The 57,989-nt window shown below is 40.6% G+C and overlaps 4 protein-coding genes across 4 annotated transcripts; 2 read left to right on the forward strand and 2 right to left on the reverse strand.

The window, feature by feature from the left end:
- Positions 1-7,565: 7,565 nt before the first annotated feature.
- Positions 7,566-24,321, forward strand: LOC117504108 (probable polypeptide N-acetylgalactosaminyltransferase 8). The gene is made up of 11 exons (XM_034163487.1): positions 7,566-7,776; positions 10,735-10,981; positions 13,452-13,618; positions 13,962-14,145; positions 14,257-14,454; positions 15,383-15,497; positions 17,039-17,224; positions 18,939-19,076; positions 23,698-23,793; positions 23,863-24,030; positions 24,154-24,321. The coding sequence occupies exons 1-11, from the start codon at positions 7,566-7,568 to the stop codon at positions 24,286-24,288; spliced, it is 1,845 nt and encodes a 614-aa protein (XP_034019378.1). The 3' UTR covers positions 24,289-24,321.
- Positions 24,322-25,042: 721 nt separating this feature from the next.
- ada2b (adenosine deaminase 2b) lies at positions 25,043-35,744 on the reverse strand. The gene is made up of 10 exons (XM_034163484.1): positions 35,574-35,744; positions 33,901-34,266; positions 33,179-33,398; positions 32,885-33,095; positions 31,274-31,401; positions 30,859-30,949; positions 30,654-30,753; positions 30,401-30,558; positions 26,843-27,045; positions 25,043-25,185 (listed from the first exon to the last, which is right to left on the reverse strand). The coding sequence occupies exons 2-10, from the start codon at positions 34,199-34,201 to the stop codon at positions 25,074-25,076; spliced, it is 1,524 nt and encodes a 507-aa protein (XP_034019375.1). The 5' UTR covers positions 34,202-34,266; positions 35,574-35,744; the 3' UTR covers positions 25,043-25,073.
- Positions 35,745-35,825: 81 nt separating this feature from the next.
- atp6v1e1b (ATPase H+ transporting V1 subunit E1b) lies at positions 35,826-41,829 on the reverse strand. Its single transcript, XM_034163486.1, has 10 exons — positions 41,699-41,829; positions 41,548-41,603; positions 39,592-39,657; positions 38,001-38,110; positions 37,743-37,809; positions 37,544-37,633; positions 37,395-37,463; positions 37,219-37,313; positions 37,025-37,112; positions 35,826-36,484 (listed from the first exon to the last, which is right to left on the reverse strand). The coding sequence occupies exons 2-10, from the start codon at positions 41,578-41,580 to the stop codon at positions 36,422-36,424; spliced, it is 681 nt and encodes a 226-aa protein (XP_034019377.1). The 5' UTR covers positions 41,581-41,603; positions 41,699-41,829; the 3' UTR covers positions 35,826-36,421.
- Positions 41,830-43,468: 1,639 nt separating this feature from the next.
- si:ch211-214j24.14 lies at positions 43,469-57,405 on the forward strand. Its single transcript, XM_034163425.1, has 3 exons — positions 43,469-43,641; positions 45,310-45,311; positions 56,600-57,405. Exon 3 carries the CDS (start codon positions 56,756-56,758, stop codon positions 57,398-57,400), a length of 645 nt encoding a protein of 214 aa, XP_034019316.1. The 5' UTR covers positions 43,469-43,641; positions 45,310-45,311; positions 56,600-56,755; the 3' UTR covers positions 57,401-57,405.
- Positions 57,406-57,989: the final 584 nt, after the last annotated feature.

The following is a 57,989-nucleotide window of genomic DNA, read 5'->3' on the forward strand; positions in this document are numbered from 1 at the left end:
TTTCACGAACATATTGGTATTTGTGTTATCTTTAGATATAAAACCTTTTATTTTACCAAATAAACCATGCAGAAAAAGAACTTGCTGATAGCAGTCGTGTAATTTTGTACTTTGTCCAGCAAAGGGTGCTCCAACGGCATAGGTTACCATGTAGTCAAGCATTAGTGCAGCAGATAAAATATTTACAGAGTAAATATTGAGACAAGCACCAAATTTGACAGAAATACTCCCTAGACATTACCATTTTGAAAAAGCTTGGCTACTTGAATTGTCACTAGGTGGCCAGGTAGGGGTTCAATTGAAGAATTACACAGGGGTCAGAACTTAAAAATGCTTAAGCATATTTAAAAGTATATCACAGTATTTGTCTGATCATGAAGATTCCAGAAAGGTATAGTTTGGACTATATGACTGAATGTTAAGGGGTAAAAATGACAAAAATGGTGACAAAAGGTCACTCAGTTTGTATAGGGGTCAAAAATTAAAGCTGCTCCAGTTTTGGTAGAAAGTCATGCAAATTATTTTGAGTTTTTAGCGTTTTTAAAAGGAATAGTTTCCACCATGTGTCATGGTTAGTTATGTTACGGGGTAACATGTCATGCACTCAAAAAACATGCATTGGATGAACTCAATTTAATTATGAGCAGGATTCCAATAAATGTCAAAGCACATCCATGCAAGATAAGTCAATGTATTTTAGTTGGGAACACATGTATTTATTAGATGGAAATTCAATCCAATGAGTCAGTTTTTTGTGTGTGCCATCGAATCCAATGGATGTCGACATTGTTTGACCTTTACTTTGGCCATCAAACATTCAACATGGGTCAAAACTCTTCCATTTGTTAATTTGTCACCTTTTTTTGCTCTCTTCACCCCATAACGTCATAGAATTCAGTCATAGATTGTGCAACTATACCTTTTTCAAATCTTTTTTCTTTTTCAGACAAATAATGTGATATAGTTTTCAATATGACCGGCCGTCTATTGAAAATTCAAGTGGCTTGTCTGCTTTTTCAAAAGAGTAAAGTTTAAGGAATATTTGTGTCGAGATTGGTGCTTGTATCACCATTTGAAAGATTGATTCATTTATCTGCTGTGCTGCATGGCTGGGACCCCCATCACCCCTTGATCACATTAGCTACATGAGGCAGTCATTTTCAATCAGATTGGGTGTTTTACAGAGATAAGTATTAGCCAGCGAGGCAGGACCAAAATAGACAAGACGTCTTGTGCAAATGCAGAGCAATGTGACATGGCGACCGGTTACGTTATGCTGTACAATCCTTGCTTCCACAAGGTTAGTAGATGCCTGGAGGCATCATAGAAGCATACTCTGCCTATATGGCAACCAACCGTCCTTCAACCGCTGCCTTCTGAGCTCTAAAGCAAATAAAGTGCTCACTATCACAGATTTAGACTGGTTTGTGAACAATATTTGAGGGAAATGGTGATATTGTGTATGTGGAAAAAGTTTTAGATCTTTGAGTTCATCTCATACAAAATGGGAACATAACCAAAAGTGTTGCGTTTATATTTTTGTTGAGTGTAGTAGTTGGTGGTGTAGGGCACCTGTGAGTTTGTAGCTAAGGCAGCAAAGGTTTAATTTACTGGGGAAGGGTCCACTAGTCATAGGGTCCACTGGTCCTAACCTCTTAATATTATTTGGTGTATATTACAACTCCAAAGTGACTTTTTAAAGTTCACCTTAACCCTAACCTGGACTAGTGGACTATCAGACTCATGGGAAGTTTTCAATTTACTGACTTTGGGAGGTGAAAGTTGTGAAGGCATCTTTTGACTAGCAAACGGTAGTCAACATACAACCTTATCTCTCCAGTTTTTAAAAAACTACAATTGGAGAAGAATATGGGCTGCAGCTTTGACACACAACGCCTTCATCCAGTAGCTCCTGAATATGAGCTTTGACCTGTTGCCGCAATGAGGTATCATCCACCAAAGGAATTTCATGCTCCACCAGTGTAGTACACCCCAGGTCTGCTTCTTCCTGACTAAATACAGTGCTATGTTTCTGCAACATCTCTACTGCTTGTTGAGTCTGCCCAGAAGAGAGATTAGACCATAACAAACTGGAAAAATCAATAGAACGGGCACTCACTGCGGTCACTTCTTGAATCACAGCTACAATAGTAGAGAAGCTTGAATCTTTGACTGGACTGGGTTGCTCGAAGATTCAAGCTTCTCTACTATGGAAACCATCTGGACAACTGAGAGCCTACACAGAAACACAGCTACAATGATAAGAGTAGCTATTAGTTTCTAGTGCTAGTGGGTATCCCCACTAGCACTAGGAAGAAAATTAACTTCAGATTTTGCACCTCCATCCAAATGATCAATAATAAACAACTACTCAGCTCTTGACATATGCCCAACCTCTAAGCATCTGCAGTCCTCTTCAACCCATTGCTCATCAGATCAATAGACATTTTACTAGTAAACCTCGGACATTTACGTTCTCTAGGTACATAAATGTAACGGGGTTTATAGCATCACTTCCCAAGCTGCTAAGTGGTGCCACGAGGAGGCCAGTAAAAATATTTCGCAATCCCTCAGAATTGTATTACATAGTGCCCAATGAAAAACAACTAAATAAAAGAAAATAAAAACCGTAAATATAATAAACAAACCCACTATTTACAAACATGGGAAAGAACAGTGACAAGTCCAAATGTCAAGGTGATTCCTTTCAATCCTTCTCCCTGCACCCTGACCAACAATGTGCTTGCAATGGTTGTGCTGGACAATCCTTACTTCCACAAGGTTAGCGGATGCCTGGAGGCGTCATAGCAACGTACTCTGCCTATATGGCAACCAACTGTCCTTCAACCGCTGCCTTCTAAGCTCTAAGCAAATAAATGCATTGACGTGCACAAATGTTTGGCAACCCTCATGTCTGCACCTGATACACACCTGAGCTAGGACGTCCCACCCAGAGCACCAATTCCATGGCACCTTTAAACTCTTAAAGCCTTCCCCCAGGACCCAAAACCGTCCTCATTACATTATAAAAAAGTTCATATAATACAACCCCTGGCAAAAATTATGGAATCACCGGCCTCGGAGGATGTTCATTCAGTTGTTTAATTTTATAGAAAAAAAGCAGATCACAGACATGACACAAAACTAAAGTCATTTCAAATGGCAACTTTCTGGCTTTAAGAAACACTATAAGAAATCAGGAAAAAAAAATTGTGGCAGTCAGTAACGGTTACTTTTTTAGACCAAGCAGAGGGAAAAAAATAATGGAATCACTCAATTCAGCTTTGTGAACATGGAGGTGTAGAGTTCATTTCCTGATTTGTGTTTCAGAATAATTGTAGTTTCAGCAGTTCCAGTTAATGTGAAAAGGAAGCTGTTATATGGTGTTAAATTACAGAACTAAAGCTCCACACTGAGTATCAAAGACTTTTGAATTGAAATGTTTAAAAATTTGAACTTCTAGAAAGCAGCTTTGTGAATTTTGAAGTTATTGCAGCAATGAAATTTACAAATGTGACTGTGATTACTGTTGGATTATGGGTCACTTTAATAGGATGTTTGCAGAAGGAACAGCAGTCAGACGTCACATTTGTTTTTCGGAATTTGTAAGAAAATATATACACCCCCTGTCAAAAATTATGGAATCACTGGCCTCGGAGGATGTTCATTCAGTTGTTTAATTTTGTAGAAAAAAAAAAACAGATCACAGACATGACACAAAACTAAAGTCATTTCAAATGGCAACTTTCTGGCTTTAAGAAACACTATAAGAAATCAAGAAAAAAAAATTGTGGCAGTCAGTAACGGTTACTTTTTTAGACCAAGCAGAGGGAAAAAAATATGGAATCACTCAATTCTGAGGAAAAAATTATGGAATCATGAAAAACAAAAGAACGCTCCAACACATCACTAGTATTTTGTTGCACCACCTCTGGCTTTTATAACAGCTTGCAGTCTCTGAGGCATGGACTTAATGAGTGGCAAACAGTACTCTTCATCAATCTGGCTCCAACTTTCTCTGATTGCTGTTGCCAGATCAGCTTTGCAGGTTGGAGCCTTGTCATGGACCATTTTCTTCAACTTCCACCAAAGATTTTCAGTTGGATTAAGGGGTGATTCTTTAACTACGGGCACTATTGGCCTTGTAAATGTAATTTCCACCACACCATTGCCTTACAATATAAAGCGCCTTGGGGCAACTGTTTGTTGTGATTTGGCACTATATACATGTGCTCTGATGTCACTGTTTATCTCCATAGAAATTACCCAAACAATCTTTCATACAAACTGTTTAGGGACATTACAGTGTTGTGGTGGAAATTACGGCAATAGTGTGGGACAACTACATTTTGTTTAAAAAAAAAATCACAACAGTTGTATGACATTGAATACCCCAATTATGTTTTGATTATTTTACTGATATTTTATTCAGAGATATTTTAAAACATTAGAAAAAACGTTTCTTTACCATTCATTTTTATCATTGAAGATCAAAAGTCTAGGTGTGGGACAAGCACAAAACGGCAATATTTGCATATAATGATGCTGAAAAAAGGTGAAAAAGTCATCATAGACTACTAGAACAAATTTCTTAACATACTTTCATTGTAAAGATAACTATAAAAGTGTGAAATTTCCCCTTTTTTCTGTGTTTCATACAATATGATCAAAGGACATAATAAGTGCCCGTAGTCTAAGAATCACCCTAAGATCTGGACTATTTGTAGGCCATGACATTGACCCTATGTGTCTTTTTGCATGGAATGTTTTCACAGTTTCTGCTCTATGGCAAGATGCATTATCATCTTGAAAAATGATTTTATCATCCCCAAACATCCTTTCAATTGATGGGATAAGAAAAGTGTCCAAAATATCAATGTAAACTTGTGCATTTATTGATGATGTAATGACAGCCATCTCCCCAGTGCCTTTACCTGACATGCAGCCCCATATCATCAATGACTGTGGGAATTTACATGTTCTCTTCAGGCAGTCATCTTTATAAATCTCATTGGAACGGCACCAAACAAAAGTTCCGGCATCATCACCTTGCCCAATGCAGATTCGAGATTCATCACTGAATATGACTTTCATCCAGTCATCCACAGTCCACAATTGCTTTTCCTTAGCCCATTGTAACCTTGTTTTTTTCTGTTTAGGTGTTAATGATGGCTTTTGTTTAGCTTTTCTGTATGTAAATCCCATTTCCTTTAGGTGGTTTCTTACAGTTCGGTCACAGACGTTGACTCCAGTTTCCTCCCATTCGTTCCTCATTTGTTTTGTTGTGCATTTTCGATTTTTGAGACGTATTGCTTTAAGTTTTCTGTCTTGACTCTTTGGTGTCTTCCTTGGTCTACCAGTATGTTTGCCTTTAACAACCTTCCCATGTTTGTATTTGGTCCAGAGTTTAGACACAGCTGACTGTGAACAACCATCTTTTGCAACACTGCGTGATGATTTACCCTCTTTTAAGAGTTTGATAATCCTCTCCTTTGTTTCAATTGACATCTCTCGTGTTGGAGCCATGATTCATGTCAGTCCACTTGGTGCAACAGCTCTCCAAGGTGTGATCACTCCTTTTTAGATGCAGACTGAGCAGATCTGATTTGATGCAGGTGTTAGTTTTGGGGATGAAAATTTACAGGGTGATTCCATAATTTATTCCTCAGAATTGAGTGAGGCCATATTTTTTTCCCTCTGCTTGGTCTAAAAAAGTAACTGTTACTGACTGCCACAATTATTTTTCCTGATTTCTTATAGTGTTTCTTAAAGCCAGAAAGTTGCCATTTGAAATGACTTTAGTTTTGTGTCATGTCTGTGATCTGCTTTTTTTCTACAAAATTAAACAACTGACTGAACATCCTTCAAGGCCAGTGATTCCATAATTATTGCCAGGGGTTGTGTGTGTGTGTGTGTGTGTATATATATATATATATATATATATATATATATATATATATATTTTATTACAAATTCCGAAAAACAAATGTGACGTCTGACTGCTGTTCCTTCTGCAAACATCCTATTAAAGTGACCCATAATCCAACAGTGATCACAGTCACATTTGTAAATTTCATTGCTGCAATAACTTCAAAATTCACAAAGCTGCTTTCTAGAAGTTCAAATTTTTAAACATTTCAATTCGAAAGTGTTTGATACTCAGTGTGGAGCTTTAGTTCTGTAATTTAACACCATATAACAGCTTCCTTTTCACATTAACTGGAACTGCTGAAACTACAATTATTCTGAAACACAAATCAGGAAATGAACTCTACACCTCCACGTTCTCAAAGCTGCTCCACCATCTAATTGTTGCTGCTCATACAGGCTTATTTACACATCTATTATGTGAGCTAAAATGTGACCAGGAAATATTGCAGTTTGTAGCCAACAGTACCACAAGCTGTTGTAGCCATCATCATGTTAGCGATTGTACATTCACGGGCAGAACTGTACGAGACGTTCAGCATGAGACAGCAACGATATTTAACTATAAAAACATAATAAAATATTTTGAGTCTTTTAGAACCCGATAAAATAGCATTGCTGGTATTATTAGTACTAAGTAAGAGTACCTGTAGGCATGAAGACGGTAGCGGCTCCGGCAATCTGACATTTGACCCGATGTCCTTAGCCTTCACCCAAATGGTTGACCTCACCAGGTTAGGTCTGGAATATACCTCAGTATGCCACAGTTGATCCAAATCAGTTTGAAGATCAAATTCCTTGATCTTGGCCTTTACCAAAAGAAATTCTTTAAGGGTAGTTTTGGGGTCAACCTTCACTTACGTACCATGTTTAGTAGAAATCAGCAAGATGACCTGGGAGGAGTCGGTCAGCAAACAGGCAGGCATGACCTTGACCCCAATGATTGACCTTTTGTCAGCTTTGAGTTCACTCGGGCAATTCCATAAATCACCCACACTGATAGACATCAAAATACAAATACATGTTTGCTATTTGACCCTAATGACCTTTGCAAACCCTCAGAGTGCAGTTCTGAGGCTGACTGTCACCCACATATCGTTTGGCAGTAATCAGCCAAACGACATGGGAGGAGCATTGGAAGAAACAGACAAATAAACCAAAATTTTGTCTTGTGACCATCATGAGCTTGACATCTACCAAAGAGTCAACTGACATGCACGGATTCTGACACACGCAGAGTGAAGCTGTCTTCTGAATTACATGATCTTCTGAATTTTTACCCATTAAAAAAAAAAAAAAAAAAAGAAACACCTGGAGTGTGCAGAAAGACTCAGCAGTAGTGTTGTAACCACAAAACTCATGTAACCATGAATTCTGTTCCTCTGGGTTGGGCTCTGAGGAGTGTTACTGCTTTTCTCTGTTGCCAGGTCGACACCTGCACTTAATTGTGTTCACCTTGTGTGCCAGGTGTAAATCAGCCAACAGAAAACAAAGTGAGGAAAGTACAACACTGCTGTAAAATTCAGAGAACAGAGAGAGGAGGGACAAATGGTGCGAGAGGAGGGAGGGAAGGAGAAAACCTTCATATAAGACCAGGCTATTTCTTCTACACGGTGAGACTAACCCAAACAGGTGACATGCCCAGAGGCACCAGGATGAGATTTGGCTGGATCAAGGGATTACTTGTTGCTTTTTCCACGGCTGCAGCCGTGATGTACCTCGGCTCCATTAAGCAAGCGGCCCATATGCACTCGGACTCTGCCCAGGAGGTCCATCATAACGACTCTTTCAGAGGTCAAAACATGCTCCAGAGGATGGAGAAGATGGAGTCAGATCTCAGTAAGCTGCGTGAGTTAAATCCTCAATACTTGGTGGTTTTTGCAGTTTGAACAGTAAAAAGGTTTTTGCATGTTGTCAAATTCAGTTGTAGTAGTTGAATGTCAGCTAAATGTATTTCAGCACCACATGGAGTTTGTTCATTTGTTTGTAAATTACTCCTTGGGATCATTTTTTTTTTCATTGCACCTGCAAATCCTGAACTTCTATTACAGCTGGACAGAAGGTGAGCTCAAAAATGTCCTTTGTGCAGTATAATAACTGGAATGTCATAAAACCTAAATGTAGGGGGGAAAAGTTGAATTTCTTTGATATTTTGCAAAAATCGACTAAAATAAAAAAGAGATGGACTTTACTGTATACAGCGTTTATCTGTCCACAAATATTAACATACAACCCCAATTCCAATGAAGTTGGGACATTGTTTAAAATGTTGACTTAACTGTTGGTTACAGTCAAGATTTTATAACTTTTTTTTTTTTTTCTTGTGACGCAGATTTTGGACAAGTTCAAAGATGGCTAACGTTGATGTATTCTATGCTCATGGCCGACAGTATGAATCATGCAAATCTGCTTTTTGGCAGGGTGGAGGGTTGGGATTCTGGGAAGGACGCAGTGACAGCCAATCAGAGTCCAGAGGCACTGTGATGTCACTGGCTGGGCTCTCTGGCTGCTAATTCAACATGGCGGAATCTGCACCCAAACTGCTGCGTTTCAGTGTAAATCTAACACGTTTCTCATATATTATGTAAAAGCTAGCGAGAAATAAACACTACTAAAACTGAAAATGCTATTTCTGTAACCTGATAACACCGCTGGAGTGATTTACAAGATATCTCGCAGATGTCAGCGTTAGGGTTGCCAACCGTCCCTTGAAAAACAGAATCGTCCCTTATTTGGAAATAAAAGTGTGCGTTCCGTATTGACCTGAAACGGGACGCAGTTTGTCCCGTATTTCTGTGAGAATCAAAAAGTCTGTAAAATGTCAATGGACTTGACTGGCGCTTTATATGGAAACTTACGGTAAATTTGATCCCAGCCTCTCTCCTGCTTTTCACCAATGAGCTGACAGACACGAGTTGACAATACAGAATCACTCTTATCTCATTGGTCGAGGGACATCTGCTCGCAAGAAGATACCGACGTCATGAGCCGACGACGGTCGCTGGACGACAATAACAAAGCAGCATGGCTGATATCGATGCAGACACCGACACTGGCACTGCAGATATGCCTACGGACAGCAATGTCTGTAACGTCGTTACTCCTCCTCCTAAAAAAACAAACAAAAGAATGCAAAAATACAGGGGCGAATGAGAAAAGGAAAAATGGCTGGGTGGAAAAGGTGCGCGACAACAGCTATAAGTATTGTTTACTTTTCAGACTTTATTTTTTGCACTTTTTATCACACTAAATGTGTAAATGTGCACTGTTACATTGTTTGCACTGTTACATTGTTTTGGATGATGCAAATTTTCAATTTTTTTTGTTAATTTATACAATTTTAAGTTAAGCACTACAGAGAGATTTATTTTTAAAGAATTTTTTTTTTATTTTATGCTTTGAAGCAGGACAGAATGCTCATATTGAAATTGAGTGAAAATTTATTTTGCACTAAAAATAAATTGCTAAATAATTTGTTTTCCACGTGTTCATATCAGAACAAATGCATGTATGCATCTACTTAAATTCAGGGTCAAGTCAACAGTCAAATGGTTAAAAATTGTTTCACACAGACGCTGGGAAGGGTGAAGGCAATGGTCGGTCGGCCCTGGCGGTGAGGTGTCCCTTATTTATTTTTCAGAGAGTTGGCAACCCTAGTCAGCGTGCATGTGCATCACACGCGGTCAAAGGTACTTTCCGGTCTTATCAGAAGCTCGTGTATACAAACACACGCGTCCTGCAGACGCAATTAAAAGATACATGCCCATACGGCCGAGAGTAATTTAACATTGCCTTTTATCTAAGCTTATTCATGCACGTGGTGATGTAGATCAAGAACTTTTGGAAACCCGGCTATAGTGTCCTGATCTGATTAATGACATTTTTCAAACTCTCCAGCAGGTTGTGGAGCAGATTAATTAGACTGCTTTTGTATATCAACAGCAACACCTGTATCAACGCGTGATTCACGATATTTACGAGGTCTGTGAGAAAAGTATCCGACCTTATTATTTTTTTAAAAAACCATATGGATTTGAATCACGTGTGATTACATCAGCCAAGCTTGAACCCTCGTGGGCATGCGAGAGTTTTTTCACGCCTGTCGGTGACGTCATTCGCCTGTGAGCACGCCTTGTGGAAGGAGTGGTCCAGCCCCCTCGTCAGAATTCCTTTGTCTGAGAAGTTGCTGAGAGACTGGCGCTGTGGTTGATCAAATTTTTTTCCAAAACTGTGAGGCACATCCGACTGGACATCATTCGAGAAATTCAGCTGGTTTTCTGTGAAAATTTTAATGGCTGATGAGAGATTTTGGATTGTTTCTATCGCTGTAAGGACTTCCCACTGAGCGGGACGTCGCGCAGCGCTCCGAGGCGACGTCGTCATCCTGTTTCAAGCTGAAAACCTCCAAATTTAAGCCTCTGTTGACCCAGGACGTCGTGAGAGAACAGAGAACTTTCAGAAGAGGTCGGAATCAGCACTTTATCCGGACATTCCACTGTTAAAGGAGATTTTTGTAATGAACGACGTGCGGACGGATTGGCGAGTCGGCTCGCAGCCGGCGCACCCGCCACAGGAAAAACACCTCCGTTGGAAGCCTTAAGGACAAGTTGGAACATGCCCTGCTGTTAAACAATTTATCAGATACTCACTCAACTGAATGCCACCAAAAGCCGCCTGGATTTTACAAATGGTTATCAACACGGAGGTGTTTTTCCTGTTTTTCTGTCCTGTTTTTCCTGTTCCTTCATGAACCTTTATCAATGTGCTCTCTGTTCTGAGCTGGTCAGCTGTTCTCTTTGCTTTTAGTAACACTGATGGAAAAGCTCCAAAACCAAGACACACCAGCAGCACACAAGGATCCAGAGGTCAAGAAGGAGCCAAAGGTCATGAGGAAGCTCTACCCAAACTCGCCGCTGTTTAGTAAGTGGGGCAGCGAGCTGTCAGAGGAGGAGCAGAAAGAAGCTGAAAGTGCCTTTCAAAGATATGGCTACAACGCTTTCCTGAGTGAGAGGCTGCCCCTGAACAGAGAGATCCCCGACACCAGGAGCCCCAGGTGAAAATCACAACCTCCTCCTGTGTTCTAACCATCAGGAAAGATCTGAGTCACTAAAATATTCAGGCCTTCTTTAAAGTGTACACGAACATCACACCTCCACTCACAATATTAACATAAAAACATTTAATATACTCTAAGTGACACAAATGAAACTTGGAGAACTGTTGATGTAAGACGATCGTCTTTAAATCTCCAGCATGATGTGTAAAACTGACCTGTTTACAAATGGACTGGTTGACGCATTTTTGTGCACAACGCGAAATAATTTTTTTTTTATGCGCCAAGTGTCATCACTTTCTGCCATATTTGGCCCAAATCAGCTTGAAAATCTAATTCCTTCACCTTTGCCAAAATGAACTTTTTTAAAGGTAATTTTAGAGGCAACCTTCATGGACAGACCAGGTTTGGTCAAAGTCAGCAAAGGGACCTGGGAGGAGGAGACCAACTAACAGACAGATGCGACCTTTGCCTTAGTGAGTGACCTTTGGCAAATTTGAGCTTCAATGAGCAATTCCAGAGCCTATATATATATATATATATATATATATATATATATATATATAGTGTGTGTGTTAAGTTTGGTGCAAATTGGAGTGTACCCCGCTGACCTTTGCCAAAATAAACCCTTTGAGGACAGTGAGTGTGGGAGGAGTTTGGCGCAACCATTGGCGAAGGACTTTCGGTCGGCACCAAGGTGCTTCTGGCGGACCGTGAGGCACCTCAGGAGGGGAAAACGGAGAACCATCCAAGCTGTCTACAGTAAGGATGGGACTCTGTTGACCTCAACTGAGGATGTAATCTGGCGCTGGAAGGAACACTTTGAGGAACTCCTACATCAGACTGGAGCACCCTCTATAGTGGGGGCAGAGCTGAAAGCTGATGGAGGATTTTCATCAATTTCCCTGGTGGAAGTCACTGAAGTAGTCAAACAACTCTGCAGTGGCAAGACCCCGGGGGTTGATGAGATCCATCCAGAAATGCTGAAGGCTCTGGGTGTGGAGGGATTGTCTTGAGTGAGATGTCTCTTTAACATTGCGTTGAGGTCTGGGACAGTGCCTAAGGAGTGGCAAACTGGGGTGGTGGTTCCCATATTTAAAAAGGGGGACCAGAGAGTGTGTGCCAACTACAAGGGCATCACACTACTCAGCCTCCCTGGTAAAGTCTACTCCAGGGTGCTGGAAAGGAGGATTCGGCCGATAGTTGAACCACTGATTGAAGAGGAACAATGCAGGTTCCATCCTGGTCATGGAACAACCGACAGGCTCTTTACTCTCACAAGGATCCTGGAGGGTGAGTGGGAATATGCCCACCCAGTCTACATGTGTTTTGTGGACTTGGAGAAGGCGTATGATCGGGTACCCCCGGAGATACTATGGGAGGTGCTGCGGGAGTATGGAGTGAGGGGGGTCCCTTCTCAGGGCCATCCAATCTCTGTACTTCCAAAGTGAGAGCTGTGTTCGGGTGCTCGGCAGTAAGTTGGACTTGTTTCCAGTGGAGGTTGGCCTCCGCCAGGGCTGCGCCTTGTCACCAATCCTGTTTGTGATACTCATGGACAGGATATCGAGGTGTAGTCGGGGGGATGAGGGTTTCCGGTTTGGTGGGCTCAGGGTCTCATCACTGCTTTTTGCAGATGATGTGGTCCTGTTGGCTTCATCGGCCAGTGACCTCCAACATTCACTGGATCAATTCGCAGCCGAGTGTGAAGCGGCTGGGATGAGGATCAGCACCTCTAAATCTGAGGCCATGGTTCTCAGCAGGAAACTGATGGATTGCCTACTCCGGGTAGGGAATGCGGCCTTGCCCCAAGTGAAGGAGTTCAAGTACCTCGGGGTCTTGTTCACGAGTGAGGGGATGATGGAGTGTGAGATTGGCGGGAGAATTGACGCAGCAGGGATGGTATTGCATTCGCGCTACTATACTGTTGTGACAAAAAGGGAGCTGATCCAAAAGGCGAAGCTCTCGAGTTACTGGTCAATCTTCGTTCCTACTCTCACCTATGGTCATGAGTGTTGGGTCATGACCGAAAGAACTAGATCGCGGGTACAAGCGGCTGAAATGGGCTTCCTCAGGAGGGTGGCTGGTGTCGCCTTTAGAGACAGGGTGAGAAGTTCGGTCATCCGTGGGGAGCTCAGAGTAGAGTCGCTGCTCCTTCGTGTTGAAACGAGCCAGCTGAGGTGGTTCGGGCATCTGGTAAGGATGCCTCCTGGGCGCCTTCCAACGGAGGTGTTCCAGGCACGTCCATTTGGGAGGAGACCCTGGCGAAGACCCAGGACTAGGTGGAGGGATTATATCGCCACACTTGCCTGGGAACGCCTCGGGATCCCCAAGTCAGAGGTGGTCATTGTGGCATGGGAAAGGGAAGTCTGGGGTTTCCTGCTGGAGCTGTTGCCCTGCGACCCTAACCCGGAAAAGCAGTTGGTGATGAGTAACAAAAATTTAAAATTATTTTTTGTTACCTTTCTTACAGGTGTGTTGAGAAAAAGTACCCAGATGACCTTCCTTCAATCAGTGTTGTGTTAATTTACCTGGATGAAGCACTTTCCATCATCAAAAGGGCCATCCGCAGCATCATAGACAAGACACCCGCTAAGCTGCTGACAGAAATCATACTGGTGGACGATCACAGCACAAACGGTATTCTGACAGAAAATCCTGCACTTTGGCTTAACTCAGAGTAACACGGGAGTGAAGTGCAGGAAGTTGATGTTTGGACAGTAAGATGGGCAGTATCACTGTATTGTGCTGTATGTGTTTTTATGGTCAAAGCCAAAATATCATCTATCAGAGCTTTTGGCCAAATTCTGTTGTACCTGTATTAATGGTAAATGCCCACCAGGTGGAGACATTGCTCCACTTCCAGAATCCTGGGACATGATTACGATCAACCTGTTGCTTATAGTTGTAGATTTATCTCAGATTAAATCTAAGCACTCAAATTCCCAAAAGTCTGTTCATTTCCAGTATCCTTCTGCTGCAGAAGATTTAAAGGAGAAACTGGATGAATACATCCTCTCCATCCATGAGGAGCGTCCAAACCTGGTGAAGAAAGTCCAGCATTCTGAGCAGCTCGGCCTCACCCAGGCCAGACTGTCGGGCTGGAAGGCTGCCATGGGCGATGTCGTTGCAATCTTAGACGCTCACATTGAAGTCCACATCCAATGGTTGGTCAAGTGCAGAATAATACATGTTGATAAAACTTGAAGCCTGATTCTCTGTACATGCTACAGAACTTTTTTTTTTTTTTTTTTAAAGACAAGTCATTGTGTGTCCAGGGCAGAGCCGCTGTTGGCTCGCATCAAAGAGGACCGCACATTGATTTTAACGCCAGTGTTTGACAGAGTTAATTTCGACGACTTGACGGTGACACCATATGTGCCTGCAGCAGATGCATTTGACTGGGCTCTCTGGTGCATGTACGAGTCATTCAGGCCCGAGTGGTACGCTCTGAAAGATGAGTCGATGCCTGCCAAGTAAGTGCACATTAACAGTTGGCCACGTGATGCGTTTTTCTACACACAGGGGTCATCAGTCTTGAAGACCCCAGCGACTGGAGAAGGCCAAAATTAATTTCTGATTTGAAGTCACCCACAGAGTGACCTCTATTGGCTCAATGAAAACTAGACTCACCTAGAATGGAAGAAACTCAGTGATGCCAATTTTGCATGCGTCACCAGCTGTTCATAAATGCGGTTTGCCATTTTTACCTGAACCACCGAAGGCGATACAGATCTTGGAAATGCTTTCTGTGTGCCCGTCTCTGTGTGTCATTGATTATCCAATATCTTGACAAAAAGTTCAAGTATCAAGGTGAAATTTTGTTTAGATAATAATCACGGCCACCGTGGGGCCAAGTCTCTACAGATAAAACGGGTAATAAAAAATAAGGGAACATAAGGCACCTATTGTATTATTTATTTATTTTTTTACATATAATATAAGGCAACTGAACATTTACAGAACAAATTTGTTGATAAAAGCTCGTTTTGAAGCATTGGATTCAATCAATCATCTGTCCTTATACCATCCATCGTTGCTGCAGTTCTAACTGCACATTGATCAGCACCACCCATTTCACTCTAAGGCTCAGGCACATACTGGCATGACAAATGAATATGATAAGATTCAGCAGGGTTTCATGACGTAATAACTGGATCACACCGGAGGATCACAATGTCTACAACACGTTCGAGTAGGCGGATGATGCATTGTTTGTCCCGAAACGATCCCAGTGTGCACTATGCCAAATCCAATGTGGCAGGATCCGTGTAACGGTCTATTGGGAAACACTGGTCCATATATTGATTCATCCCAATAGACAACAGTTCAGCACTTAAACCAGGTTTCACATTTCATGTACACTCGAAGTGTGGTTGATCTTTTTTTGTATTTTGGTGCTAGGAGCCCCTCCATCATGGGGATACTTGTAGCTGATCGCAAATTCTTTGGAGAGATTGGAAGCCTTGATGGTGGAATGAAGATTTATGGTGGGGAAAATGTGGAGCTCGGAATTCGGGTAAGGTTTTTAACTGTTCCAAATTGGCCAATGTATAATTTGAAGCATAAATAACCTCAAGATAAAGTGAGGGTAACATTGACACTCTCTCTAAATTTGACTTGTCTTTTGGTGATATGTTGGATGTTTATGTTTAGGGGAGGTGATGGTCTAGTGGTTAAGGTGTTGGGCTTGAGTCCAGAAGATCATGGGTTCAAATCCCCACCTGACTGGAAAATCACTAAGGGCCCCTTGGGCAAGGCCTTTAATCCCCTATTGTTCCCGGTGTGTAGTGAGCGCCTTGTATGGCAGCACCCTGACATCGGGGTGAATGTGAGGCATAATTGTAAAGTGCTTTGAGCGTCTGATGCAGATGGAAAAGCACTATATAAATGCAGTCCATTTACCATTTGTTTATTTCAATTCATTTCATTTAATTCATTTCACAAGTCACAACAAAGCTGCCTCAAAGTGCTTTACACAAGTAAGGTCTAACCTTACCAACCCCTAGTGCAAGTACACAAGCAAAGGTGGTAAGGAAAAACTCCTTCAGATGATACTGAGGAAGAAACCTCAAGCAGACCAGACTCAGAGGGGTCAGGATGACCCACTGCTTAGGCGATTCTAACAATTACAAGGTTTTTACAAAGTTTTACAGAGCTGAAGAAATGGAAAACATGAAATCAAACATCATCTGCTGTATCAGCTTCAGGCATGGCATTGATTGCAGCAGATGATTTCACTGATGAACTCATCCCATCTGCTCAAAATCATGTTAATCTATGAAATCACCTGATGGAGTCGGTGGCGGCAAAGAAAACCTGCACCCTCTTGGCCCTTTCTGGAATACTTTGGACACCACTGATATAACTCATCAGCAGTAAATCGACAGGAAAGCAGAGAAAATGAAACATGATCACCGGCCACTAGCCCTAAGCTTCACTAACAGACCCAAAATGGCCCTGTGATCCACAGATTTTTTTTTTATTCACCCTAGGAACACAAAGTAGTCCTGCGCCTTGAGAACGCAGAGCCCGGGCCGGCACGTAGGGTTTAATTAGGTCAGCTAAGTAGGGAGGTGCTAGTCCTTGAAAAATTTTATAGGTTAATAGCAGAACCTTAAAATCCAACCTCACAGAGAGAGGAAGCCAGTGAAGAGATGCCAAAATGGGTGTAATGTGGTCAAACTTTCTGCTTCCTGTCAAGCGTCTGGCAGCAGCGTTTTGAACCAATTGGAGACCCCTAATGCTGGACTGTGGTAAACCAGAAAATAGAACAATGAAACATTAGAACACTTCTTATTTGCCATTTTAAATAATGCAGAGACTCTGTTAGGACTCTAATTAAGTACAGAAGCTCAGCTTTGTGTGTTTCAGTGCAACATGCACGTGACACTGAAATTCCTGCTAATAAGACTATTCTCTGGATGTGCTCTACCCTGTGCAAGTTCAGTTTTAGTGAAACTAAGTAAAAAGCATAAAGTGAATGAAACAACCAGAGTCAAACCCTTTTGAAACATCTGTGATTCACCTTTAGTGTGGGTATGCTCTTTGTTCCAACAGGTATGGCTGTGTGGAGGCAGCATAGAGGTCATTCCGTGCTCCAAAATTGCCCATATTGAGCGGCACACCAAACCTTACCTGCCAGACCTGAGTGCAATGATGAAACGTAATGCACTGCGGGTGGCAGAGGTGTGGATGGATGAATATAAGCGCAATGTCTACATTGCATGGGGCCTACCTTTCAAGGTACAAGCCTGAAGACTCATCATTCATACATGAACATACATGAACCTCTGTTTACACTAATGCCTGAATTAGACGGCCTTTAACTCACACACTCAACAGAACTGCTCCTGCTGGAGATGTCCATGTTCAAGGCCTCCATTGTTGAAGCAGCTGCTCCGAGTTGTTTCCAGGCGGTTCTTGGTGCTTGTCATGGTGGCAACCCAAGAACCCGCTGGTGGATATCTGCAGCGAGGGAAGCAGTCAAGCTGAAGGGGGAGGCGTTTAATGTCGGGTTGGCACGTAGGCCTCCAGAATCAGCAGACAGGCCAAAAGCACTGCAGGCTTAGTGGTTATTCAGGCAAAACCCAGGTGAGGGGAGGAGTTTGAGGCAAACCAAAAGTCATTTTCTGTGGTATCTCCAAACTTGTTGTGCTGAATGGTGATATGCCTCAGGAAAAGGAGGTACTTCTTAGCCAAAGGTGTTTTCAGCAAGGTTAGATATCTGCTTACTTGGACTTAGGATATTGTTGAGTGGTAGAAGAAACACTTGGAGGGTCTCCTCAACCCTACTGACATTCCCTCATCAGAGGAAGCAGGGATGGGAGGCTTGAACAGATCTGGTGCCACCTATTTGCCAGAGGTCACTGATGTAGTCAAAGAAATTCTCAGTGGCAAGTCATTAGCCATGTATAAGATTTGCCCAAAGATGCTGAAGTCTCTGCTCTGAAGAGCTGGCATGCTGATGCAGTATTGAATGGGGGTCAAGGACAGTGCCTCTGGATTTGCAAACTCGGATGGTGGTTCCCATCTTTAAAAAGGGGAGTGGTGGAGAGTGGGTTCTAATTATTGAGGAATCCCACTTCTTAGCCTCTAGATGAAAGCCTATACCCAGGTACTAGAGAGAAGACTAATACAAACTGTCAAACTTTGGATTCAGGAGGAACAATGCTGGTTTTCTCTTGGTTGTGGAACATTGAGCCAGCTTTTTACCCTCTCAGGGATATTTGAAAGCACTTGGGAGTATGACAACCAGGCTACATGTGTTTTGTAGAATTAGAGGCCAACAACCGGGCACCCAGTCTCTTTACAACCAAAGTAGGAGCTGTGTCCACATTCTCTGCATTTCATCAGAACTGTTTCCTTTGGGTGCCGGACTCCATCAGAGCTGCCCCTTGTCACCGGGCCTATTCATGATGTTCATAGACAGGATTTCAAGGCACAGTTGGTGGTTGGACAGTATCCAGTTTGTTGACTTCAAAAATGTGTCTTTGCTTGTAGTAAGTGATGTGGTTCTGTTTGTTTCATCAGATTGATTTCTGATGGGCACCGGGCAAGTTTGAGGCAGAGTGTGACTTGACTGGGATGAGAATCAGCAACTGCAAATGTGAGCCCATGTCCTCTGTGCGAAATGGGTGGTTTCCTTCTGGTTAAGGGGAGAGTTGCCCCAAGTGGAGGAGTTCATGTATCTCTGGCCTTGTTCACTATTGGGGATAGGATGGAGCATGAGATTGCTCGATGGATCAGTGCTACATTTGAGGTCCTGTGGATGCTGCACCAGCCCAAAACAAGAAGCAGGAATGATAGAGGCCCTTACTGAGGATAGGGATGTGTGAGATAACTTTCTTAGTTTGCTGCCACAGTCACCTGGACTCTGACAAGTGTCAGAAAATCAGTGCCTGAAAATATAATTCCTGTTAACCATTTCATCTTGTTTGTGGTGTGATTGACCCTTTAGAATCACGGTATAGACATCGGGGATGTTTCTGAAAGGAAGAAGCTCAGAGAAAAGCTCAAATGTAAGCCCTTCCAGTGGTATCTGGATAACGTTTACCCCTTGTTGGAGCCGCTGAAAGACCTGCAAGGTTATGGCGCGGTGAGTAACATCATCAACAATACTCGTGGAAAACTGAACATAAGACCAACAGCAGCTACATTTCAAAGTAGCATAGGCATCTGTTTTAGGTTTAAACAATTCCCACAAAATTCTAGACTAATTGTAAATGTCCACCTTGTGCACAGGCTGCTGCAAGATGCAATGGTGAACTGTTTCTGAAAGAAGCAGATATTGCAATAGCAGTAAGAGGAGCTTTTTGAAGATTCAAACCAAAGTTTCTTCATAATAATAGCTGTAGATTTGAAATGATAAACAGCCACCTACTTCACAAAATAGTTGCTTCCAAGTAATTTTGAAATATGTGTAAGGATGCCCTGCTAAACATCACTGTTCTGCTACAAATGCTGATTCAAGTGGTTGTGTTCTGTGAAAATGATGTGGACATTTTCCAAAAAGTACTTCTGACCCTCCATTGACATTGGTGGTATGCAGCAGCCAGTGTCGCCGACCAAATGGTCCCCCGAAAAATCGGTCCGCCCTGCCTTCACTGCGTATGCATCATTAGCCGCAGTTCACGGATCGCCTCGTTTCTGCTTAAAACTGCCTTGTTTCTGCTTAAAACTGATTTTAGAATGATTTAAAAGGTTTTACTTTTATCATCTGATGGTTAATAATCCCATTTATCCATTTGATCGCTTTGGGTGAAGAAACCTTCTCAGATGAGCTGCTGTGGTCCGAAATGACACATGCACAGTGGAGGAAGGGCGGGCCAATTTTTAGGGGGAGACCGTTCTGTCTGCAACACCCGCTTCATGCTTCCCAACACTGATCTTGCCCATACTCAACCTCCTTGCCCATTGGACAGCAGATACTGGCAAGATGGTGACAACTGCAGCAGCCGTATTTACAAAACCTTTGGGTGACCACACAGAGGGTTTGTTCAGAATATACACATGGTATAGTTTTTTCCTTATCATACTTGCTCAAGGGGGTTTTGTGTGGTTAGACCTTACTTGTGTGAAGCGCCTTGAGGCAGCTTTGTAGTGATTTGGTGCTATATAAATAAAATACATTGAATTAATAATTATAATTCATTTTATTGTGTAAAAAGTATACAAAAAGTATATATAAACACACATTGTACATTTTGATATAACACTACAAGAGAAACTCATGAGATAATACTAAAATCCTACAAATTTAACTGGACGGCCTTCATCGTAATATTTTTTGAATATATTAATAGATGGAGACTGTACTACGCATTCTGGAAGACTGTTCCACTAAAAAAACTGTTCTGTTACTAAAAAAATAATTTCCTTAAGTCTAGTTCTGTTTACTTCAACAATATACAGTAGTGTTCAGAATAATAGTAATGCTATGTGATTAAAAAGATTAATCCAGGTTTTGAGTATATTTCTTATTGTTACATGGGAAACAAGGTACCAGTAGATTCTCACAAATCCAACAAGACCAAGCATTCATGATATGCACACTCTTAAGGCTATGAAATTGGGCCGTAGACAGTTTGTGAGACGACCCCCAAACTCTGAATTCAAGCCACAGTTCACAGTGAAGACAGTGAAGCATGGTGGTGCAAGCATCATGATATGGGCATGTTTCTCCTACTATGGTGTTGGGCCTATATATCGCATACCAGGTATCATGGATCAGTTTTTTTATGTCAAAATACTTGAAGAGGTCATGTTGCCTTATGCTGAAGAGGACATGCCCTTGAAATGGGTGTTTCAACAAGACAATGACCCCAAGCACACTAGTAAACGAGCAAAATCTTGTTTCCAAACCAACAAAATTAATGCCCCGCAGATGTGAAGAAATCATGAAAAACTGTTGTTATACAACTAAATACTAGTTTAGTGATTCACAGGATTGCTAAAAAAGCAGTTTGAACATAATAGTTTTGATTCTGTGTAGGCTCTCAGTTGTCCAGGTGGTTTCCATAGTAGAGAAGCTTGAATCTTCGACTGGACTGGGTTGCTTGATGCGAGGACGTTTTGCTTCAAATCGCAGAGGTTTCCTCAGCTGAAATTCTTGCTCTGGTGGTCTGACTTCTGTCTTGACTCTTGTAGAGAAGAATAACCAAGAAGTCACAAAAGCTGGAGTTTTAAACCTAACCAGACCCCTTCTACCGAGAGGCAGACTGCTATAGGCCAGTGACTAAACAATAGCTCTAATTAGCACCTATTGTGCTCTAGTTAGCACCCTCCTAATGACAGGGCAGCTGTCCCTCTCCTGATGGCTCCCTTGACGACTCTGCTGATGACGTGAATGACTCATTACCATGAACAAAAGACTGAAACTGCTTTGACCTGAGTACCCCATTGTAAACACGGGATAAAGCGTGTTTCAGACCCCTCCCCGGTTAAGGCTGGGTTTCAAACGTTTCACAACGAATGCCTCCTTGACCCCTCTCTCAAACCATTTCTTCTCTCTGCCTAATATTTTAACTTCCTTGTCCTCAAACGTGTGGTTAGTGTCTTTAAGGTGGAGATGAACTGCAGACTGAGGCCCACTGGCGCCCTCTCTGCAGTGCTGGTATAGCCTTTTGTGTAAAGGTTGCTTCGTCTCACCTATGTAGTGTTCGTTACAGTTTTCCTGACATCTGATAGAATACACTACATTGCTCTGTTTGTAACTAGGGATCATGTCCTTAGGGTGAACTAATTTCTGTCTCAAGGTGTTAACCGGTTTAAAGTAAACTGGGATTTTGTGCTGTCTGAAGATCCTCTGTAGTTTTTCCCCTACTCCTGCTAAATAAGGGAGAGACACTCCTCTTCTTCTTGTCTCCGTCTCCTGTCTATCTGGTCTCTTTGTTCTCTCCAGGGACCATTGTGGGTACCCGCATACTGTGAGGGCTTTCCGGACAAGTTGTTGTTCTTTAGCCCTTCCCTCTGCAGTTGTGGGCACCTGTAGGGTTCTGTGTTGAAGCGTCCTGATCACACCGAGCTTGTGTTCAAGGGGGTGGTTTGAGCCAAAGAGCAGATATTGGTCAGTGTGAGTTGGTTTTCTGTAAACCCCTGTCTGGAGCTGCCTGTTCTCTCCAATCGTAACATCACAGTCCAAGAAGGCTAAATGGTTGTTTCTAGCATCCTCACATGTGAACTTGATATTGGAGTCCACCAAGTTGATGTGCTCTGTAAAGTCCTCAACCTCCTGTTGCTTGATTTTAACCCATGTGTCATCAACATATCTGAACCAGTGACTGGGAGAGATGCCGGTGAAAGACGTCAAGGCTGCCTTCTTTGTGAAACGTTTGAAACCCAGCCTTAACTGGGGAGGGGGGTCTGAGACACGCTTTATCCCCTGTTTACAATGGGGTACTCAGGTCAAAGCAGTTTCAGTCTTTTGTTCATGGTAATAAGTCATTCACATCATCAGCAGAGTTGTCAAGGGAGCCATCAGGAGAGGGACAGCTGCCCTGTCATTAGGAGGGTGCTAACTAGAGCACAATAGGTGCTAATTAGAGCTATTGTTTAGTCACTGGCCTATAGCAGTCTGCCTCTCGGTAGGAGGGGTCTGGTTAGGTTTAAAACTCCAGCTTTTGTGACTTCTTGATTATTCTTCTCTACAAGAGTCAAGACAGAAGTCAGACCACCAGAGCAAGAATTTTAGCTGAGGAAGCCTCTGCGATTTGAAGCGAAACGTCCTCGCGTCAAGCAACCCAGTCCAGTCGAAGATTCAAGCTTCTCTACTATAATAGTTTTGAGTTTATAGCATCAACAGCAGATGCTACTATTACTGTGAACACCCCCTTTTCTACTTTTTTTTTTCTTTCTAATAGCCCAATTTCATAGCCTTAATAGTGTGCATATCATAAATGCTTGGTCTTGTTGGATTTGTGAGAATCTACTGAATCTACTGGTACCTTGTTTCCCATGTAACAATAAGAAATATACTCAAGACCTGGATTAATCTTTTTAGTCACATAGCACTACTATTATTCTGAACACTACTGTAAGGGTGGCTCCTCAAACCTGCATAATGTCTTAAGGTAAAGAAAATTCTAAACCATTCTAACTATTCAAAACCATGCATAATTTTCTAATAGATCTCCTCTAATTCTTCTGTTTTCCAAGATAGTAATACCTAATTCTCTGTCTGTCCTCATATGATATAATTCAGGAACTAATTTGGTTGCCCGTCTCTGTACCTTTTTACAGGACCTGAATTACATTGTGGTCCGTCTCTGTACCTTTTACAGGACCTGAATTACATTGTGGTCCATTCCCACATCTTGAAAGAATCCATCTATCTGCTGCAATTAGGTGAAACGGTGAACCAGATTACAACTGCAGTGTTCTCCGTCAACCCAAAATGTTAATGAATATTTTAGAAAGCAAATGTGCAGTTGTGGTTTTCTTAGAATTGTCTATGTGTGCACAATTATTAGTGTGCAGAATTATTTGCAACTAAATAAGTCCCTTTGGCTGCTCCCTTGTTTTCACTCAGGGTCGTGATCTATATGTTGATTTGGCACAAGTTTTATGCCAGATGCCCTTCTTGACGCAACTCCACATTACATGGAGAAATGTGGCAAATAGTGAAGTGTACTCATTTACAGAGGAGCCCTCCAGGCAATGTAATTTTTCCATTTTGATTTTCTCTGTGACTATGTATCAGTTTTTGCTTCCATTTTCAGATGATAAACGACTTGAAACCTGAACTTTGTATTGATCAAGGCCCAGTGCCGGGCAACACACCCATTCTGTATGGCTGCCACTTCTACGGCCCACAGGTATGTTTGTTTGTTGCCAGTTCAAAATCAAAGCCTAAATTTGTGGATAATTATTATTGTTTGGTGCAGCAATGTTATTACCGCACTGATGGACAAATGTACATTGGTGGAATCAAATCTCACAAGTACAACAGCAACCGCTGTCTGACCGACCCCGGTAGAGGCAACACACCGGGACTGTACGAGTGCAAAGCGGCCAAACAGAAGAAGTACCACATACTTTGGGATTTTAAACAAGTAAAGTTTTCATTATTAAACTAGAAAAAAAATGGTCATCAAAGTGACCTTTTTTTTTTTCATGCTGATAAATCAAGTGTTTACGTAAAGGTTGAAACTGTGCTTTATTTATTTTGAACACAGGGAGGCGCTGTTCAGAACAAAGACACAAAGAGATGTCTGGAAATCGCCATGGCTGCTAACGGCTATTACGAACTTGTTATTCAGCAATGCACCAATCAAAGCTGGAAGATACAACATGTCATAAAAGCCTTCTGAAAGCACAAAACTGGAGACGATAACTGAGCCGTAACTTTGGTTAGTCACATCAACAAGGAAGACGTGTTGTCAGGGTGAAAGATGTATGAATTCTAAATTTGTGAACAGGTGTTTTGTTTTACATTAATATATATAATCTGCACAGCTGGAGACTGATGTGAATGAGGGTTTATTTATCTTTTTTATCCACATCAAGGGAATTATAGGTCCAGAAAACAGCTTTCAGACAAAATATAATGTCAAGGTGTCTTACACGACACCACGATGACGTAGACAACAATGCAGTGGCGTGTACACGTGCACACAGGCTCGTTTCCTGGTTTTACCCTCAATAACAGGCTCCACATCACAACTCAGGAAGGAACCATAAAACCTGTATAAACTAAATATTTTCAATCAATGTTTTAAGTAGAAATACTGCAGTTCTGACAACAAGTTGAAACCAGAGATTTGTTTAAATGCAGCATATGAAGACACATGAATGAAGGAAATAAAAGTGGACCAATGTTTTCAATGAGATGACTGGACTTTTTTCACAAAACCTTTTCATTTTAATTTCCTGCACTTTCAATTAAAATCATTATAGAAAATTTGCATAATTTATTACCACCCTTGAAAAAATGTCAGCTACTTATTTTATAAACACTATAGAGCTGATCTCGAGCCCGTGGATCCCCGGACCAACCCGCGAGTGTATATACAGGTTGAGAGTGACAGACTTTCACACACTCAACATTACAAATGTCCTTTCTTTCTTCACTTAAACAGGATTGCAAATCTTCAAGTCAAACGGGTCCACTGATTGTCAGCAATGAGTTTTCCAAAACAAAAGTGTCCCACCTCTTCTGCCACATGACCAGGGCCGCATCCTTCACACGAGGTGGCAGAGAGCTGTACCTGCACATGGAAGGAGTGTTTAATGTGACGGTGATCTCTATTATAAAAGGATTGAACTTTGATTTTCTCATCAAAATTATGGATTACGGATTTGATTGATTTATGTTGATTTATTCTAGGAAATCCCGCCAGCTGGTGGACATTTGCAAAACTGCGCAAGTTACATTTTCTGTTTACTCCTTGAACTGATGATTTCTCTTTGGTGAAAGATGTCTTGAAACTCTATTATTGGTGATGGTATTATCTTTTGGGGTATTATTTCTCATTTGCACTACTGAATCTCGTAGTTGTCTAGCTCTCTATGTAACGTAAGATTAGCAGCTAACTTATGCTAGCTCTCGTGGTCTGTGAGCTTCAGTAGCTTGTGGTTAGCATCTGTGCTAGTTCTGTACCACATATATGAAATTTATGTATTTTATTTCTATGTTTTCTTGCAGTTTTACAGAGAGACATTGAATCTATGAATGTGTGTCTGTTGGAAAGACGGTAAACACAAGAAAAGCAGGTGGATCCTAAAACCCGTAAACTTTTGCAGACATCTCGGAAAAGGAAACTACTTATGATGCAGATTAATACATTTTGTGCTATGTCTGTCTATAATTCAATGTAATATTTTAGAAGATCTTGTAAATGAGGGAATTTTGTGCAGATTTAATAACGACTTATGGAGAAATCACTGTTTCTGACCGCAAAACAAAAATAACTAAATCGTTCTTAGAAACAGCACTATATCTTTATTAAATTACCCCCATTTTACACATATTCAACAATATTATTAAGACATAAAATGCATTAATCTGCATAATAAGTATTGTTTCCAACATGTCTCAGAGACATCTCTGGGTTTTAGGATCCACCACAAAAGCACTCCTTGTGATTTATTGGGATTCCAACCAGTCATTCAAGTGCTGATGGGGAACACAGTACGAGGGCAGCATAGTGATGATTTGGACGATTTGCAGCATCTGCCCTAGAAATATTTAAACTTTTCATCCTTGTAATTCCAATCCAATGAGTCAACAGCCACAACTGTTTTGTTGGACATGTGACTTTTTTTCTCATAAGTATTAAAGAAAATTTAATCTCTACATCAAAAGTAATTTTAAAATAAATAAATGCTTTTATTCACTTTTGTATCCATAACGATGTGACACTGGTTGTTTTTGCAGCCAGAAATGCGTGATGTCAGAGCATCGCTGAATACATCTTTAACTGCAAGACAAAAAGAATAAATTTGACACTTCAAGGTTTCAGATAAAATGAACCGAGCTGTTAAATGCTTAAAAATTATGGGGTCAATTTCAAGTCCATTTAAGATTTTTCTTTTTTGGTAATAATGTTAAAACTTTTTTTTTTTTTTTAATAGTAGTCAGTTTATTTTTAATTGAATTATTTATAAGGACATTTTTTTCAATTGCAGTTTAGTTTGTGTAACACTGTCTTCAAATTGAAACTGCTGTATAAATGATAATCATTACTTGTAAGCTTTGCAAAATGAGGTGTAGTTTCCAATCCACTTCATTATTAAATGATTAACAATTTGTTTTGGTATTTAAGATGATCAGGCGAAAACAATCCAGGGAGATTTTTTTTGTGGGGGGGATCACTGCTATGGTCTACGGAAACACGAGCGAGCTCAAATGTAAAATATTCTTACCTGATAGAGTTCATAGCCAGTTCTTTCAGAGTTCCCAGATTTGCTTTTAGCCCCCCAATGCCGACAAATGCTTGGTAGAAGTCATAAGAGAGGCCTGTGGTGCCAAAGAGAGATGGATCATCAGAGCTGATCACCATCGGGTGGCCCTCTGACAGAAGCACAGCCGCGGGATGGTTACGAAGATCTGAAACCAGCTTCAGCACCTGCAGGACTCACAACAAACAAACCACATCTACCACTACAACCCCTGGCAAAAATTATGGAATCACCGGCCTCGGAGGATGTTCATTCAGTTGTTTAATTTTGTAGAAAAAAAGCAGATCACCGACATGACACAAAACTAAAGTCATTTCAAATGGCAACTTTCTGGCTTTAAGAAACACTATAAGAAATCAGGAAAAATTGTGGCAGTCAGTAACGGTTACTTTTTTAGACCAAGCAGAGGGAAAAAAAATATGGACTCACTCAATTCTGAGGAATAAATTATGGAATCACCCTGTACATTTTCATCCCCAAAACTAACACCTGCATCACATCAGATCTGCTCGTTAGTCTGCATCTAAAAAGGAGTGATCACACCTTGGAGAGCTGTTGCACCAAGTGGACTGACATGAATCATGGCTCCAACACGAGAGCTGTCAATTGAAACAAAGGAGAGGATTATCAAACTCTTAAAAGAGGGTAAATCATCACGCAATGTTGCAAAAGATGTTGGTTGTTCACAGTCAGCTGTGTCTAAACTCTGGACCAAATACAAACAACATGGGAAGGTTGTTAAAGGCAAACATACTGGTAGACCAAGGAAGACATCAAAGCGTCAAGACAGAAAACTTAAAGCGATATGTCTCAAAAATCAAAGATGCACAACAAAACAAATGAGGAACGAATGGGAGGAAACTGGAGTCAACGTCTGTGACCGAACTGTAAGAAACCGCCTAAAGGAAATGGGATTTACATACAGAAAAGCTAAACGAAAGCCATCATTAACACCTAAACAGAAAAAAAAAAAAAACAAGGTTACAATGGACTAAGGAAAAGCAATCGACTGTGGATGACTGGATGAAAGTCATTCAGTGATGAATCTCGAATCTGCATTGGGCAAGGTGATGATGCTGGAACTTTTGTTTGGTGCCGTTCCAATGAGATTTATAAAGATGACTGCCTGAAGAGAACATGTACATTTCCACAGTCATTGATGATATGGGGCTGCATGTCAGGTAAAGGCACTGGGGAGATGGCTGTCATTACATCATCAATAAATGCACAAGTTTACGTTGATATTTTGGACACTTTTCTTATCCCATCAATTGAAAGGATGTTTGGGGATGATGAAATCATTTTTCAAGATGATAATGCATCTTGCCATAGAGCAAAAACTGTGAAAACATTCCTTGCAAAAAGACACATAGGGTCAATGTCATGGCCAGCAAATAGTCCGGATCTTAATCCAACTGAAAATCTTTGGTTGAAGTTGAAGAAAATGGTCCATGACAAGGCTCCAACCTGCAAAGCTGCTCTGGCAACAGCAATCAGAGACATTTGGAGCCAGATTGATGAAGAGTACTGTAGAAAAAAAAGCAGATCACAGACATGACACAAAACTAAAGTCATTTCAAATAGCAACTTTCTGACTTTAAGAAACACTATAAGAAATCAGGAAAAAAAATTGTGGCAGTCAGTAACGGTTACTTTTTTAGACCAAGCAGAGGGAAAACAAATATGGAATCACTCAATTCTGAGGAAAAAAATTATGGAATCATGAAAAACAAAACGCTCCAACACGTCACTAGTATTTTGTTGCACCACCTCTGGCTTTTATAACAGCTTGGAGTCTCTGAGGCATGGACTTAATGAGTGACAAACAGTACTCTTCATCAATCTGGCTCCAACTTTCTCTGATTGCTGTTGCCAGATCAGCTTTGCAGGTTGGAGCCTTGTCAAGGACCATTTTCTTCAACTTCCACCAAAGATTTTCAATTGGATTAAGATCTGGACTATTTGCAGGTCATGACATTGACCCTATGTGTCTTTTTGCAAGGAATGTTTTCACAGTTTTTGCTCTATGGCAAGATGCATTATCATCTTGAAAAATGATTTCATCATCCCTAAACATCCTTTCAATTGATGGGATAAGAAAAGTGTCCAAAATATCAACGTAAATTGTGCATTTATGGATGATGTAATGTCAGCCATCTCCCCAGTACCTTTACCTGACATGCAGCCCCATATCATCAATGACTGTGGAAATTTACATGTTCTCTTCAGGCAGTCATCTTTATAAATCTCATTGGAACGGCACCAAACAAAAGTTCCAGCATCATCACCTTGCCCAATGCAGATTCGAGATTCATCACTGAATATGACTTTCATCCAGTCATCCACAGTCCATGATTGCTTTTTCTTAGCCCATTGTAACCTTGTTTTTTTCTGTTTAGGTGTTAATGATGGCTTTCGTTTAGCTTTTCTGTATGTAAATCCCACTTCCTTTAGGCGGTTTCTTACAGTTCGGTCACAGACGTTGACTCCAGTTTCCTCCCATTTGTTCCTCATTTGTTTTGTTGTGCATTTGCGATTTTTGAGACATATTGCTTTAAGTTTTCTGTCTTGACGCTTTGATGTCTTCCTTGGTCTACCAGTATGTTTGCCTTTAACAACCTTCCCATGTTGTTTGTATTTGGCCCAGAGTTTACACACAGCTGACTGTTAACAACCAACATCTTTTGCAACATTCCGTGATGATTTACCCTCTTTTAAGAGTTTGACAATCCTCTCTTTTGTTTCAATTGACATCTCTCGTGTTGGAGCCATGATTCATGTCAGTCCACTTGGTGCAACAGCTCTCCAAGGTGTGATCACTCCTTTTTAGATGCAGACTAATGAGCAGATCTGATTTGATGATGAATGAACATCCTCCGAGGCCGGTGATTCCATAATTTTTGCCAGGGGTTGTATAAAAGAAGCCATCCTTCTCAACCAGGATAGGGGACTAACATACCATGTTTCTGTGGTCAACAACCCAAAACACTAGACCACCTGAGTGATGTGAATAAGAACCACCATGATGGTTTACTTTCTTATTGAATTTTAGTGCCTACATGATTAAACCAAGGGGATGTTTTTGACAGGATGAAATGTGAAATTTTTTGTTGACAAAAATTTGAGTAGACCGAGTAAACCTTTCTGCAACTTACAATCAATCAGAAACAGACTAAAGGATAAACTCACCTTTTTTGTACAGTACTAGTCATATTAAAACATTATCACTCGAGCCTTTGAGTGTTCTACAATACAAATGGAAGGAAGAGTTGGAGGACTTGACCGTGGATAGAGAAGTGTGGGATCTACTTCTACCACGACCCGGATAAACAGCAGAAAATGAATGAATGACAGACAGTTGATTTCAACTAAACTTGGATACCTCGTGAAACATTCTAGAGATTAAACAAAATGTTTGACTAAATTTATAGATATCATCTATCCGCATGGCAGAATCTACACTCACAGATTTTTTTTTTTTTTATTCAATTCTGTTGTTGCTGAAACAATGCAACGTCTGACCTGGTTTGAGATGGGGCAAAGCTCCAAGGCCACATTTCTTTTCCTGGAAATCTCCTTGGCAAGTGGATGGCGTGCCAAAGCATAGCCATGCCCAATGCGGGTGGTGTTGAACAAGAGGGCATCAAGAATGTTCTGATCCACATCGGTGCCTTCATCGTCTACACACAGAATATAAAAATTTGACAGATTCAAACCTTTTTTCTGTTACTTTTATAAAGATCCTGAATGTTAGGTATTATAATTATTGTATTACCTGTCTCTCCTGCGTGGAAGAAATACGGCAGTAGTTCTGCAGGTAAACAAAGAGCCTCCCTGTAATACCACAGAGTCCTTCCTCTGTCCTCCCTGCCAACCTTCAAAGCAAAAACATTAATTAATGCAAACAACAAGGTATTAAATCACCATCAACAATAAAGATTCAATATGTAAATTAAAGTACTTCCTTCTTTCTGTCTTACCATGTCAAAACCTACAACAACATCCGGAAAGTCCTTCTGCAACTTAACAGCCTCTTTTACTGCCGTTTTAGCCTCGGATACACTCAGAGTCCTGACAGAAGTCATCAAATTATGAAGCCATCAGATTTTGAACACATCTCAGAATTCAACCACTTTGCCCTAAACTGACTTTCAACCACAGGATTCTGTTACAGTGTACAAAACTAGTGTAAAACATCGATTAGATAGGACAACTTAATACAGTAATGAGCAAATATTCATTAAAATTTGCAGAAATATTTGGAATTTCTTCTTTTAGGTTGAGAAGAATACAGATAATATCATTTAGCCATGTGTTAATAGATATTTACATACTGTCATAATGTCAAGAAAGCATCATGTCATCTACGTAAAACAGTCACACTGGTAAACGTACCTGTGGGCAGAAATTATGACGCGAGCTCCGAGAAAGTCTGGGTGATCTCCTATAAATTTCTTGGTTACTTCTTGAAAGGTTTTCAAAGACCAGACTTTATCGTGGGTGGTTCCATCGAGCTCGTACGTCTACAACACAGAAAATGCTCAGTTGCAATTTAAGATATATCAGGGAGGATCTTTGTTAGATCCAGTATTACTGGTGACAATGTAGCTGTAAATGTAAACACAAGCACAAACTAGAACCTGACCAATATATTAGTTGATTGATATTATCCACGAGCATTTTACAAACATATCAGTATTGTATTTTTTTTTCTGCTGATACTAAAACTTCTTTCCCCCAAAATAAACAATGGCGGAAAACAATTTGGCCATTGTAGATGGTGTCATCACCAGTGACGTTCCTACTTATTCACTTATTTATTCTTAGAAATCAATACGGAGTCAGAAGACGCGAATGAAGTGTAGAAACGCCGCATCACCTGGCTTCACTGCAGAGATGCAAGTAAGTCCCACCGAAAATTCATTTACATTAAATGAATATAAGCCAAAGTTGATGTGTTATAGCTGGCAGAGGTCTATCGAAGCATCTACAGAGCGCCAGGGAGAGGCACTCACCATTACATGGTAAGGAGAAAAAAATAGATCATAACATTTTTAAAGTGTAAATGTTTAATTAATAAGTTGCATCTTTCAGTTTCTGGTGAGGTGAGAACGTCGCTCGTGCAAATGCTCCAAGATGCTTGGACGATTGAGAGTCAACAACGTTACTTTACAAAGAAACTAAAGACTATTTTTTTAATTACTTCAAAAAAATTTATTTTAACAATGATTATAATTACTTCATAAATATTCGTATTTCATTATAAACCACTATTTCATTAACTGTTAGGAGGACACTGTGTGCAAGTGAAGGGCGTCCTGCCTTGGAGGGACACTGTGTAGTGAAGAAGCACACATAATAATCATAATGTTTTATGGTTTTATGACCCTTTTGACAACTTATGTCCTTCTTTTCTCTCTGGTATTAAATGCATAAAACATGGAAGGATTGCGAACATTTTGTTCTCAAACATCTATGACAAAGAAATGTATTTGAGGCAAGAGGTTTTAAATAGGTATAATTTTAACCACCAACCACAGTACCTTCACGCTGTCTTGACTTTGATTACCAGTCATCGTGTATCATCACGCAGCATTTGCATGAAACAGACTTTACGTCTGTTTTGGCCCCGCCTAGCTGGTCCCACAGCAACCACTTGTCTCTTGTCACTGTAAAATGTCCACTGATTGAAAATGAATGACAGCTGGTCACTTTGCCTCTCTCTCTTGTAGCTAACATGAACAAGGGGTGATGGGGGACCCAACCTTACTTGAGAGCGTTATAAACAATGCCAGCAGAGCACCTTCTGCTGTACAAACTATGTAATGACACCATCTACAATTGCCAAATTGTTTTCTGACATTGTTTATTTTGGGGGAAAGAGGTTTTCGTATTGGAGGAGAGGGGGGTCATGAATCATAATGTTTTATGACCCTTTTGACAACGTATATCCTTCTTTTCTCTCTAACACCCTTATATCTGTATTGGTCAGACTCTATCACAAACCTGTGACAGACCACTCCGAAGTTCCAAATACATGATGTTGTCTTGGTGAAGCTCTTCTAGGCCCCTGTAGAAGTAGTCCCTTAGTACGGGGGCATGAGTGATTAGCCCAGAAGCTGCCATGAAGGCTTTCTCAAACCTCTCCCACACAACATCTTGATTGGAGTATGCACCCTCTGGATCTTCAGTGAAGAGCGTGAGGTGCTGCATTAAACTGGAGAAATCCCCAAACAAGTATTTTGTTAGATTGTGGCATTGCACTTACTTTAAAAGTACTGGAGGGGTGACTTCTTATACCTGTTGTCAAAGCTTGTAGGGTCTCCTATTCTGGCTCTCAAGTCTGATAGCAGCTGCCAGTAGAAGCAGTCCCACCATGGGAAAGGCTGGTGATAGGAGAAAAGAAAGCGGACTGACTTGTCCCATGTGAAGCAGATGTAGCAGTGTGGCCTGTAGGTGGCGTTCTTCACCAGCCACTCAACACTAACCAGAGAGGAGCTGTGAATGTGGAGGGCTGCACCTATGGCCAAAACAATACACCAAAATTTTGGTTATTACTCATTTGGGAGCATGCACTTGTGCAGCTGCACCACCACATAACTGCCCAGGGTCCTGGATGGCACCCCAACCCCCCAGCTAGGCAACCAGTGTATTCGCACCTTTAGAAAGTAACCATCCATCTGCTGCAGCCAGGTGATACAAGAGGGTCCTCGTGGTCTTCTCCAGCTGCAGGGTTCCTCAACACTGAGGCACCTGTGTGCTGGATAATGCCCAGAGAAACACGACACATGGCCAAAATGCCGTAGCTGATACGCCCTCATTTTGTAAGAGCTACTCATCAGTCTCCCTAAAAATACAGCTCGCTTGAGATAAAGTCAATCCAGCGGTACCCACGTATCCTCTGAAGACACCTACGTAGTACTGGGTATCTAGTTGATGTCTTATGTCACTCATAAGCCACCAACTCTCACAAGCACCAGGATCCTGAAGAGCTGGTTAGTACTAAGGAACTGTTGAATCACCTTTGGGCATCTTCTGCAGCAGTCGAAAGATGGAGCTTCTTTGGATGAGAGGCTTTGCTTTGAAGAAGTGAAATGCAGGCGGGAACTGTGCCGCAGACATCTCTCGCTTCTTGAGCCAGTGGAGGTAAGTGTTGAGTTTCTGCTCAGCCGCAGTCAGCACCACTCGGCCTCCCGTCTGCCTGGAAGCCTCTTGCTGGATCAGCATGTCCCTCTGAGTCGGGTCAGGCATCCCGTCAGTCACCCGCACCAACCACAGAAGGGGCACACATGCAATCACAGCTTGGCAGATTGGGATGGCCATGTCCTTTTGTTCCACAGGAGGGCGCTGTGTCCTTGCTAGAGCGTTTTCAGTTGCTTTATTTCAAGCTGTGAAGACAAATACAGAGAATAAATACAACCAAATTAAGTTCTCAGTGATGTCATAAAGCAATGTAAGCTGTTTGTTTGTGGCTCAACACTAATCCCTTGGACTCACATCAACATTTAAGACTAAGTATGTTACCTGTGATATAAAGCACAAATTGTGAAGTTTGGGTCCATAAATATTTGGACATTACATTATTATTAATTTTTTAATTATTTTGCTGCAATAGAGGTGAACTGAAGCGAGACATATTTGTAGTGTAGATTTTAATTTTTAACAAAAACAAAAACATTGCATCCATTTAGGAATTACAGACATTTCGGGAGCCCTTATGGAAATAATTATTTTTCAATCAGACAAAAAACATCTTACTGTCCACCTACTTGTGTGCCTGCTATTTTAATGCAAAAGTAATTATTTTATAAAATGAACACAAGGTTGTTATTGCTAAAATCATCATTTCACCTTCTAACAACATGGCTCTTGTTCACAACACAAAGACGGTAACTGATTGATAATAATCTTGGCAAATCTAAAAACAACATGTAAATTGCCTATAAGGGTCCAGGACACAACTATAAGTTGATTTTCGGTTGTCATCCAATGTTATTGTCTTCAAAAGTTAACTTCTCAAATGAACAGTCACCTTGTTGGTGAGCAGCTTTTGTCACCATCTAGTGGGTGGTGTGAGCATTTCAGAGCTTCTGTTACATTTCCTAGTTGAAACCCAAAATTCAGTAAATAAAGGCATTTACCACTGTCAGAATTGCATGAGTTTTTGGCAGGCAGAGCTTTGACCTCCTAGTATTAATGCATAAAAATTACAATTTTAATTGTTGTACGGTTCTTGAGTTTTAGGACATGGAAGGTTTTGCTGTACAGATATCAATTTCTCTTGACAAGCAAAATTTACAGCTGTGAATAGCACTAAAGCAGAAAATGAGATATATATATATACACACACACACACACACACACATTTTTTATGAATTAGAATGCTTAATTTTAAATACGATTCTTTCTTGACTGCAATACATTAAAAAAGTACAATAACTTCTAAAATAATTTGAATCTTTCATTTACTTGAAACAATCTGACAAAAATGTACTGCACGTCAACTGTGAAATCATGCAAAATATGTTAAAAGATTTGCACACTGGCAAAAACAAAGAAACAAAAAAAACAGGATGCTCACTGGTCTATCTGTACCGAAATAAATAATTTAAAAAATAAGCAGTTTTTGATTCCATTACACCAATGCTCATCCTGCTAATTGCAGGAGGGGAAATAAATAAAATAAAATACTTACATGTAGCAAGAGCTTTAGGAATCTTGCACCTCAGGTCACTGCCATCCTGAAAGACTGCGCTTGTTGTCCACAAGATGCTCCAATATGAGGTCACTGCGTCAGCAAATAGTCAGTCGTTGCATAATTCGGTATTTCCTCAGACAAACGCCATGTGACAAACTAATGGGTGAGGCATGAGTCGCCAGTGTTTCCAAATAAATGAACGAAGCAAAAGAAATTCAGATGTTGTGCATGTCACGAAGAGCAGAGAGGTAATACCAATAGATAATACTTTATTATGTTGTACATTTCCACAATATTTTCAGTTGGAGACACACTTAAGAGAAGAATAAAAACCACACATAACTTAATCTGGAAGCCTCATATACATACAGTGCACCACATGGAACGACATCACCCACTCCTTCAAATGCAGCGTACAGTTGACGTACTTCAATAGATTAACTTGTAAGACATTTGTAGTTTCTTTCTGCACTCTGTGATTGGACCTAGCAGACACTCTTTAGCAACGCAACGCTCCGTGAAGCTCATCACATGGTGCTGAAGTGCATAAAATTGTGAAAATGAGACAGAATGTGTGTTTGTGTCCTAATGATCTGATCAGCAGCAGAGTAAACCAGTCACAATGACTGTGCAGTACCCACAATGCACATCTGTAACGTCGAGCTGCATCACCCTTCAGGTCGTTTGATGCACAGAAGAAAAAAAATTACAGCAATACATCACATGACGACAAATCTCCGGCATCACAAATTCTTTTCACAGACGAAGGAATGATGTCTTTCATATGACAAAAATAAAAAAAAGACAAACAGAAGACCAGCAGTTCTCGAACACAGCAGGGCTACTCAGTCCATAAACTTGCGGTTTGGGTTGGCACCAAAGAGAGCCACACGGATTTCAGGCATCATCTGCAAACAGAGGCTCATGGTTCACATCAAGTAAAATACCTGGGCTCAAATGTCTAATACAGGTCTCTGCAAAAATAATTCCTAAAAATTAATCTGAATCGAGTCTTTCTGTGTGAAAGTTGGATGTTTTTCCCCTCATGTGCATGGGTTTTCTCCTGGTCAGTTTTCTGTGGTCCTGATGTTGACTCACTGTGGACACCGAGTGGATTCCTGAACATTTTACACAGCAGATGAGCTATACAGATTTAATAGTATACTTTCCTCTGGTTGGTCCACTTTGCATTTTCACATAAAGCGAGCTGCAGGACACCACATCCTCTAAAATCTATCAGTGCACTTGATTTTTGTGCACTGCTGTTTTCACATCTGGACAAAGTAACTGCAACAAGGGTGCATCTGCACCAGGCTTCACTTCAACTAACTAAAACAGTCTGTTGTGTGAAGACCTCAAAAGAATACACTTTGCCAACTTCAAAAGTTAAGTCTGAATTATTGTAACTCTACTTCACACCATCAGTATGGGCTGTGTTCGTGTCCTACCTGCTGAGCCATGAGGTCCAACCTACTCTCCAGGGTGTTGGACACCTTAATCTTCCCATCGCTATTATAGATCTCAATGCCTCCAGAACTGAAGATGGACAAATCGGAAAACAAGAGTTTGAATGTCGCAGATGCTAACCTGAAATTTTAAAATTCACATTTGGTAATCATTCAAATGGGTTTCACATGCTTACACATCTGGGGAGAGAAAGTTGTCCTGGTCAATGCGGACCTCCACATTGGTCTTCACAGCGGATTTATATATGGGAATATTCCTCTGGATGGATGCCTGGGTGACAGGATGTTGTTTAAAATTACAGTTTAGTGAAGTCTATCAGAGCCTGCACTTGTTAAAGAAGACGTTACTCACCTGCACCAACTGAACATCCCGTTTACGGCAGCGAATAGTCACTTTGGGCTCCAAAAGTTGATAGAGCCCCTGCAATAAATAAAAACTTAATATCAAACCTTAATTCCACTGAGTATGATCGACAAAACAAGTTAGCAGCAGAGGCTAACCTGTAAAACCAACCCGTCCAATAGAGCTGGATACTTGGATGGATCTTTTGCAATACTGGCGAGCCGCTGGCACGCCTCATTCAGCAATTCCTGACGGTACAAATTGACACAATGTGTTCATCATTTCCCAGTTATCTCTTTGATTTACATAAATTATATGACAATCACATTTTAAAAAAAAAAGTGCTAAATAGCTCACCAAGATCATGTCATCGCGGGCCTTTAGTACCTTCAGTCGAGCCTGGTTCATCAAATTTGACATCTGACTGTTGGGAAACAAATAACACAAACACACACCAGATCGGTTTAGTGTGTGGACACCATCTCGAGAATTTGGACAGCGAACAACACACTCGTTGGATGAAAGAACTAAAAATTAGGAAGACTGTGCAGCTATTACCATTTTCCTAAAAAGGACCAAATTAAGACAGAGAGGTCACAAGTCCAAGTGACTCACATTTTCTTCTGCTGCTCAATCTGCTTCTCTTTCTTCTCGTAGTACTCCATTATCTTCAGCCTTTGAGTTTGGACCAGGCGGCCCTTCTCTATGTTGAACTCTTCCTCTGCCTGCAGGGGGAGACACTCTTCAGCAGAAATCCTTCTTTGTCAATATCTTGATTTGTTTGCTGAACTTGAATGAAGCAGCTGATGCAGATAATAAACTTAAAGGCCACTTTCAAGGTTTAAGTAGCAATATGTAGGAGGCCAACCAATGGGAACCCTTCCCTATTAATCTGAGGTTGGGACTCCGACAAGGAGCTATTATTATATTATTGAGCTATTGTCCCATTTAAAGCATTACAATAATGACCCAAGTGCAACATTAACTTTGAAAGTTTTAAAATGAAATTTCCAATATAAATGCTTTTTTTTTTTTCTTATTTTTTTGGCCATTTACAACCATTAACATAATGGGGGGAAATCATTAAACTAAAAGTTAAAAGGATTCTACTGCAGCATGCAATTTTTTTTTTTTTATATAATTAGCACATAATATGAAGATATTACATATTTTGTTTCTGAAAATAACACATCAGCTGCATATGGCATCATAAGTACATATGGATTTTTTTTAATCTGAATACTGAATATTGGCTTAAAGTGGTTAAAGACTAAATATATGAAAGACTGGGGAGCAATGTGTTACACATACACACACTAACTAGGTAAATACTTTGAATTTTTAAATTAATGCTGCAAACGGTGGATAAATCAGCATCATATAAATAGCACCAGCTTCCAATGATCACATATTTTACAATGGATGCTCCAAATCATGTGCTGATCAGTTTTAAGACAAAACAGCAACAATTCTTCTAAAACTAATATATAAGACAGAATATTAATTTGGTGTTTCAGCATTTCTCATAATGCCCCTGGCGGCCGTCTGCGCTTCCCAGAATGCATCGCGGTCTCACAGCGTATGTAAACAATGGCAAAGCGAGGATGTGAATGAGTTCATGATGATTATACGCTCTCCCAAGTTGAGAGGGTTATCTAGAGGAGGTGTAGCACCTGTGATGGACTTCTGCTGTGCCTCGATGTTGTCTTATTGTCCATACTTCACAAGATGTGTTTACACTGTGAATGCTGAGCTCCTGACACCGGAACTCTGCTGAAACCGACCCCTCGCGTGAGTTTTGGACCACCAGACGGTGCGAGATTCACAACTGCGAAACACCAAATGACCGTAAATGTGCCCACTTGGGATTCTGATGCATGTAAAGGTAATATCTTTACCACCCCCTAGTGGTGTGCAATAAGTCTCTGAGCTGATATACCCTTGTTACATCGCTGTGGTGTAACAACCTATTAAGGAGAGCAAGAGAAGGAAAATAAAAATAATAAGTCCACCACCTGATGACACGATGCCACAAATGCCAGATCTCACAGACTGTAACTGATAAATGAGTCTTTTAATGAAAACTAAGAACCAAAGCACAACTTGATGGTGCCTAAAAATGGTGGAAGATGACATCTAACCTGAAAGTGATTTTCTCACAGCATTGTAGGGTTAAGTGTGTGTGTGTGTCTATACACATTCGTACCTTTGCATCTATTTCTTCTGCCTTCTCATTGGCCTCCTGCTCGATAAAGGCCATCATATGCTTGATCTAAAAACAAGAATAAGAATCATGAAGAACAACTAAAATTTCTCAGGTGTATACAGAAGCTAGAAAATAACTGATAAATTTGTAAATTTGAATAGTAACTCTACTTCCAGTTGGAGCTGGAACGATTAATCAATTATTTGATTGTTAATCAACTATTACATTAATCAACAACTATTTTGATAGTTGATTAATCGCTTTGAGTCATTTTGAAGAAAAATCCACATTCTCTGAGTTCAGCTTCTTAAATGTGAATCATTTCTTGTTTATTTTACCAAGCTGCTTTGCTCCTATTTGGCAGTAAACTTAATATATTTGGACTGTGGACAAAACAAGACATTTTAAGGTGCCATCTCAGGCTCTGGATAACACCGATCGGACATTTTTCACCATTTTACGCACCTGACAACTAGTCGAGAAAATAAATATAGCATCACACTCAGAGCGCAAACCTCCGCCAATAGTAGCATCCAAATCCACACATTTTTACCTTGGAAAATTTTTCAAGGTCAAAGTCTTGTTAGAAGTGGCTTTTCATAAGTTAAAATATAGATCAAAAGGGCTTTTCAATGTTAAAAAATCAAATATCTGATAAATCCGCAATATGGATCAGATGTGGATCAAACTTAGTCTATTCTTTGAGCACTGCACCTTATTTTCACAAATGAGAGAGATTGTGGCACTTTTAATTGAGATATAATGCAAAATGTACACCAAAGGGGCTTTTCAATATTAAGTTCAAATGTCCACAAAATCCACAATCTGGACCAAACTTTGTCAGGCGATAGTGAGTGCCAGTCTGTACTTCACATTCAACTATGAGAGTGATTGGGGCAAGATATGATGTAAAATATACATTAAATGGGGCTATCAATGTTTAAAATTTAAATGGCCACAAAATCTGTAATCTGGATAAGATCTTTGTCAGTTGATAAAGGATACCATCCTACACAACTCTCTCAAATATGAAAGAAATTTGATGTTTTTTGACAGACTTATAAATATTTGAAAAAGCGTTCAATGTTAAGTTAGGGAGTTTTTCCAATACTCCAAGATTTTTCCTGACTTTGCCCTTTGACCTTGAAAGTTGAATCAGTTCTTGCCTATCAGGATATGAATCTTCAGTAAAATAAAAATTCATAATGATATGAAAAAGTGTGGGCTCTAGGCTGTTCACAATCAATCAAACAAACAGACAAACAAGGCTGAAAAGATAACCTCCTCCAACTTAGTTGGTGGATGTAATAATGATGAAAATATTTGTGAGGTGCAGCCTTACTTCTAGACAACCGCTTTGCACACTTCTGGATGTACTGCACAACAGCACAATTCAAATATGGATCGTGTCCAATTCCACAATCGTTCCCATGTGCATATGGCACACAGGCACCAAATGATTCCCGACATGAACCGAGTCAAAAGAGTCGGCTCCATAAAATGAACCATTTTCACCATCAAATAATCACAGTGCTCCAAATCTAATGCAGTACTTTTATATACCATATCTTCTCCATCTCTACTATCTGCATTTGTCAGATTTTCACATTAACTGGTTGCTAGTTAGTTAGTTAGTTAGTTCGTTATGTGCCAGTTCCTCTTCAGGCTGCTCATCATGTGATCACATGGAAATATGACACACACTGCACAATTTGCCTCAGCTTCCACACTACAATGGCTCTAAAATAATTCATTTTGTTCTAACTGCAGCCAGATGTAATCCAGGAATTTTATTCCAGTTTATCATTTTGTTCCCAAACAGCTGCACCGACGCCCGGCTGTCATTCTTCACCTCTTACTCTTCCAATTCGACAGCTAAGACCTCAGAGACTGTTTTGTGAAGGAAAGTCAGATATTTATTGAGGTGAGACCGTGAAGGCTGAAGATGTTTTCTACCTGTTTCTGGACGTCCGCGTCGCTCAGCGCCATGATGGTCGCAGCTCCGCCCGGGCCTGCGAGGCAAACAACAAAATCAAACGCACACCGTCACCGACAACACGGACACCTCGAACGCCCAAAACCACTTTACACACAGATGTTTATTTACCTGGGAATACACAGACAAACGGGTATGAATGAAAAGCCGCAGTCGTGACTCGTAAAGATGTCTACGGTGGGTCAGCTGATCCGCAAAATCACATGGTGTTTACTTCCTCCAAAGCAGCCAATCAGATGTGAGAAGTACAGCCTGCAACATGACGCTACAGTTTCTGTCACAAATAAATAAATTAAATTAAACAAAAAACTTGTATTTGTATGATGCGTGCTTTTATACTTTTATGCATTTTTTACACAGTAACAAATGAATTATTTTATTGTATTTGTGTATGCGCTTTATTTTATTGTTGTATTTGTATTATAAGTGTTTTTTTATGAATGTGATGCTCATTATAATACCATTAATTAACTCAGGTGTTTTTATTATTTTATTGTTGTACTTGTATGACGTGTGCTTTTACACTTTTATGTAATTTTTTACACACTAATAAATTAATTATGGTGCTTATTATAACGCCACTGTTTTTTTTTTGTTTGTTTTGTTTTTATTTTATTGCTGTATTTGTATAATATGTGCTTTATATACGTTTAGGATTTTTTTTTTTTTTTACGAATTGTGATGCTTATTATAATACCAATAATTGACTCAGGTGTTTTTATTATTTTATTGTTGTACTTGTATGATGTGTGCTTTATACTTTTAAGTAATTTTTTACACACTAATAAATTAATTATGGTACTTATTATAACACCAATGATTTTTTTTTTATTGCTGTATTTGTATATGTGCTTTATATACGTTTATGTTTTTTTTTTTTTTTAGGAATTGTGATGCTTATAGCATCACTAATTGACTCATTTTGGTGTTTTTTTTATTTTATTGTTGTATTTATATGTGTGCTTTTTATACTTTATGTATTTTTACACACTAAAAATAATTATGATGCTTATTATAACAGCAATCAACTTGTTTTCATTTTTATTTAATGGATGTATTTGTATGATATATGCTTCATGTACTTTTATTAATTATGATGTTTATTATAACACCACAAATTGACTAAGCTTGAATTGGAATAGTTGGAATAAAATTGAATAGTTTTGATTGTGTTGACTGTTTGGTCTCCAAAGGTCAAACAAGGTCAATGTCCATTGGATTCTATGACATGTGACATATGTTTCCCCGTAACATGACAACTAAGCATGATACATGGTCCAAAGTATTCCTTTTTAAAACCCTTTAACTAATAATATACATCATGTTTTCCAAAAATGAAGCAATTTTGACTTTTGACCCCTGTACAAACTGACACTGACCTTTGTCACCATTTTTGCTGTTTTTACCCCATAACTCCTGATCATTCAGTCACAGATAGTCCAAACTATACCTTTTTGGAATATTTACGATCAGAAAAATAATGTGGTGTAGTTTTCAAAATGATTTGAGCATTTTTAATTTTGACCCCTGTGTAATTCTTCAACTGACCCCTACCTGGCCGCCTATTGAAAATTCAAGTGGCCAGTCAGTTTGTTCAAAAGAGTAATGTCTAAAGAGTACTTGTGCCAACTTTGGTGCTTGTATCACCATTTGCACGATTTTGCTCTTAATATGCTCTTAGCTGCTGCACTATAGAGTGGCTCTTTATGTTAAAGAAAGGTAGCAAGTGGACATAACTAAACACCGCTGCAATGTTTTAGAGTGTGGAATCATCACTGTTTGTGTGAATGCAGCACAAATCAACACTGACCGACTGCTGTCCTGCCAAATGTTGTGTCATGGATTTGGAAAGAGGGAAAGAGAGAGAGAGGGACAGAGGGAGAGAGCGAGACCTTTGCACAGTCTATCCTGTTATTCCTGTGCCAGCTCCAGCATGCATCTCTGCCTGCGTGTTGTTTTGTGGCTTCGTGTCTGACTGCATGTCTCTCAGCGATCTGCAGCTTCGGCCTCTCGTGTCTCGACCCTTTCAGCGCTGCACCACACTGGATTGTTAGGTATGCCACGTATTATCTCGTGTTCATTTCCATTACAGGACGGCTGATCCAAACTATGAGCTAAAAGTCTGTCTGTGTGCTCAGTTTTGTCTGAGTTGTGCTACCTGCAAACATGTCAGCGGAAAGGTCATTGACCTTGAAGGAGGAGGGACGAGCTGGTTTGACTAAAAACATAAATAAATTAAAATCCTGAGCTTATGTAAATCTTTGAATCTGATGTACTGACGTGCACACATTCGTACTGTCTTCATCACATTAATGAGAGAAACAGTAACCAAAATCTCACGGGTCACAGAAATGGCATCTGTTCCACCAATCAGGGATCAGTCTGAGTCATGTATTCCCAACATCAACACACACCTCCCTCCTGATTATACACTCATACAGACAGTGTTACCACACAATAATAATAATAATAACTACGTAACAATTATAATAATTTATGGTAAATGGACTGCATTTATATAGCGCTTTTCCATCTGCATCAGGTGATCGAAGCACTTTACAATAATGCCTCACATTCACCCCAATGTGAGGGTTTTAGTGGTATGAAGGTATTTTTAAACACGAACAGTTGCATCGTCACTTCAAACCAATAATTAACTCTAATAATGAAGACCTAATGTAGTGGTATAAAAGTACTATTAATCATTAACAGCTGCATTATTACTTGAAACCAGTCATTAATTATAATAAAGAGGACCTAAAGAAAACAATACTACTACTATTAATACAATAATACAAACAACAACAATAACAACAACAACAATAATAATAATAATAATTTAGTGGTACAAAGGTATTTTTAAACACTAACGGTTGCATCGTGATTTCAAACCAATGAAGACCAAAATTAAAAAATAAAAATAATGATGACAGCAAAAATAATAATGTAGTGGTATGAAAGTATTTTTAAGTACTAACAGCTGCATTATTACTTCAAAGCAGTAGTTAATTAGAATAAAGAAGACCTGAAGAAAATACAACAACTGCTACTACTACTACTACTAATAATAAATCAAATCAAATCAACTTTATTTATCCATTAGTCCATTAGTAAATAACAATTTTGTGTATGAAAGTATTTTTGTCAGCAGTGACAGCCTTATAATCATTAGAATCAATTAATTAACTAATTCATTATTATTAATAACAACAATGATAGCAACAACTTTGTGGCATAAAAGCATGTTTTTTTTACACTGTCTTCTCAGTAGAATTCAAAGGTGTATATAATAACAATAATGTGGTGCAATTATGTGGTGTGAAAATGTGCTTTTTCAGCACAGTGTAAATAGAATTGATGAATTCTACATTATGTTTCTCGTAGTCACATGTACAACCCCTGGCAAAAATTATGGAATCACCGGCCTCGGAGGATGTTCATTCAGTTGTTTAATTTTGTAGGAAAAAAGCAGATCACAGACATGACACAAAACTAAAGTCATTTCAAATAGCAACTTTCTGGCTTTAAGAAACACTATAAGAAATCAAGAAAAAAAAGATTGTGGCAGTCAGTAGCGGTTACTTTTTTAGACCAAGCAGAGGAAAAAAATATGGAATCACTCAATTCTGAGGAAAAAATTATGGAATCACCCTGTAAACTTTCATCCCCAAAACTAACACCTGCATCAAATCAGATCTGCTCGTTAGTCTGCATCTAAAAAGGAGTGATCACACCTTGGAGAGCTGTTGCACCAAGTGGACTGACATGAATCATGGCTCCAACACGAGAGATGTCAATTGAAACAAAGGAGAGGATTATCAAACTCTTAAAAGAGAGTAAATCATCACGCAATGTTGCAAACGATGTTGGTTGTTCACAGTCAGCTGTGTCTAAACTCTGGACCAAATACAAACAACATGGGAAGGTTGTTAAAGGCAAACATACTGGTAGACCAAGGAAGACATCAAAGCGAAAACTTAAAGCAATATGTCTCAAAAATAGAAAAATGTACAACAAAACAAATGAGGAACGAATGGGAGGAAACTGGAGTCAACATCTGTGACCGAACTGTAAGAAACCGCCTAAAGGAAATGGGATTTACATACAGAAAAGCTAAACGAAAGGCATCATTAACACCTAAACAGAAAAAAACAAGGTTACAATGGGCTAAGGAAAAGCAATTGTGGACTGTGGATGACTGGATGAAAGTCATATTCAGTGATGAATCTCAAATCTGCATTGGGCAAGGTGATGATGCTGGAACTTTTGTTTGGTGCCGTTCCAGTGAGATTTATAAAGATGACTGCCTGAAGAGAACATGTAAATTTCCACAGTCATTGATTATATGGGGCTGCATGTCAGGTAAAGGCACTGGGGAGATGGCTGACATTACATCATCAATAAATGCACAAGTTTATGTTGATATTTTGGACAATTGAAAGGATGTTTGGGGATGATGAAATCATTTTTCAAGATGATAATGCATCTTGCCATAGAGCAAAAACTGCAAAAACATTCCTTGCAAAAAGACACATAGGGTCAATGTCAATGAGCAGATCTGATTTGATGCAGGTGTTAATTTGGGGGATGAAAATTTACAGGGTGATTCCATAATTTTTTCCTCAGAATTGAGTGAGTCCATATTTTTTTCCTCTGCTTGGTCTAAAAAGTAACCGTTACTGACTGCCACAATCTTTTTTTCTTGATTTCTTATAGTGTTTCTTAAAGCCAGAAAGTTGCCATTTGAAATGACTTTAGTCAACTGAATGAACATCCTCTGAGGCCGGTGATTCCATAATTTTTGCCAGGGGTTGTATTTTGTAACTGTGGCAGGCTGAACACTGCAGTGAAGAGTGTGTTACTGTTGTTCCCGGCCTCCCTGTTATCATCGGGATCGGATCAACAGGAATCCAATTATACAAGTAGGCCAGCAAGTAAATGTGGATCACAGAGCAGCAAAGCTGGACTTGCTTTCCTTCTCGTGAAGTGTTTGACATGTTCGACTGGCATCTTTAATTTTGAAGTTGCGGTGTCAGTGTGAGCCCACAGCTCAGGTCAGAGGACGTCGATCTGGAAGGGGAGGGGTGGAATTAGACAGCACTTATTGAGGTTATTCACAAATATCCAGCTCATCAAACAAGATTAAAGCGTAAAAAAATAAAAGAAATATGATGCAGAGAAAAAAAAAACATATTCAGCCCTAAATCACAATTACTTTTATGTTAACATTGAGAAAGTCATATAGGCTCCATCACTTTACAACTGTTTTCCTATTTTCCCCTAAAAGTAGACAAAAACAGCATGCATTGGCCCCTGATTTGCATGTCAGCCCAACTCAAGCATGCACACGTGTGTGTGTGTGTGTGTGTGTGTTACCCAGCCTGCAGCTCTGCCACATGAAGCAAGAAGGGAAGTTGCACTGACCTTACAAAAGCACAAACACCATCAAAACTGGCATCGGCTATCATATATCATGTCATTTAATTTGAAAAAAAAAAAAATTCTGCCCTCCCAAAGGGTTCCAAAAACATTTTAATGTAATTATTAGTCCAATGAAAGACAATTATTTAGCACTGCAAAACTGACTGTGCACAGTCTGTAAGAGGTCATGATATTTGCATTACCTGCAAAAATAATATGTGCAGTCTGAGGCCAATATAAGGCTCGCTCTCTGCCCCTTAGAATCACAACCAGAACTGGTCACCACCCCGACTGACTGAGAATGCATTTGTGTTAGCAACTGGAAAAACTTGCTCACTCACGGGTCTGATAACCTCACTGCGTATCGTACTATCTATAGACACGGTTTGTATCACCATCTGTCAACAAAGAGTGGAAACTATTTCAGTGATTTCACCCTGCATGAGAATCACAGGTGAAATATCATCCACAGTGAGGTAACGCGGAACCTCAACCCATCTACAGTCTCAGTTTATGAGAGATTTATAATTTTATCTATTTGTTAAATCTGCATGAGATGGTTTTCATTGATTTTTTGGACACGTTGCCATCAAGATTAAGTAATTTACCCGTCTGCCAGATCCAGGATAGTTTTTTGCCACTCTTTCACCACCGTTGTATCTTGAGTCTCTTCTCTAGTTTTCCTCCAAGAAACCTCTACAGTCATTTGTTACATGTGCACATAATCTCACACGATTGAATTCCTAATCTCACATTTACAATGGCTACAAACATTAGATTTTTTAAATATATAAACAGAACAAAGGCTAAAAGTGTCTTGTAGAACAAACCTATGCATTTTTACTCCATGCAAAAACTAGAAAGACACTTGTGGAGTGCATATCCCTGCCACTAGTGAACAATTCCACATTTTTGGGAGTATGATTTGCAAGAGTGTTGCATTATACTCTAACACGATGTATTATTACTTACATTGTGCAAATGCTGCTCCCTATATGTACTGATGTGAAATTGCATGTGCTGATTGAATATCTTTCAGGTTAAATGTCAAAATTGTAGTTTTTCCACCCCAATCTGCACAAAAAAAAACTGGTACTGATATGGAAGTGGGTTCCAAAAACGCCTTGAAATCTTCTATTGATTGTCTGCCCTGGATATACGAGTATTATATAGATAACTGTCTGCTTTCATTGTAATCAGGTTATTATTTTAGAAAGTGGATGCACTTTACAAAAAGTCTCACTTCACTATGGAAAAAAAAATGCAATGAAATTATTTAGAATCCACATTTGGATGTGAATTCACTCCGAAATGTATTGGGATCCTACTCAGTTCATATGATTGATTTTTTTCCACCAAGCTTCAAGGACAGAAGCTTGGTGGACCTGAAGAGGGCAAAGCATAGTTTTCCGGGAGGCCATGGTTCTCGACCGGAAAAAGGTGCTTTGCCCTCTTCAGGTCGGTGGAGTGTCCTTGCCTCAAGTGGAGGAGTTTAAGTATCGCAGGGTCTTGTTCACGAGTGAGGGATGGATGGAGCGTGAGATCGACAGACGGATTGGTGCATCATCTGCAGTGATGCGGTCGCTGTATCAGACCGTCGTGGTAAAGAGAGAGCTGAGTAGGGGAGCAAAGCTCTCGATTTACCGATCGATCTACGTTCCGATCCTCACCTATGGTCACGAGATTTGGCTCATGACCAAAAGAAGGAGATCGCGAGTACAAGCAGCCGAGATGAGTTTCCTCCGCAGGGTGGCTGGGTGCTCCCTTAAATCAAATCAAATCAAATCAATTTTATTTATATAGCGCCAAATCACAACAAACAGTTGCCCCAAGGCACTTTATATTGTAAGGCAAGGCCATACAATAATTACGGAAAAACCCCAACGGTCAAAACGACCCCCTGTGAGCAAGCACTTGGCGACAGTGGGAAGGAAAAACTCCCTTTTAACAGGAAGAAACCTCCAGCAGAACCAGGCTCAGGGAGGGGGAGTCTTCTGCTGGGACTGGTTGGGGCTGAGGGAGAGAACTAGGAAAAAGACATGCTGTGGAGGGGAGCAGAAATCAATCACTAATGATTAAATCTAGATCTGAATTGGGAGCTGGTTCCAGAGGAGAGGAGCCTGAAAGCTGAAGGCTCTGCCTCCCATTCTACTCTTACAAACCCTAGGAACTACAAGTAAGCCTGCAGTCTGAGAGCGAAGCGCTCTATTGGGGTGATATGGTACTATGAGGTCCCTAAGATAAGATGGGACCTGATTATTCAAAACCTTATAAGTAAGAAGAAGAATTTTAAATTCTATTCTAGAATTAACAGGAAGCCAATGAAGAGAGGCCAATATGGGTGAGATATGCTCTCTCCTTCTAGTCCCTGTCAGTACTCTAGCTGCAGCATTTTGAATTAACTGAAGGCTTTTCAGGGAAATTTTAGGACAACCTGATAATAATGAATTACAATAGTCCAGCCTAGAGGAAATAAATGCATGAATTAGTTTTTCAGCATCACTCTGAGACAAGACCTTTCTAATTTTAGAGATATTATGCAAATGCAAAAAAGCAGTCCTACATATTTGTTTACCTACATATTTGTTTAATATGCGCATTGAATGACATATCCTGATCAAAAATGACTCCAAGATTTCTCACAGTATTACTAGAGGTCAGGGTAATGCCATCCAGAGTAAGGATCTGGTTAGACACCATGTTTCTAAGATTTGTGGGGCCAAGTACAATAACTTCAGTTTTATCTGAGTTTAAAAGCAGGAAATTAGAGGTCATCCATATCTTTATGTCTGTAAGACAATCCTGCAGTTTAGCTAATTGGTGTGTGTCCTCTGGCTTCATGGATAGATAAAGCTGGGTATCATCTGCGTAACAATGAAAATTTAAGCAATGCTGTCTAATAATACTGCCTAAGGGAAACATGTATAAAGAGAATAAAATTGGTCCTAGCACAGAACCTTGTGGAACTCCATAATTAACCTTAATCTATGAAGAAGATTCCCAATTTACATAAACAAATTGTAATCTATTAGATAAATATGATTCAAACCACCGTAGCGCAGTGCCTTTAATACCTATGACATGCTCTAATCTCTGTAATAAAATTTTATGGTCAACAGTATCAAAAGCAGCACTGAGGTCTAACAGAACAAGCACAGAGATGAGTCCACTGTCTGAGGCCATAAGAAGATCATTTGTAACCTTCACTAATGCTGTTTCTGTACTATGATGAATTCTAAAACCTGACTGAAACTCTTCAAATAGACCATTCCTCTGCAGATGATCAGTTAGCTGTTTTACAACTACCCTTTCAAGAATTTTGAGAGAAAAGGAAGGTTGGAGATTGGCCTATAATTAGCTAAGATAGCTGGGTCAAGTGATGGCTTTTTAAGTAATGGTTTAATTACTGCCACCTTAAAAGCCTGTGGTACATAGCCAACTAATAAAGATAGATTGATCATATTTAAGATCGAAGCATTAATTAATGGTAGGGCTTCCTTGAGCAGCCTGGTAGGTGTCAAGGACTGAGGTGGCGAGGCACAGCGGGTGGATGGACACAAATGCATGACTCAGATGTGGGTTAAGGAAAAGGCTTTATCCAAAAAACGGGCTCAGGTCGATACACAGGGTCACAAGCAGGCAGGCGGCAGTACAGACAGTGTTGAGGCGGCGGCGTGGTCAGTGACAAGCAGAGTTCCAGCACGAGCAAACAGGTGTATCAGAGAAGGCAAAAACGTAGTCAAACAAACAAGCAGGGTTCAGGCACAGAGAAGCAGGTTAACAGGCTCAGGCAAAAAAGCAAGGTCAAAACAGGCGAAGGTCATACACGTCAAGAAAAACAGACTATGGCAGAAAACACGAGAGGCTTGGAACGAGGCAAGATGCACAACGAATTAGCAGTGAGCTGTTGAAGACAAGGGGTTTAAATCAGAGGATAATCAGGGCGTGATGATATGCTGGTGCAGTAAAGAAGGCGTGGCTGAGTGAGACGAGTGGAGTGACAGGTGGGCGTGTCAGACAAAAGCAGGAAAAAGAGGAATATGACAGTGACAGAACAAATGTTAAACAATAAGGAAATAATGATACCTAGAATACAAATGTGGTAACAGAATAAACAAAGGCAGGAACAGAACAGAAAATTAAAGGCTGGACCTAACCTAGATGAGAACTCAACATGTGGCAGGAGTGTACAGAAAACCCTGATTTACAAATGTCCTCAAGACAGTGACTGAATAACCAGAAAGTAAAGGATGAAGACTAAACTAGAACAGAACTCAATAAGTGGCTGAAGAGTAACAGATAATCCTCAAAACTTAATGTGATAACACAGTATGACTAAATAAAAAGCAGAGACTAAACTATAACAGAACTTAACGTGGCTGAAGTGTAACAGATCATAAAACCAAGACCAAAGTGGAAGAAACAGAAAATAAACATTCAGGGTCAGACAGAAGGACAAAGAGAGGGAAACAGACAGAGACTGGGGGACAAAACCAGATTCGGGGCAGGTCCAGGGCTAAAACCTGACAGTAGGAATGGGGTCTAATAGACATGTTGATGGTTTGGAGGAAGTAACTAATGAAAATAACTCAGACAGAACAATTGGAGAGAAAGAGTCTAACCAAATACCGGCATCACTGAAAGCAGCCAAAGATAACGATATGTCTTTGGGATGGTTATGAGTAATTTTTTTCTCTAATAGTTAAAATTTTATTAGCAAAGAAAGTCATGAAGTCATTACTAGGAATACTTGGCTCAATAGAGCTCTGACTCTTTGTCAGCCTGGCTACAGTGCTGAAAAGAAACCTGGGGTTGTTCTTATTTTCTTCAATTAGTGATGAGTAGTAAGATGTCCTAGCTTTACGGGGGGCTTTTTTATAGAGCAACATACTCTTTTTCCAGGCTAAGTGAAGATCTTCTAAATTAGTGAGACGCCATTTTCTCTCCAACTTACGGGTTATCTGCTTTAAGCTGCGAGTTTGTGAGTTATACCATGGAGTCAGGCACTTCTGATTTAAGGCTCTCTTTTTCAGAGGAGCTACAGCATCCAAAGTTGTCTTCAATGAGGATGTAAAACTATTGACGAGATACTCTATCTCACTCACAGAGTTTAGGTAGCTACTCTGCACTGTGTTGGTATATGGCATTAGAGAACATAAAGAAGGAATCATATCCTTAAACCTAGTTACAGCGCTTTCTGAAAGACTTCTAGTGTAATGAAACTTATTCCCCACTGCTGGGTAGTCCATCAGAGTAAATGTAAATGTTATTAAGAAATGATCAGACAGAAGGGAGTTTTCAGGGAATACTGTTAAGTCTTCAATTTCCATACCATAAGTCAGAACAAGATCTAAGATATGATTAAAGTGGTGGGTGGACTCATTTACATTTTGAGCAAAGCCAATTGAGTCTAATAATAGATTAAATGCAGTGTTAAGGCTGTCATTCTCAGCATCTGTGTTGATGTTAAAATCGCCCACTATAATTATCTTATCTGAGCTAAGCACTAAGTCAGACAAAAGGTCTGAAAATTCACAGAGAAACTCACAGTAACGACCAGGTGGATGATAGATAATAACAAATAAAACTGGTTTTTGGGACTTACAATTTGGATGGACAAGACTAAGAGTCAAGCTTTCAAATGAATTAAAGCTCTGTCTGGGTTTTTGATTAATTAATAAGCTGGAGTGGAAGATTGCTGCTAATCCTCCGCCTCGGCCCGTGCTACGAGCATTCTGGCAGTTAGTGTGACTCGGGGGTGTTGACTCATTTAAACTAACATATTCATCCTGCTGTAACCAGGTTTCTGTAAGGCAGAATAAATCAATATGTTGATCAATTATTATATCATTTACTAACAGGGACTTAGAAGAGAGAGACCTAATGTTTAATAGACCACATTTAACTGTTTTAGTCTGTGGTGCAGTTGAAGGTGCTATATTATTTTTTCTTTTTGAATTTTTATGCTTAAATAGATTTTTGCTGGTTATTGGTAGTCTGGGAGCAGGCACCGTCTCTACGGGGATGGGGTAATGAGGGGATGGCAGGGGGAGAGAAGCTGCAGAGAGGTGTGTAAGACTACAACTCTGCTTCCTGGTCCCAACCCTGGATAGTCACGGTTTGGAGGATTTAAGAAAATTGGCCAGATTTCTAGAAATGAGAGCTGCTCCATCCAAAGTGGGATGGATGCCGTCTCTCCTAGCAAGACCAGGTTTTCCCCAGAAGCTTTGCCAATTATCTCCCCACAGCATTATTAAAATCTCACATTACAGCCATCAGTCCATTAATCACAGCAATAATTAACCAGTCATTACACGCCGGTCAGATTCCTCCAGCTCTCAAAACTGCTGTCATTCGCCCCCATCTGAAAAAGCCCTCACTCGACCCCGAAATCCTGGCCCACTACGGACCCATTTCAAACCTGCCCTTTCTTTCCAAAGTCCTGGAAAAAGTTGTAGCAGCCCAACTCCACAGTCATCTTCACATCCATAACGTGTATGAAAAATTTCAGTCCGGTTTTCGATCAGCTCACAGTACAGAGACAGCCCTGGTCCGCGTCATGAACGACTTGCTTATGACTGCGGACCAGGGCTCACCATCACTCCTCTTACTACTGGATTTATCATCTGCTTTTGACACCGTGGACCACACCATCCTACTTCATCACCTCCAGTCTATAGTTGGACTTACTGGGACCACACTCAACTGGTTCATGTCATACCTCACGGGCAGGACAGAGTTTGTGACCCTAGGACAGTCCAAATCATCACCTCATACAGTTAGCTGCGGAGTCCCTCAAGGGTCGGTCCTCGGGCCGACCCTTTTCACTATCTACATGCTCCCACTCGGTCAGATAATCAATAAACACAAGGTTTCTTTTCATTGTTAAGCAGACAACACACAGCTGTATATAAAAATGGACCCCACTCCCACCACAGTTCTGCCATCTGCACTTCACTGTTGCCTGGAGGAGATAAGGGCATGGATGGCTGACAACTTTCTTCAACTGAACAGTAGCAAAACAGAAGCCATCCTTATTGGTACCCCTCACCAAACCCAGTCCTTCTCAAACCTAAACAGTATCTCGATCTTTGACCATAACATTTCCCTGTCCTCATCCGTTACAAACCTTGGTGTCAGATTTGATTCACATCTCACATTCGACTCTCACATCTGTCACCTCTGCAAGGTCTCTTTCCTCCACCTTAAAAATATTGCAAAACTCCGCCCCTCCCTCTCCCAATCCGACACAGAGAAGTTGATCCATGCCTTTGTCTCCTCCAGATTGGACTACTGCAACGCCCTCCTCATCGGGATCCCCGGCAAAAGTCTACAAAAGCTGCAGCACATTCAGAACTGTGCTGCCCGGGTCCTGACGAGGAGGCGCAAATATGACCACATCACTCCAGTCCTCAGATCCCTTCATTGGCTGCCCATTCAACAAAGAATTCAGTACAAACTCTGTCTCCTTACACACCTATGCATACATGGAACTGCCCCTGCCTACCTTAGTGAACTCCTCATGCCACACACCGCCCCAAGAACCCTCCGCTCCACCACGTCCACCTACCGCTTGCAGCAGCCCAGATCCAAGCTCTCCACCATGGGAGACAGGGCCTTCCAGGTAGTCACCCCACAGCTCTGGAATGCCGTTCCAGAGACCCTGAGGGCCCCACGGAGTGTGGGGGCATTTAAAAAAGGCCTCAAGACATTTTTATTTAAAAGGGCCTTTTAAAATGTTAAAAATGTTAAAATGTTTAAAATGTTTGATTTTATCTGTATGGTTATGTTTTATGAATATATTTTATTGTTTTTGACCCTGTACATTGTTTGTTTTTAGTCTCTGCTCTGTAGCACTTTGAGATTCCATGGAATGTATAGTGCATTACAAATAAAATGTATTATTATTATTATTATTATTATTATTATCTATGAAGCCCACCTCATGTTTTGGACACCACTCAGACCTCCAGCAATTCAAGGAGAACATGCGGCTAAACATGTCACTCCCGGTCCGATTGGGGAGGGGCCCAGAGAAAACTACAGAGTCCGACATTGTTTTTGTAAAGTTACACACCGATTCAATGTTAATTTTAGTGACCTCCGATTGGCGTAACCGGGTGTCATTACTGCCGACGTGAATTACAATCTTACCAAATTTACACTTGGCCTTAGCCAGCAGTTTCAAATTTCCTTCAATGTCGCCTGCTCTGGCCCCCGGAAGACATTTGACTATGGTTGCTGGTGTCGCTAACTTCACATTTCTCAAAACAGAGTAGCCAATAACCAGAGTTTGATCCTTGGCGGGTGTGTCACCGAGTGCGGAAAAACGGTTAGAAATGTGAATGGTTTGGTGGTGTACACGGGGCTTCTGTTTAGGACTACGCTTCCTCCTCACAGTCACCCAGTCGGCCTGCTTTCCCGGCTGCTCGGGATCTGCTGGAAGGGAACTAACGGCGGCTAAGCTACCTTGGTCCGCACCGACTACAGGGGCCTGGCTAGCTGTAGAATTTTCCACGGTGCGGAGCCGAGTCTCCAATTCGCCCAGCCTGGCCTCCAAAGCTACGAATAAGCTACACATATTACAAGTACCATTACTGCTAAAGGAGGCCGAGGAATAACTAAACATTTCACACCCAGAGCAGAAAAGTGCGGGAGAGACAGGAGAAGCCGCCATGCTAAACCGGCTAAGAGCTAGTAGCTGCGCTAAGCTAGCGGATTCCTAAAAACACACAAAGTGAATAATGTGTAAATAATTTAGAGGTGATTCAGCAGAGGGAGTGCTTTAGTTAAGGCACGTGAAGATTACACTGTGAAACAAATCGTTATCTAGGTAACTAGATCAATCTAACTGCGCAGATTAAACAGCTAACAGATACAGCAAAACACCGCTGTGCTCCGGAACAGGAAGTGATACAATACCGCAGTGAGAGCCAACCACCAGTAGAGTCAAGCCATCTCTTGCTCCTACCCTTAGAGATAGGGTGAGGAGCTCGGTCACTCGGGAGGAGCTCGGAGTTGAGCCGCTGCTCCTCCACGTCGAAAGGAGTCAGTTGAGGTGGCTCGGGTATCTTTTCCGGATGCCCCCTGGATGCCTCGCTGGAGAGGTGTTCCGGGTACGTCCCATTGGGAGGAGGCCCCGGGGAAGACCCAGGACACGCTGGAGGGACTACATCTCTCGGCTGGCTTGGGAACGCCTTGGGGTTCCCCCGGAGGAGCTGGGGGAGGTGTGTGTGGATCAGGAGGTCTGGGCGGCTTTGCTTGAGCTGCTGCCCCCGCGACCCGACTCCGGCTAAAGCGGAAGAAAATGGATGGATGGATGGCTTCAAGGACATGAAAGTGTTATGAGAGGAAGCTTTCTCCTTTCAAACAAGAGTTTGGAAAATCATCCAAAATCCGTGTCCAGGTCTTAATTACTACCACAAAGTTTCTGTTGATAAAACTGATTGTTCAATCAGGAGAGACTAGCAACAAATTTTATGAGGATTTTTTCAAAATGTAAGGAAAAAAGGGTCAAAGTCTCTTTGTAAATGAAAACTAAGCTTGACTCTTTCTCGATAACACTGGCAGTTTGTCTCCCCTTTGCAGCAGCCAGCCTTCAATCTGGAGGGAAAAGTCGATTCCGGCAGGGGGGATGCAGGTGGTGGGGAAGCCGGGTCCCTCAGTCCCAGTCCTGCTGCTCTACCATTGACCCAGATTGAGAGCCCTGCACAAAGTGAAAGCCTGTTGGCAGAGTCCTGGTCCACAATGGGCGACGTGGAGAGCCTCAATAGCAGCGATGGAGCGGCTCTAGCTGGCGAGGAGAACCACTCATCCAATTCTGACATGGTCCACCTGGAGTGTGAAGAAGATGAGATGATGGAAGAGGCAGAAAATCTCAGAGCAGAGGCCCCTGAGGAGCACAGAGTGAGAGAAGATGAAGAGATGCACACCAGCGTGCTGCAAGGATTCGGTCAGGAGAGTGAGGAGGAGCAAGGCCTCCAGGCTCAAGACGTGGGGGAGCTCCTGGTTTTAGCTGAGGAGCTTCCCGTGGAAACACAGATCAGAAAGGTGGTTCCCACGAAGGTCCTGATGCCCATACCCATCGTCAAGCTTGCTCCCCCCTCTGATACATCCACCCCCCTTCCTTCATCCACAACATCTGAAACAGAAGAGCCTTATTCCATTCAGGGTCTTCATCCTCCGCCCATTTTGACACAGATGACATCAGACAGCCAAACTCTCAGACAACCCACAGTCTCACAGGCTCATTCTGTCAAAGAATCTGAGATGTCCCCACAGAAGACTGGTCCCAAAATGCTGAGCTCCTCTGAGATGATGTGTGGAGGCGCCGTTTTAGTTGCTGTGTTGGGAGTCGTTGCATATGGTGCCATGACGTACTGTAGAAAGTAGAAAAACTGTTTTCTGAATCTGCAGTCATCCTTTTGACACACGTCTTAATCTTTATATATTAAATTTTTTTATCAAGATCCACCAGAAAATTTCACGCAATTTATTCTGGATGAAGTTCGAACGTTTCATAAACTGTTCCATAAACCCCATCACTAATATATATATATATATATACATGAAATATTCAATTTTTACTAATAGCTTTTGTGTAATAGTTATTGTTAGAAATATTTGTTTTGTTTTTATCAATTTTGTGCTACCTCAGCTCTCAGCAGATATCATAGCCTTTAATTTCTTTTTTGTGTGTGTGTGCACAATCTATCTCACAAAGAATGTATGTAGACATAATTAAATCAAGTATTGTGAAATCAAGCGCAGTAAAATTTTAAGCATCTTGAAATGTTTGTTATTTACAAATTTTCTTCTGTCGTCCACAAAAAAACAAACAAACAAACAAACAAACAAAAGAAACCATATATTAATCTGTATCACACACTGAATGTGTCTAAAATAAAAAACTAATAAATATAACTTGTAAAACACCATTTTGGGATGCGTTTTCAGTCCTTAATACAATTGTTTTATGCAA

This window comes from Thalassophryne amazonica, chromosome 22, assembly GCF_902500255.1.
Source record: "Thalassophryne amazonica chromosome 22, fThaAma1.1, whole genome shotgun sequence".
Taxonomy (NCBI): domain Eukaryota; kingdom Metazoa; phylum Chordata; class Actinopteri; order Batrachoidiformes; family Batrachoididae; genus Thalassophryne; species Thalassophryne amazonica.

Coding starts and splice junctions, on each gene's coding strand:
- LOC117504108 (XM_034163487.1), top strand. CDS start 7,566: ATGCCCAGAGGCACCAGGATGAGATTTGGCTGGATCAAGGGATTACTT. Junction 10,982..13,451: donor CCCGACACCAGGAGCCCCAG/GTGAAAATCACA, acceptor CCTTTCTTACAG/GTGTGTTGAGAAAAAGTACC. Junction 17,225..18,938: donor CATGGGGCCTACCTTTCAAG/GTACAAGCCTGA, acceptor TTGACCCTTTAG/AATCACGGTATAGACATCGG.
- ada2b (XM_034163484.1), bottom strand. CDS start 34,201: ATGGCCATCCCAATCTGCCAAGCTGTGATTGCATGTGTGCCCCTTCTG. Junction 33,399..33,900: donor GCTGCAGAAGATGCCCAAAG/GTGATTCAACAG, acceptor TTTTGGCCATAG/GTGCAGCCCTCCACATTCAC. Junction 27,046..30,400: donor TTTGCCCCATCTCAAACCAG/GTCAGACGTTGC, acceptor TGAGTCCTGCAG/GTGCTGAAGCTGGTTTCAGA.
- atp6v1e1b (XM_034163486.1), bottom strand. CDS start 41,580: ATGGCGCTGAGCGACGCGGACGTCCAGAAACAG. Junction 38,111..39,591: donor CAGAAGAAATAGATGCAAAG/GTACGAATGTGT, acceptor CTCCCCCTGCAG/GCAGAGGAAGAGTTCAACAT. Junction 36,485..37,024: donor TGGACCTCATGGCTCAGCAG/GTAGGACACGAA, acceptor CTCTGTTTGCAG/ATGATGCCTGAAATCCGTGT.
- si:ch211-214j24.14 (XM_034163425.1), top strand. CDS start 56,756: ATGGGCGACGTGGAGAGCCTCAATAGCAGCGATGGAGCGGCTCTAGCT.